This window comes from Mustela putorius, unplaced genomic scaffold, assembly GCF_011764305.1.
Source record: "Mustela putorius furo isolate JIRA1106 unplaced genomic scaffold, ASM1176430v1.1 tig00003870_pilon_pilon_pilon, whole genome shotgun sequence".
NCBI classification, from domain to species: domain Eukaryota; kingdom Metazoa; phylum Chordata; class Mammalia; order Carnivora; family Mustelidae; genus Mustela; species Mustela putorius.
Window position 1 is genome coordinate 1,302,593 of NW_025422022.1, and position 71,721 is coordinate 1,374,313.

Below are 71,721 nucleotides of genomic sequence, written 5' to 3' on the forward strand. Positions count from 1 at the left end.
AAATAGGGGCGGGCAAGATGGCGGCAGAGTAGGGGACACTATTTCAACCAGTCCCCTGAATTTACCAGGTCATCTACGAAACCATTCTGAACATCCATGAAATCAGCCCGAGATACAAGAAGATGTATCTGGATTTCTATAAGAAGAAATTCTCAACCGTTCCAAGGTAGGAAGGGCAGAGTTGTGATTCTGTAGGCAGATATCAGAAGATAAACAGAAGGGGGAGGGGGCTTCCATAAGCTGGCCCCTGGAAAGTGATAAAACACCAGACTGCAAAAGCATCCTGGGCCAGGCACCAGCGACATCTTACAGAGTCCTGGTGGTCGCTGTTATCAAGCCGCTCAAACAGGATCCAGGAATTGCGAGAGCAGTCATGCATGAACCTGGGGCCCCCTTGGGGGTTTTAGAAGCACAAAGGGCAGAGGCAAGCAGGGATCCTGAGTGTACTGCCCAGACAGTCGCTGGGGATGTGCACCACCTGGGGAGGCTGTGGTTTTCAGCAGTGCTTACAGAAATGGAGACTGTGTGTCCTGGAAGTTTCAGAGAGGAGCGGCCCGTGATTTCTCTCTCTGCGCTGGGTCAGAGGTCTGAGTGTGGACATTTTCCTTTCCTCTGACCCACCAAAAAGGCATGGGAAGCCGCCAGAGAACAAAAACTCAAAAAACCGGTTTCCACGGAGCCCAGCCCCCAGGGCAACTCTGCCCAAGCAGGGTTCTCTGAGAAACAGCAGGACAGGTCCCTCCCCCAGAAGATGAGCTGGAAGAACAAGAGGATGACAACCTGAGGGTCCCCATAAAACTGTAAAACCCCAGCACCAGGGGAAAATAGTATACTGAGCTCCAAGCGTTGCCTCACAGCTGGTTTATTTTTCAGATATAACCTTTTTTTCTTCTTTTTTTCTCTTTTTATTCTTTCTCATGTTCCTTCTCTGTTTTTTTCCTTTCACCTTTTTCTCATTTCAACTAGATGTTTAATATAACATACTTCATAGTAGCTTTTTAACTTGCATTTTTCCACAACTCTATTTTTCTTATATAGATATAAGCTTCAATGTCTTCCTTTTTTCCCCAATCAATATTACTTTTTTATATATATTCCAGTTTTATTTTCCCTGTAGCTCTGGGAAGTAGTGTCTTCTAATAAACAGAACAGAATACAGCCAGAAAGAACTGAAACACCCTATCTTGCCCACACTAAGGGATTATGCCCCACCACCTTTTTAAATTTTTAATGTTTTAATTTTATAAATTTTATTCTTGGGTTTTATTTTGCCGTTGTTTTCTTGGTGGTGACTTCTGACCCCTCCAGATTTTCCCAGGGTGCATTGTGCCTAGATTGTGGTTGATATTTTTGACTCTGTACATTCCCTTAACCACCCTTCAACAGAATAAATAGGGACAAATAAATGTACAGAGACAATAGGATGGCAATAGAGTAACAGGATAGTTATGAAGTCAATTCATGTAGTGGCAATTAGAATCTCTCAATGTCAGGCCAAACTTCAGCTATGAATGAGATGCAGTCGAAATTGCTCCCATGAAATGGCACAGGGTCACAGTGATCTTGCTGATAGAAAAAAAAGACAGGACAAACCATCCATGTGCATGAAATGTTCCAAAGTCTGGGATGAAGAGACTCATTTTGAGAACCTAATCTGGGGAAGGAACAAACACCTCCAGACTGAAAGTGAGGGGCCATGGAGGAACAATGTTTCAGGCCAATGGACCTCAGAGAAACAGAAAAAGATATATTTAGGGTACTAACTGAGGTAGCCAATTCATAATAACAGAACAAATCAGAATAAAGACCAAAGACTGTAATGAAAGAGACCACCAGAGCCCTGCAAGGGACACTATATCATTCTTAAAGGGTCTATCTATCTTTCAGTAGTTACTTCCTCAAGAAAATCTAACAGATATCTTCAGTAGTTACTCTCAATGTGAACAGCCCAATTGCTCCCAAATATCTATATAAGAGACTCATTTTGAACCTAAGACACCTCCAGACTGAACAGGGGAGAGAACATTTTCAGGCCAAACTACATAATAACAGACCAGCCAAGACTGTTAAGATCCAGAGGGGAAATAAGGGGAAAATCTAAGATGGTGATGCTTGGAAGCAACACTGCCAGCTTAACCAAAGCAGGAATCAGATGGTGATTTTAACACTGCACTTTCAGCATTGGACAGATCATCTAAGCAGAAGATCAACAAAGAAACAAGAACTTTGAATCACATATTAGACCAGATGAACTTCGTAGATATATACAGAACATTCCATCCTAAAACAATAACATTCTTCTTGAATGCATACAGAACTTTCTCCAAAATAAATCACATGCTAGGTCACAAGTCATGTCTTAGCCAATACCAAAAGACTGAGATTATTCCCTACATGTTATCAGACCATGATATCTTGAATCTGGAACTCAATCTCAAGAAAAAAATCGTAAGGAATTCAAACACTTGGAAGTTAAAGGGCATCCTGCTAAAGGATAATTGGATCAACCAGGAAATTAAAGAAGAACTTCAACAATTTATGGAAACTAATGAGAATGAAAACACTTCAGTCCAAAATCTATGGAATACTGCAAAGGCAGTCCAAAGAGGGAAATACATAGCCATCCAGCATCTCTCAGAAAATTAGAAAAATCCCAAATGCATAAGCTAACCTTACACCAAAAGGAACTAGAGGAAGAACAACAAATAAAACAAGATAAATAATAAAGATTAGAGCAGAGATCAATGAAATAGAAACCAGAAAAACAGTAGAGCAGATCAACAAAACTAGAAGCTGGTTCTTTGAAAGAATTAATAAGATCAATAAACCACTGGCCAAATTTATCCAAAAGAAAATAGAAAGAACCCAAATTAATTTAAAAAATCATTAATGAAAGGGGAGAGATCACAATTAAAGCCAAGGAAATAGAAACAATTATTAGAAATTATTACCAGCAACTATATGCCAACAAATTAAGCAACCTGGAAGAAATAAATGTCTTCCTGGAAATTTATAAACTACCAAGACTGGAACAGGAAGAAACTGACAATCTGAATAGACCAATAATCATAATGAAATTGAAATAGTACAAAAAACCCTTTCCAAAACAAAAGCCCAGTTGATTTCTCAGGGGGGATTCTACCAAACATTTAAAGAAGAAATAATACCTATTCTACTGAAGCTGTTTCAAAAAATAGAAACAGAAGGAAAACTTCCAAACTTCTTCTATGAGACCAGCATTACCTTCATCCCAAAACCAGGCAAAGACCCCACCAAAAAGGGGGATTTAAGACCAATATCCCTGATGAACATGGGTGCCAAAATACTCAACAAGATGCTAGCCAATAGGATCCAACAGTACATTAAAAGGATTATTCACCCACTAACAAGTGGTATTTATTCCTGGGATACAAGGGCTGATTGAATTGCGAATCAGTGTGATATAGGACATTAATAAAAGAAAAGACAAGAACCATATAATCTTTTCAATTGATGCAGAAGATGCATTTGACAAAATACAACAGCCTTTCCTGATTAAAACTCTTCAGAGCATAAGGATAGAGGGAACATTCCTCAACATAATAAAAACATCTATGAAAAGTCCAGAGAAAATATAATTATCAATGGGAAAAAGTTGAGAGTTTTCCCCTTAAGGGAAATTTCCCTTAAGGTCAGGAACATGAAAGGGACTCTCACCACTAATATTCAACATAGAGCTAAAAGTCCTAGCCTAAGAAATCAGACAATAAAAAGAAATAAAAGCACCAAAATTGGCAAAGAAGAAGTCAAACTTTCTGTCTTTGGAGATGACATGATACTTTATATGGTTTCCCACCATTTGTATTAACGTGGATGGTACTGGAGAGGATTATGCTAGGTGAAGTAAATCAAGCGGAGAAAGACAATTATCATATGGCTTCACTCAAATGTGGAACATAAGCAATAGCATGGGGGACCATAGAAGAAGGGAGGGAAATCTGAAGGGCGAGAAATCAGAGAGGGAGACGAATCATAAAAGACTCTGGACCATGGGAAACAAACTGAGGGTTTCAGAGGGGAGGGCATGGGTGGGGAAACTAACAGGATGATGGGTATTGAGGAGGACATGTGTTGTGATGTGCACTGGGTGTTATACGTAACTAATGAATTGTTGAACACTACGTCAAAAACTAATGGTGTATTATACAGTGGCTAACTGAACATAATTTAAAAAATAATGAAAAAATAAATCAATTCCTTCCAAATAGACACCTAGAACAGAATCTACTACTTTTGCCCACATATTATTTTCTAGACATTACTAAGAGTTTTGCCTTCCTTATTTCATTCAATCCTCATAATAAACCTGTAAAGGAGTAATTATTGTCTGGGTTTCCAGGTGAATAAACTCAGACACAGAGAAGCCATGTAACTCACTGAATTTATGGCTGTTCATTTGTGGTGATATTTGCATCTAGTCTATCTGGCTCCAAAAACTGTACTACAAGTATGATGCTCTACCACTGGCTTTGTGGGTTATCACAGCAACTTGGGCCCTTATCATTAATACATGACTGTGAAAGAAGAATCATAGTGGTAACTACTTCCCTATTAAAGTGTAACAATTATGAACCATGACAAAGTAACAAGAGACTAGTGCTTTCATCTATTCTAGTTAGGATAATCAGGAGAAGGAAAGTGAGAAATTATGCTTTACAGAGCAGCTTTGGCAACTTCCTGTATGAGAAGGGCAAAAGCCAGGCTGGAGGAAAGAGAGGGTGTTACCTGTCCCCCAACATCAGGCTACTCCAAACCCACTGAGACCAACATGGCCCTACTTGGTGTCAATTTTCAAAATTGATTCTCAAGAAGATAATAAATGATGAAATCTAATCAACCCTCTTAGATTATTTTGGAAAGATTTGAGGGGTTGCCTGGGTGGTGCGGTCGGTTGCATCCAACTCTTGGTTTTGGCTTAGGTAATGATCTAAGGGTTATCAAGCCCTGCATCAGGTTCCACACTAAGTGCGGAGTCTGCTTGGGGTTCTCTCTCCCTCTCCCTCTGCCCCTCCCATTTATCTCTCTCTCTCTCTTCCTCAAAAAACAAATAAACCTTCAAACAAAACACAGTTTGAGAAAATATGGCACACTCTACTCAATTCACCACCAAAATTTGTTTTTACCTCACTATGACAGAGCCAGCAACACAGGAGGGGTTATGTGGGTTCAAGGCCATATGTTTGGGGGCTGGGGTAAAGGCAGGCTTTAAACAAAACATATGAAGCAATAAATCTACTGGAAATCAGAAGCCCCACTCATGGTGAGGTGATGTTTTGCTGTTGGCAGATGACGGGGTGGTACCATGTGCGCCATGGGGGTGGAGAAGGCCACGAGCCACAGCGAGAACTATGGGAACAGGGTGCCTGGTGGGAGATAGACAGGCCTCCACAGCTCCACGCAGAACAAGCTGGATTCAGGGAACACCCCACCCTGTCAGGTACCTAGGTGCTCCAGCAAGCCCAGACTAAAGTCCAGCCTTCCCAGTAAGCAGATGTGGCAGGGGCTGGGGCAAAGCCAGATCACAGCCCAGCTGCTGGTGGGGACGAGCTCTGAGTATCCAGCTGCTACCTGCTGGATGAACTGTAATCTTCTGAATTGAAACTTTCATGTTGCTTCTAGTGATCCAAACAGCCAAATAACCCATCACCCACCGCCCAGGGAGAGCAGACCTTGTCCTTGGGTTCCAGTCAATATTTTCCCATAGCAGATAAGCCAGACATAGAGAATGTATGACTTACAGTTCCTTGTTCTTTTTTCTTATTTTTTTTCCTGGTAAATGAGAGGAGAAATTCTTTCTGGTTAGGGGCAGGTAAAAACCATGCCCCCTTGCCCTGACCTCACTCACACTACTGAAGATCAAGTTGAACCAGATTCCCAGAGAAAATAAATACTCTCCAGGGCACTGTGGGTCTTTGGGGAGAAAGCATGAACCTATTCAGGCCACAATGACATGCTCTCTTGACAAATCACAATTTAGCACCTTCCTGCATGTAAGACATCTTTCTAGGACTAGAATGATGAGGTGAGCAAGACACACTGGGCCTTTGGTCTCATTTAATCAGATCCAAGGGGCCCTGAAGGAGTTCCTTAGACTTTCAAGGTGCTCAGCTCTTGGGTGGATGCCAGTCACATAGCAGTGGGTCTAGTTCTAAAGAAAGCAGGTTCTGGGCCTCTGATGCTAACCCACAAATCCCAGGTCGGAGTGTGGACCAAACACAAGGATAAAGACCACATCCAGTGTGGACACTGAGTATCCACTGAGGCAGATTGAAATCTCAGACTATTCTGTGAGGTGACTGCTGTCTTGAAGCAAATCAGAGGCTGAAGGAGTCAGGGGCGCTGTCTACACAGTAAAGGAGAACCTTCAAATGACCTACCAGGGAGTTGGTCTGTCCATACCTTTTCACTATCCTTGCTTTACTGGAATTATTTTTTCTTCCTTGTCCTTCTTTTCCATCTTACATATCTCCTCCTTCACCATTTCCTCCTTCATACTATGCTTTGTTCTGTGTTTTCACAGGCTAGCTGCTATCTACCCAGTATTGAGCATCTTACACATCTCTGGACACTCTGCATTGAGCAGTGCCTGGGACATAGTAGATGCTCAACAAATATTACTTCTCGTTCTCCTCTTCCTGTTCTCTGTCAAGGGCTTCCTGTGGTTTCTCAGGCCTGGATGTGGGTAACAATAATCATGTCTCATCAACTCTTATGCCGCAGGGGATGGGAAGTCATTGTCACCTGTCTGCCTAAATTCTCAGAGGACTAAATTCATGGATTTTATTGAAGACTTCTCTCTCCAAAGCCAGGAGGCTCCTAGGCTGACTTAATCAAGTCAAAACCATACCATAATGAAAAAAATAAATAAATTAGGTGGATGGTAAGCGTCAATCAAACTATTCTCAATGAGTCAAAATTCCAAGTCACTGGGGGACTTTTAACTCAATCATCCAATCATTCTAGTGCATTTCTGAGAGCCCTAGTTTGGATGTTGCGTATTTCCATTTAAACACATTATCAGCTGAAATCAGCAAAAGTCAGAACCTGCCTGCTGGGTTGCATGGGGTGCCAGATGGGTACCTGGTCATCAAGTTCCTCTTGAGTGAAGAAAAGCAAAGTGTTCAGAAAATAAAAATGTATTTTTGAAACTACAAAAATCAGGGTCTCACTCCCACTAAATCTCTCTTCAGAAGAAATAAACTTCCAAGGGAAAAGCTCATATTTTAGACTGAAACTGTGGTTCAGACTCAATCCAGGACTTGGAGACCATAACTCACGTGTCTCCTACTCTAGCACAGTACCTGGCTTGATCAGTAACAGGGACTAGAGTGACCCCAAATTCTTAAAACAGAGTATTAAAATTAGGCCTTTAAGGGATGTCATGGATTCATTGCAGTAATGGCTCCAACTTGTTCAAACCTCCCTGCACCCATGTCATTGGTCGCATCTTCCTACACTGACTCTGGGCCCAAGCCAGTGAACAGTAAGGAATGTGGTGGGAATGGACTTGGAAAGTACTTGCACATTAGGGCTTGCTGTCTTTCTGCCCCCAGATTTTCTGAGTTCCCATGTGAGAAATACTAGGCTGACCAGGTGGAGGAGGAGAGAACATGCTGAGCACAGATGCTGAGCCACCCCAGGAGCTCTCCTACACCAGCTCTCCAGCAGAGGGCCCAGCCAAGATCGGCCAAGACTGGTCACAAGCAGCAGAACTACCTAGTGAATCCCAGGACGTGTTGCTGACCCACAGAACTGGGAGCTAAACAAACAGCTGTTCAGCCACTAAGTTTGGAGCTTGTCTTATGCAGCAAAAGCTGAGTGATACAAAGGCTAATTTCCTTTCAAAACATTTAATTTCACTTAAAAACAAAAGAAACAAAAAACTCCTACATCTCTCACATAAAATACTTCTATAGTCAATGAGGCCTTATTCTACAAATACATTCTTATTCATGAGAAATTTTGTGTTCAGATATACCTTTGCTTTTTATGTTGCAATGGCAAAATACATGAAGTAATCTCATTTTCCATCAATAGAGGCCTAGCTATATTCATATGCATTGTTGGTGGGTATGCAAAGTGGTCTGGCTCCTATGGAAGACAATTTCACAATGTCTATCAAATTATAGATTAGTGTACCCTATAACACAGATTATCTATCTATCTATCTATCTATCTATCTCTATCGTTTTCCTATTCTCCACTTTGCATACTATGTATATTTCTCTACATCATGCTTTTTTTACTTAACAGGCTACAATGAGCATCTCTATCTATTCTGCAGAACTTCCTCATTCTTGGCTGACATCTGCACAACAGTTCATTGTGGGAATGCTCTAACCAATCCTCTTTAGACAGGTGCACTGTTTCTGATCTTCTTTGGTTATGACAGACAATATTGCAGAGAATAACCTTTTTACAGTACACATGTAGGTAAATCTGTAGAGCAATCCTCCAAAGTGAAACAATAGGAAAATAAAATATATAGGTACACATATGCTTATATTTGTATAAAAACTCCTGACCTACAGATAAGGAAAAATGAAACTGATTACCTGGCTGGGGCAAGCGGCTTAGGAGAAATGGCATATGGGGGAGATGGGAAGGAACATTTTTACTGTATATCTTTTTACTCCCATCAGGTTTTTGCTCTCATTATTCCACCAAAACTGCATTTGTCAAGATCAACAGTGACTTCCCTTATGCTAAAATCCAATGTTCTTTTCTCCATCTTCACCATACTTCATTATCAGGAACATCAAACACACTTGATCCTTTTCTGTTCCTGAAATACTGTCTCTGCTTAGCTTCCAGGACTCCACGTACTCTTGGTTTCTCTCTTACGTCACTGACCATTCTCATTCTCCTGGCTTCTCTCTAGATCTCTAGATCTTCTCTCTAGCTCTCAGACACAATCTCTGAGACTCTTTTCTGTCTACACCCACTCATGTGATGATCAAATCCAACCCCATGGCTTTAAATAGTCCATCTTTCAATTTGGTAGTTCCCAAATCTCCACCATCAGATCTGCTCTTTCTTGAACTTCAAACCCAAGTCTTAGTCATCTCAAATTTAACACATCCAAATCATTTTCTGCTCTTCCTTTCCAAAACCTGCTCTACCTTTGGCATTTCAGTTGAGGAAAATCAAATGATCTGATTGTTTGGGCTCAAAATCTTGCAGTCACCCTTGAGTCCTTTCTTGTCTTACCCAGTGGCCAACCCAACCACTGATTCCTACTTCCAATGTTACCACCATGGTCTACCATCATCTCCCCCCGGATTACTGCAACACTTCTTGACTAGTCTCCTCACTTCTACTTTGGCCCCTCAGGCCTATTCTCCACCCAACAGCCAGAATGACCCTTGTCTACATCATTTCCTATTACTCCTCCATTTGAATTCCCCCAGGGGTTCCATCTCACAGGAAAGCCAGTACCTTACATTGGCCTACCAGGTCCTCACATCACCCCCAAGATGTCTATATGGCTAATTCCCTCATCTTTGTTCAGATTTCACCCCCAAAGTTTCACCTGCCTGACCACCCTCAACCAGCCTTAAGATCTTCATCTCTGCTGATTTTTCTCCATGTCCTCCAGTTTATCATCTCACATTCACTTATTTTGTCTATTGCTGGCTCCCTTCATGAGAAATGAGCTTCTTTGTTCACCAATATATCCCTACAATCTAGAACAGTGGTTCCCAGTGGACACTCAGTAAGTATTTCTTGAACAAATAGTGAGTGGGTGAATGGACTGAAAATATTTTGAAATATGTGAATGGTTTACATATTTACAAAATTAAAAAAGAAACAGAAACAGAGAAAATATCATGAGGAAAAAAAATAAAAGGAAAATGTTGCTTAGCTAAATAAATGCATCTAGGTAAAAAGAATGAGGTAACTCTAGGAATCTCCAAACTAATTTATTAAGGAAAAAAGCCAGGTGCATACATTAAAAAAAATATACACATTCATATATACTTCTGGAGTAGACGCAAGAAACTGGTTCTAATGTTTGTCCCTAGGATAGCTAGGGCATGAGAATGAGCTGGAACTTGTTTTTCAAGGAGCACCACTTTGTATTATATTGAATTTTGTACTGTGTGTAAACAATACCTGCCCCAAAACTAAAATCAAATAGTAATAAAAGGTTGTCATTGTGAGTTATACTCCAAAATTAACGATTAGAACTAAGACATGCAAATTCTCCTTAGAAGAATGGATCCCAAGACTTGAGTGTAAGACATGTCCGAATTATTACAGATACAAACTTGTTCAGTGCCTACCAGTCACCATCCAGTGGAGAAATCTTGACCAACCCAACCAACTTTGAGTGTTTGGTGCAGTAGGAAACCGTAATTGTTCCATCCAAAGGAACATAAATGATGAAACCTTGTGTGCTCCATCCTCCCACCAGCAAAGTCTTCCTGAGAAGTTTCCCTTCTGAGCAAGGATGTTGCAGGACCAAGAAGAGGGTCTGCCCTCCCATAACCCTCACCTCAATATTTGAGTTGCATTTGCCTACAGGCAAGGCCATCCTGACTTTGGAGATGTTACTGCTTGGTTTTTCCATTGTTGAGGTCATCTCTATTGTCTCTTCATTCAACACTGATGTTTCCAATAATCTCATAGCTTGCCCCTAACAAATTTTCACTTGTCCGTAGAGAAGTGAGAAAAAACACAGAACAGTCACTTATAAAAAAAAATCTGTTGACTTTGTGTGGTGTCAAAATGCCTCCCACAGAATTTTAAAGCCCTGGTACCAATGATATTTCCAGGAGTGTTTAATCTAATTAATCTCCTCCCTTCTAATTCCATATTCATGAACAGGCTTTAGATCGTTATTCAACTTTTCCCACTTGCCAGGAGTGAATACACTGGCCAGCCATAACTTCTTAGGATTCTGATTTCTGGATCAGTTGTAACTACTGTAAATAAATAAATGGGCATTTTGGGATTTAGACATCTGTCTCAAAATTGTTTAATGTGGGGCGCCTGGGTGGTTCAGTTGGTTAAGCAACTGCCTTCGGCTCAGGACATGATCCTAGAGTCTGGGGATGGAGTCCCACATCGGGCTCCCTACTCAGCAGGGAGTCTGCTTCTCCCACTGACCTCTCTCTCCTCTCATGCTCTCTCTTTCTCTCAAATAAATAATAAATAAAATCTTTAAAAAATAATAAAAAAATAAAACTTAAAAAAAAATAAGATTGTTTAATGTGAATTTGCCCACAAAAGAAAAATTTGCTCTCGGGATTTACTATCAAGACCAAGAGCAGCCCTTAGTTTATGGAATTCACAACCCTCTGCCAACTCCTACCACCCTGATCTTCACTCCAACCCCAAAACAGACAGGAACAAATAATAGAAATTCTAACACTTTGCCCAACAATCTAATAAAGTTAAACGTGTTTAAGATACGATACACTGCACACCTGCCAAATCCTTCAGTTGTTCAGACTCTGATTAGGAGTAAAACGTATCACGTTTGAGCAGACCACTGAGTTCTGAAGTGCTTCAGGACACATTGTTAATGGCCATGAAGGCTAAGCTATATAGATTTCAGAGGAATTCTTCTGTTGTCTAAAAAATATGTATATTCTTGTGTGCTTGGTGTTTTCATAAAGAAATAGTACAAGTCTGCGCTAGAGACTCATCAGTGTTAGGGAGGAGAGGACGGGAACAGGGATGGGAACAATACTTTCTGTGTAAAACCCTTCAAATCATTTTGAGTTCTGGACCACAGGACTATATTACACATTCAAATCAAGAAAAAGTGACATCTGTATCTTTGTGGAGCCTTGTAGCTCCTGGAAGTTTCGTGCATAAGGTATCAAGTTATGTCACAATTTTGGTTTCCTCTGTGTCCTCAGCAGGGGATAATATCAGATCCCTTTGGAGACCAAGGATTCATAGGACTCCTAGGGATTAATTTGTGCAATAAGGGCATCTTCTAAGTTATTATATTTGATGCTTAGACATCTTGGGACCTTGCTTGTGATGGAGGGACTGCCCTTCCTGGGATTAGTCAATTCCTAGAAATAGTGAACAATTTGCCTTGAGCCCACCTTGCATGTGCAAATCAACCAGTGCAGAGCCCACACTCCCACTACCTCCTTTATGGGCTCTCATATTTTGGGCCACTGTCCACCTGCCCTAATCACCCTAAGGACAGGTGTCAGACACCCAGGTGGGGAGCCTCAGTGCCTCAGACCCCATTGAAATTATTCAGTCTGGCCAATCCAAAACCTGCTTATCTCTGCCTTGCCTGTTCTTCTCTGCAGGCTCTTGCCCACAGCATCGCCCCCCTTCTCTCTCTGCCTCCTGACCAGCCCTGGTGTTTCCCCACGTGGCCCTGCTGGTGTTGTGTCTCCCTCCTCTTGGGGTCTGTGAGTAACAAACCATGTTCTCAATGGCAGTCCTCTGATCTGTTGGCCTTGCCATGCCCCTATAATCATAAAATCTACATGTGAAAATAGTAATGCACCTAGAGCAGAAAATTGGTATACAGAAAGTACTTTAACCCCTCTGGACATGGGTCAGAAATCTCACCTACAATAAAAATGCTTGTAATTTGACAGAATGCCCTCTTAAACGAAGACCAAGAATGCATTCGATCCCCAGGAGGAGAAAGAGGCCAGGGTTAGGACACATTGCTCAGGGCGGTTTGGCTGCCAGCACCTGCATATATTTCTATTAATGAATGTTCTATCTTTGAGGACGGTGTGCTTATTAATGAGCCCCAGTTTGCTCAATTACCAGGTAGCTTGTGCCCGTCTGCTGTCCCGCAGCAAGGACATGGACCGCCCAGCATGTCAATTCTGCAGGCTCGTCAGAGGACAGACCTAGACTGTGTCCTCGTGGTGTACCTTCCAGCAAATCTCATCCGTGAAATACAGTGTCTATTTACAACACAAGGAGCAGATGATGCCCCTGCCTATAAATAACGTTTGCTGAAGTTTCCTTTCAAATAGGAAATGCAGGTTTCTTTCATTTAATTTGCCAAAAAATTGTCTTAACTGCATACCCCTTTGCAGTGGAGTGCAGTACCGACACGATTCGGTAACAAAGGGGAGTGTCCAGGCCACCGCTGCCAAGGGCCTCCTGGTTGCCAGGGCAGCATGAGGGACATGTCACAGAGGAAACAGAGAGGCAGGTTTGTAAAGAAGTCTCTGGAGAAATGTGTGGGCAAGAGTGCAACCTTCCCATGTGAACTTGAACTTGTCTGGTGTTGATTCTCTGAACTGACAGTTTAGAAACCAAAACTTCCTCATTCTTCTACTTGGAAAAGTTTCTTGTCATGGGTGTTTTTTGGTAACTCTTCAAAATTGGGGTATTTCAGATAAAAAGTCAGATTTCCAGCTCCTTTTGAAAACCTGGGAGGGCTGGCCACCTTGAGCCCACCCAACCAGCTGGAACGGCCCACTAAACAGAGCGGTGCTGACTGCTCCCTTTACACAGTGCACGAGCTCTGTGTTTGCTCCAGTCCCCACCACCCCACACTGGCCTTCCCACAGAGATGCTGAGCGCTAGTGACCAATCACCACTGCACTTAAAGAAACGGTTACCTGTACTTCAGATTCTTTCAAATGTCAGAATGAGAATGAGCCTGCCTTGTGTTTTTCCAGGGGAAAAAAAAGGAAGCCAGAGAATTGCTCTGATGTGCTTCCTAGGAAAACAAATATCCAAACACCCGACCCCTAGTTGAGAAGTCTCACGGTGTACTGACTGGAAATTGTGAAGAAGCTTACAGAGCCAAACTTGGGCCCCAGTGGGGAAACACGGTCCACGTAAGCAGAGAGAGGAACTTGGCCAGCGGCTGGGCAGAGAGAGAGAGAGAGAAGCAGCTCTGGGGAATAGGGGTCCTGAGGATCAACTGTTGAAACGTAGATGGTGATTAACTAAACATGGTGATTGATTCTAATCTTAAGTGCTAGGTGAGCAGCCCTATCCTTGTAAGGAACTGAATTCACCCTGCAAGAGAAGAAAGACAACTGGCCAACCCCCAACAGCCATCCAAGAGCCTATTTGAAAGCAGGATGTGTCAGCCGAGCACAGCTGGGAGACAGAAGGGAAACGCAGATCCCATGGAAATCCCATGCTAGGCTGTCAGGTCACAGAGGAGGGTTCCTGGGGCTGCCAAGAGGAACATGGAGAAGGAGGGGCAACCCCAAGTCAGAAAAACAAAAATCAAAAAAACACAAGCTGTTTGTTCACTTTTCGGTTTAGACAGATTATTCCCTAGGGTGAGAACAGAACACATTTCCTAGATAACAATGAGGCCAGAATGCTTGGGGCCAGCCCTGAGGCGGCCTGGAATAGAAAGAGCCGTACCTTTAGACACCAGACATCTTAAATCCTGGAGTAGAGTAATACACTTTATTTAATTAAAATAGATTAAAAAACAGACTGTGTAAAAGAATTAGGATTCTCAATAATTTACTATTATTTACATTAGCAAATGTTGGTCGTTAGTAGACACCATGAGGAGATCAGCACAGAGAACGCAGGCCTGCCTTCCTCCCTCCCCAAGGGGCAAAGGGGGACTCGGCGCTTTTCTGTTGATCCCCGCCCTCCCCTCTGCTTGCAGGTGAATGTGGCAATGACATCACTGAGAGCTTGGTAAACAGCAGGAGAGGTGAACCTTCCACAGCCTGGGGTGCTTACGGCCTGGAGTGCTTACGGCAGGGCTACCCCACGCTGAGGGGCATTAGAGATGCTGGCAGGCCAGGCAGGAACTCTGTTCTCTGGAGGGGAATCAGTACTTCTCAGTCCTTGCTCACGGGGACCTGATGGGCAGTGATTTCCCTATCTCTGTAGCCAACACTCACCATTCCCAAAAGAACCTTCTATAAGGAACCCCACTGGCTGACACCAGACCCACAGTTTCCACAAAGAAGATGAAAAAGGGAAATGAAAGCCACACCTCCTGGTTCCCAGGGAAATCCAGGATTACCCAACACTCCCTGCCCATGTCATCCAGACTGTGGTGACTCCTCACCACCTCACAGGCCATGTTGTGCTCCTGTCGTGTGAGGGAATGGTGGGGAGTGGGCGGTGGCCAGGCGGCCATGGGGTGCACTGCACCAGGTCACAGGCTCTTCCCCAGGAAGCAGTCACAGCGAAACGAGGGAACTGCCAGACCCTGTGTGTCCGCCCTGGTGTCCACATGTCCTGCAGGCACTTGTGGCTCTCCCACACAAGGATGGGGGGCGAGTCCCAGGCAGGTGGAGACAGGCTGGTGGTGTTGAGCAGAGAAGCAGCAGGCTGCATGGGGCTCCGGGGACCTGGCTCCTGCTTGCGGGAGACCGTGGGGATGGCCCTCTGGAAAGCCCTGCTGCTCCATGGGCCCAGGCCTCCAGGGCACTGTCACCGTAGAGACACACCCTGACCCAGGCCTGGGGCAGCAATGGGGCCCCTGCAGCCGGGACAGAACCACCAGTCGAGGGTGGGGGGAGGTGGGCCTCACGAGAGACTCAGTCTAAAATGTCCGTCTCGAAGGGGACCAGGTGGTAATAGGACAGGTTGGTGACATAAGCTGCTGGGTCATCACCATCTTCCAGCTCTGAGGTAAATTCACCACCATTCTCAAACCTGAAAAGGAAAGTTCAGAGGTAAGGGCTGGGGCTGGTTCATTGACCCCCACCCCCACGCCCACTGAAGTGGAGAAAGAAAGGGCAGAAGGTCATTGGCAGGAGGGCGCTTAGGGGTCAGTACCAAACACCAGGGAAGGGCTTTCCCTAAGGCTCCTCATGAGGCATCGGCTCATCGGACCACGGGGCACGGCCTTCTCAATGCAGGTTAGGAAGAGTGACAAGGACCATGGCGACAAATTAATGAGGTGAAATGGACCCTTCTCTAAAGTCCCTGACAGCTCTGGCGGTTACTGGCTTCGACACTGCTCTCCGCATTCATGACCCAGGGTTTACTAAGACATTCACTCACTCACTCATTCACAGAGGGATTCTTTTTCTCTGTCCAGGGTTTGCTCTGTGTCAGGCTCTGGGGCCATGGCAGGAAGCAAGGCAGAGAGCCAGTCTGTGGGAACGGGGGCTTCCCCCCCCCCCCCCCGGTGCGGGGCCCCACAGACAAAGAGCACAGATGAGTGGGAAAAGCCACTGCGGCCACAAGTTCACAACCTAACCACATCCGAGCCACACGGTGCTGCTGACTTAGGGGCGCGAGATCAGCGGCCCAGAGAGGATCTGGGTGGGGGGCTGGGGAGGTCAGGGAGGGAGGGCTCCTTCTAGAGGGGCCGTGTATTCAGTGTGGGGGCTTACGTGCGGGGAGGGCAGGCAGGAAGAGCTGGGGAAGAATATGTACTCCGCACATAAGGTGACTAATGCCATCGGGATACGGATTCCCCCATGAGTTGAAACCATTTCCACTCTCTGCCTAACCCAGACACGGCCTCCTAAGCTGGGGGGTGGGGGTGGGGGGACAACCTCCAGATTTTTCAAACAGAGAAACCGCTCCCTGAAGAACATTCTCCCCAGGAAGGGCCAGAGATGCTGTTTGTGCTTTTCCCTTTTCCTCAGCAAAGAGGGGGCAGGGCAGAGGCGGGCGGAGGCGCGCTCCCTCCCTGCTCTCCCAGGAGCAAGCGGCCCGCGGAAGGAACCCACAGCGTACAGTGTGTCCCCGCGCTGATTCCTGGCACTGGAAGGCGTCACTAGCGAGTACCGTTGTAGGAGCTCCACTCTGCCTGGAAGGGTCGGGCGGGACCGGGAAGAACATGAACTGAGCCCCGGACACGGGAGCCGCACAGGGGGGCAGTGGAAAGGCCCAGCCCCTGCCCGCAGAGCGCCCCTCCCAGCATCCTCCTAATTCAGAATGGGGCTTACTTCCTCTCAGTCCAAGCTTGAAGTTAAAAGTGGAGGAGGAGGCTTTGAATCAGTGAGAAAAGGTCTCCGCCTCCCCAGTGAGGGGTGTGTGTGGCGATGTGCGGGGCCTCCCCGCATCCGCTGCAGGGGCAGGGCAGGGCTCAGGGCCGCTTCCTCCTCCCCGCACTGCCTGCCTGGGTAGCTTGTGGCTGCGGAGAAGGAGATCGAGGCTCCGACACAAGTGTTCGCAGCCTCCGGGGCGGCAGATCTCATGGAGGGAAGACCAGCTCCTCGAATTTTTTCCAGGATGCGGACTCTTCCCGGAAACCAACAGCGGAATGAATTAAAAGACGACTCTTGGATGCAGGGAAAGGCTCAGCTTGGGGAGGCACAGGGCCGGTTTCCTATACCTCCGGCCCTCATCACATGACCCTAAAAACCCAGGGAGGGAGGGGAAGCTGGGACGCTGTGGAAAATGAGTCACCGGCCTGAGTCCAGCCGCCTCGTCATCCCCGATGACCCTCAGCTGGCCTGGCAAATACCTTTGCTCCTAACCTGTGAGGACAGAATGGGGGGCTTGCCTCAGCCCTGGGTGGATTTCTAGGAACCCCCGTAACCACTCCAGCCAACCAGGATGACCACCAGAGGTCCCGCTGGCCTGCTGACTCACAGCCCCATTCCCTGAGCACAGGGTCCGCGCCTGGGTTCTGGAACATTCCTGCCCCAGAAGCATGAAGACTGCCCTCTTGGCATCACAGCACAAGTTCTAATGGCAGGCTTGACAGCACTGAATTCACAGTGTGGGGGCCAAACAGTCACCCTCAGGTACCACGGAGGATGGCTGTGGTAGGGGGGCAAAGCCTTGTTCTCCAACGACATAGATCTGTGACCTCCTGTCCCGATCGTCAACCCCCATCACCTGCCTGACAGCCCTGTGGAGTGTTAAAACAGACTGCTCCTGAGAGACAGCCAGCGGCAGACTGTCAGCGCACTGCCCTACATCAGACACCCAGAGAAAACCCTGGCAAGCCCGCCTCAGGAATTCCCTCTAAATGCTCCCCTGAGCCACTCGGAAGCAGACGTTTCTTTGTTAAGCCTTTCTGGGATCACCGAGGCTTTTCTTACTCGGTTTCCTTCAGCCAGGCATCCTGGAGCCCAGGGGCCCCATTTTAAGGGTGTGTCATCCCTGTCCATGCAGAGCTGTGGGGTCATGTTACCCATGTTACCACCCTTGCTTTCTCTCTGTGAGCTTCTCTCCTCGGCAAAACTATTCATAGTTCAACTTACTTGTTCAATCTCGCCAAGTGCGGGTTGGCCTCTTAGGACTCCCGACAACAGAAAAGGTCTCCCGGGAGAAACTGCTGCCAGAGCTGAGACCCTATTCCTGACTAAGGAGGGTCTCCACCTGCCCCTCATCCACCAAGACAGCCCCTCCGCAGAAGCTCCTCCCATGACGCTCCAGGGCCTCTCCTTCCGGTCACCCACTTCACATAGAGCAATCTCATGCCCCCTCGGTGCCAGCCCTGTGATCATGGAGGGCCCCCGGCTCATGAACGAATGAGCTATAGACACTCACAGTGGGTACGAAGCCACGTGGTGTCACAGCAAGGCATGCAAAGGGACAAGGACCTGTCAGGGAAGGGCCACCCCCAGCAGCCTTAGCAGCATATCCTCTTACACAAGCATTTCATGACATCTCCATGGTGAGGGAACCTTGTGCCATTAACCCAAGAGACATCTTTGAAACTGAGAAAGTGGGAGCTGCCGGCCCGAGCTGGTTCCATGGGCCTGACGTGGCTCCCCCTGTGCTCGGTCACAGAGCAAGGCTCCCGCAGAGAAGGCCCCGGCTGCCTGCAGCAGGAGCTCAGGGACACCCGGGGCTTGTGCTCTGCTCTGCTGTTGGCGGCTGGGGTGGGTCTCAGCACAGAGTCTGTCCTAGTGCATGTTTACTGGCAGCTCAGTGGGTGAGGCCGGATATGAGATTCCAAGGCCCCCGACCCCGGCGTGTGCTGCTCATGGGCCCCCAGGGAGACTCTGAGCACCCAGCGCGGCCTGCGGGGGCTCCTGGGCCAGGGGGTTCCCATTTACCACCTGAGATCTTTACAATGACCCCGGGAGAGCCTCAGGGGCCCCACTCGGAGAAGAGAAGCCAGGAGAGGTTAAATAACTTCCTGAGGCTCACATAACCAGCAGGAGCTGTGGGGTTGGCCTGGAAAGTCAATAGAAGCCAAGCTGTGATGTCCCCTCAAGCTGCCTCCTGAAGACGCCCAAGGACATGACCCGGAAGTGCACGAGGGATGAAGGAGGCTGTGCCTCTCAGGGACGCCAGGTGTCGGGCTTTCCCAGTGCGTTTATCACGGTTAAACATTCTTATTAGAGAAGGAGGGACAAAGAAGGCTGTGGTGTCTTTGGCTGTCCTGCCTTCACTAATCAGACACACCCTCCTTCCCCTCAGAGCAGGCCCAGCGGCGCCAGGTTTCAGCCTGTGAGCTCTACGGAAGCCACCTCAGAGTCTGGAGAATCTCCAGCCCTGTGAGGTGACACCATGCAGGGGACACTTCTCCCCATCCCAGGGGACCAGGTCCTTGGAGCAGGGAGGCTTATGGCCGCCGTAGTTCCTCAGGGCCCAGCACAGACCAGACCCTGAAGTCCGGCCACTTCTCCTTAATGCCCCCTTTCAGCCAGCCCCTTGGCCAAAGGAACTTCTTCCCCTCAAGGTTTATGAAGCAAGCTCTCACTGTCCTCTAGAAAAGTCAAACACTTCAAAAAAGTGTCCAAATGCAGGCAGGATGGCTCAGTATCTCCGGCCACATCTGCTTCCTCTAGAGCTCTGTCTGGGCCGTGAACTCTGGCTTCTGGCACCAGCTGACAGGCTGACAGGTCAGGGATCCCTTCTATAAAACGATATCCAAATCAGTCTACTTACAAGTGCTCTGTCGGATCCACACCCAGGTGCTGGTCTTTTCCGTTTGGTATACTGTGGTCAATAACAATGGTTTCTGTATTTGCTAAGCAAAATCCATTGGACCTCATGATTTCTGAAAAATGAAAGCAATGAAGTAAATATGCAGGATGGGCCAGATTTTGAAGTTTGGGGCTTATACCAATCTCTCTACTTCCCCCTCCATCTACAGCCCTAAATTCTCCTCCAAGAGAATGCTCTACACTCCAGAGGCCCATTCTGGAGTCCTACCAACAGATTCAGGAGCTAATGCCAACCTCCACAGAAACACATCTGAGGACCCTGTATAAGCCAAGAGGCTCCAGGAAATGCTCTGAATTTTACCAGCACCCTCCCCAAAAGTCCTCCCCATTGGTTTAAAGCTGGCATAGAGAGAGTACTGAGCTCACGTCTATCAGCTTGGGTTTGGGTCTGGGTCCATCACACATTGCCACTGTGAGGCTCTGCACAGGTACCCGATCTTCCCTGTGCCTGAGACGCGGATGACACTGTCCACTGCCCTGAGTCGCTGTGAGGGTCAGCTGAGATCAGTATGCATTTTACACCAAATGGGCAACTTCACCTTTTTACTTTATATAATTCTGTAAACAAATTGATCTCTTTTTTTTTTTTATCCGTACACATAAATTTTGGTAGTTAAAAAGGCAAACAAAGTAGTCTACATTGGCCTTAGGCAGTGAGCTTCTGAGGATGGAAGTCTAGTGTTTACCCCACACTGGGAGAGGAGAGGACAGGCATGTCTGGATGTGTGGCAGGGGACACAGCCCCGGACTGGGAGCCCGGACACCAGAGGTCCACGGTCTTGGGACTCAATATCTTCAATTGGGGAATTTCAGCATAGTAGTGGATGGTCTCCAAGGATCCCTTCAACTCTAAACTGTCATGAGTTACCGGATTCCATCACGCCATCTCGTCCATTTAAGTATAAGGAGTCAGTGTGTCTTGACTGACTTCTCCTATCTGGTGTAGCTTTTATTTACATTTCCCCAGGGAATGTGTTTCTGTAAAATGCTCCAAGAATTGATCTGGTGTCCATTACTAGTCCTCCTCGGTGTTGGGAGTTCTCCAGCCCTCTGGGAAGCTGGTTAGGGAACCTTAGCTCTTAGTCAGGGAAGGGCCCTGTTCACCGCCCTTGTCTGTCTCTCAAATCAGGTCCTCTCCTTAGCTCATCTTAAAAAAAACTGACTCTGAATTTCTGGGGCATTTTCTAATCCAAAGGATTATCATCTTCCCGTTCAGAGGCTCTCACACAGAAACACACAACTTGAAATAGCTCACCTCTCCTACTGGCCCAGCACAGGTAACAAACACATCCCTCACCTGTCCACAGTCTCCCTAGGCACCTGTCACCACTGTTCGGGAGATTGTTTTCTTTACATTTTTCCCTTCATCTCATCAGAATTTAGATTTGTTTTTATTCCCATGCATGGATTTTCTTTTCTCACAAGTATAATTGTAACTTTCTATTTATTTTTACTCTTTCCAGAACCTGGAAAAGGTAGTTCTTTGAATTTCTTTCCATGTGAAGAGAATTAGGAAAACTACACAAAAACAAACAAAGAAAAAGAGAAGGTTTCCTCCTCAGCCTCACAGGAATAAAACGATGCTTCATCAGTCAGATTTGCCAAGTAATTGCTACCATCTCCACTTGACTTTCTGCAGAAGTGACAGCTCATGGTTCTTTGGTCTTTTGAAATACCAGTCCCGTCAGTAACACTCTGGGTGACATCAGCGCATGGCTCTTCCCTGGCCACCCCACCCCTCCAGGTTGAACTGCACCCGCCCTCCCTGCGCAAAGACAAGCTTGCAGAGCCTGAAGTCATGAGAAGGCACACCAAGACCTGATGAAAAGTCAGTGCTTGGAACCTCTGGGATCAACGACATTTCTACAGGTGGGAAGATGTTTACCCAAGTCTGAGTGAACAGACTCTGAAGATGACTACATTGTAACAAGAAAGATTAAGATGCCCTGGCCTCTCCAATCAAAACACACACAGCACACAGAACCCCTCTCTTTATTGCTTTTGACTAACTCTGACTCAAATATGTCTGTTTCAGAAACACATCCAACCTCAGCCAGTTCACAGCCTCCAGCCCTTTCCGCCACCCCTTTGATAAGGGAGTTTGGAGGGGAAAATCCTACAAGGGAAAACAAATGTCCATGCAACAAAACATTTCTGACGGTAATAAAGAGTTACCTCACAGAGTAACTTTCAAACTTCCTCATCTCTCTTAAATGTGAAATTTGGATCTCTAAGAAATGGAGTCTTTACCAGCCCCCCAAAACAGATTTGTAGCAAATCACTCCTTAACTCCCCCTGCAAAGAAACCTCTGTACACAGTCATGGGGTTTCATGGTGTGCAAGGCAAGCTATGATCTCCAGCTCTGCTACTCATGCGTAGGGGAGCAGGCTACTGCTTGCTCGCTTCCTTCATCTATAAAATGGGCATACCCATCTCCAAAGCACAGGAGTACTTAAAATGAGATGGTATTTGTAAAGAATCTAACAAATACTGCGGGCCGGGCAAATGGTAGTGATGACTGCCATGACTGCAAATGTCTTCATAGCTGTTGTGTCATGCAATTAAACCGAACCAGAGAAAAGGTTATGATTACAGAACAGCACTCACATCTGAAGCCTGTCTCCAAACACACATAGAATGTGAATGTCTTAGAAGTCAGCTTAGTCCCTATTGCAAAAATCACTGGCCAGTGTCATTACTTTCATCCCATACATGACTGATTCCATGAAACAGTTCCCTTTCAAGCTACTTTTAAGTACACTATAGTACCATAAATGTATTTTCTCTTCTTTAGGTTTTCTTAATAACATCTTCTTTTCTTTAGCTTACTTGTGTAAGAATATTTAATACATATAACATACAAAGTATACATTAATCAACTGTTAATATTATTAGCAAGGCTTGCAGTCAACAGTTTTGGGGGAATCAAAGTTATACGGATTTTCAACTGTGCAGGGGGTCAGAGTCCCTAACCCCTGTGCTGTTCAGGGGTCAACTGTACGACTGTGGTGTGTACTGGGTCATGATTTTCCTATTTTTTTTTAGCTGTTGCCATGCTTTCCTCTGCCCCATAGGCCATCCTTCCTTCAGCTCAGTAATTCCTATGTTCTTCTTTTAATGCAGCCATTAGCTCAGCTCCAAAAGCATTCACAGTGCAGCTTCCCTCCATGTAAATCCTCTCTCCCATTATATTTTCAGTGCAGTCCAGCAATCAAACAAAATCCAAAGCATGGCCTTTTTATTAATTCACCAACTGGATGAACCTCGTACGGTGAAAATTAAGGTTGAGATGGTACAGCTGCCTGGTTAATGAAATACGAAATTAGAATTCATTTCCAACCCACCCCCCCCCCCCGCCCCCAAACCTGAATAATTATATTTTTGTGGCTTACATAGATTAGTCCAAGTAGGCAAATCACAGTGGCGCTTTAGGCTTCCTGCTAAGCACGGACCCAGCCACCATGTAGAAAACTCTAAGTTTTTCTGATTCCATAAACATTTAGATTCACACGGGAGGAAGAATGTTTAAGGATGTACTCCCCCAAAGCCTCCCGCAGGAGGTCACAGGGTCTCCCACGGCCTTGCAGCGGCCCCAGGATGTGGCTAGCGCCTGGCGCCATCTAGCGGAGCCCAGGCGCTCAGCAGTCTCCGCGGCTGCGCACTCACAGCCCCAGCGCACGCCTGGAGATAACGAAAAGCCCGCGGGAAGCCTAGGTCAGCCCCTGTCGCCCATGCTGCCACCTCCCTACGTGCCACATCAACAGTAGCTGCAGGCATTAAGAAATCGGAGAGGAAAGGAGGAGGAAGGGTGGGGTGAGTTGCAGCAGGCAGAGGCATTTTCAGGAGCGAGTGGAATTTAGCAGGACAGGATGGACGGGCAGGGTTTATGGGAACGGAGGGAAGGTGGGAGCCCACAGCACAGCGAAGCCCCACCAAGGGGAGGCCGAGGGTCTGGAGCAAAGGGGTCCATGGCGACGGCATCAAAAAGCTAGTGTGAACCAGACTCTGGCCTTCTGGAATGACTAGGGCACTTGGCCTTTATCATGAGTGTAAGGTTGTGAGAAAATGAATGAGCCCAGGAAGTCAGAGATCCAGGATGACCAACCTCAGTATTCAGGGTCTGTCCTGGGGCAGGGGGGAGGCTGAGAGAGACAGAGAGAAAGAGAGACCTGTGGATATGCCCAGGTTGGGGTGGAGGGGTCATACTGCCCAGATTCTGAAGCTTCAAGTCTGGGGGGACTCAAATCCACAAACACCCACACAGGAGAACAAGCCTGAAGAACATGGCTTGCCCACGTGTAGACTAGTTCTTCAAAGGCATACCAGTGCTACTGTAAATAAAGGTTTCATTGAAAAGTATTTTTTAATTTACCATAGTCCATTGTCTTAATATATTTCTTAACTCACTCAGTGAGTAAGGAAAGTATATCTCACACTCCGGGGGCGCACCCCGTTATTGTCTGCATATGTATACACTGATGGTGAGAAGCCCTCCCTCAGACAGAGTGAGGGCCGCCTAGTCCCGGAGCAGAGATGGGGAGGTTGGGGCGCTTCCAGGGGAGAAGCCTCAGACTTGGTGCCCAATCGATCGAAGGGGATAAGGAGGTTCATGAAGGCCCCAGGAGACACAATCTTAGCTCTTCAAGGGTGGGAGACGCCTCTCCCAGCTGCCGACCCTGCGGAGGATGCCTCTGACAGGCTGCCCTGGCCTCTGCAGGGAGCCACGAGGCTCTCGGAACAGACTTGCAATAGATATTTACAGACTCCATTGCTACAAAGTGTTCTGTGCCAAACTCAAATCCCTGTGGTTATTTGCACCCGCTGCAATGTCCCTGGGACCGAAAACCTGTCCTCAGTCCTCACAGAAGACCCAGAGAGTGTAGCTAAAGCCTCACATGGGAGGCTACAATTATCCCCGATAAATTTCACCTCATTATTTCCAGCCCTTTAGGATGAACATGGGGCATGTCACGTGTTTAGCCCTGTCACAAGTAAAAACAGGACGGTAGACAGAGGGCTGGGAGTGTTTCCAGGTGGCTGCACTCCAGAATTAATCAGACGCAATTCCGCGTAGCCGGGGTCAACCGGAAGCAAGTGTTCCGCGCCTGCTACCAGCACAGGGCCCTGAAGAGTTCTGCTGCTCTTTGCTCTCCTATTGGCTCAAACCAGAAATAAAGCAAAACGGTGACACCCGTGCTGGGACTCTTCTGCTCAGGACAAAAGAACAGAGACTTGACTGTGCTCTAGTGACAGCACATAAAAGCCACCATGAGTGACAAGCATCCCGGAGCCTTCACTGTGCCCTCCAAGACTGGGGTCCATAGACACCCAACCGGGATAAATGACTGCCATTTCTCCTGTGAAGAAGGTTCTGGATACTAGGTGCCAGCTAAGGAGGGAAACCCAAACACCCTGCTCTTCTTCCTAACAACACACAGGAAGCCATGCTGGACGGACATCAAAAGCAGCAGACCCCAGCAAGCCCAGGCCTGGCAGCCATCCCGCACACCCAGTCACATGCTAACGCGCTTTCCCTTTGGGTCCCCTGAACTTACCCACCCTCTCCACCCGTCCCCCCACATGGTTAAGAATCTCATCCCTGCTACAGCACATAGCTCAGTAAGGACACTTTTCCTACCAAAGACACCCACCACCACCATCCCGATTGGTCCTCTGTCTCCCTATCACCGTGAACCCCCAGTGCCTTCTTAGGAGACAGCTCTGGGCTCCGATGCACTTTCGTCTCCTGACTGCTCTTCACCAGCTTCTGGGGTGTCCCTCCCGCCCATGCTCCCTCTGCTCTTCTCCCTCCTCCCTCTGGAAATAGAATGCTAAATGCAGAAATCCCTCCTTCCCTTCTTCCGACAGACCAGCACCTTCTGCAGGATCTCCCCTTGAGCCAAACGCTATCTCCTCTTGTAGCTGCCTTTCCGCCCGCCACACTCCCACATGACCCCAGTCATGTGGGGTCATGCCATGTCTTGGGCCTAACCAAGCTGACTGTCCATTGCCTGGGGGAGCCTCCATGTCCGGGACTCTGGGACGGAGCTCTTTTCCCCACAAAATGCCCCTCAGCAGCCTTCACCAAAACAGTACTGCAAACACGAAAGTCTAGTGTTCTAACAACATGGGCAGCCCAGATGCAGAAAGCTACCAAACAGGGCTAAGTTCCAGCTCCCCCCACCTTTCATCCACCCCCCAAGGGAGCCGGCCGGCAGCTCCTCCCAGCCAGCATTCGCTTTTACTGCTGCTGACACTGGCCTCTTCGGGGCTAGAAGGTATGGTCCGGTGTCAACGTTAGTGACATCTAAACCGTGTGCTCCCCTTTCTGTCCTGGATGCCCTAAAACCCAATCCACTGCCATATTATGTGAACAATCTTACATCAGCTGCTAGACTCCTGATTGACGTCATTCACTTCCCAGTGCCCCATTAATGTGTTCATCATGACCCTGTTTCCTAAGAAAGTTCCAACTGATATACCGAGTTACTCCTTTTGGAAACGGGAGAAGTGTAAACTGCAGGTCGACAGGTGGAAAACACTGTTCCATGAAAATCAGGTAACAGCCTCCGCCTACTTTATTACTCTTTTGGGTCATCTGTTTGGATCCCAAGGGTAGAAGGTGTACCCGGTGAACTGGAAAGGCTTCCCGAGAACCACGGCCTTCCACAGCAGGCCCCGGCCTCCCCATGCCTTCCCTGCAGCTCTTACCTGATATTTTCACTGGACTCTGAAAGCTGGGTTGAATTTTATGTACGTTGTCATTTTTTAACACCTGGTCCAGAGGAGATCTTTCAAAGAAGGTGAGCACAACTTCTGACCTGGAATACTGGGGGAAGTGCGTTAATGACTAAACTTGAGTCCTCCCTAGAGGTGGCCTCTCGTGAGGCTGATGCCCCTGCACCTTCCAGATGCTTGGCGGGACGGGCCACACTGATGAGGCTGTAGTCAAGGCCCACCTTTCACTTACGAATGGCCCCATGTGGCAAAAATGCAAGGCTCCAGGGACAGTGGGGGATGGGGTGAATGGAGCAATGGAGAGATTTTCTGAGCGCTTGGTGCGTGCCGGATTTCGCAAACGTGTCCCTTCCCCTTATGGTAAACGGTGTGTTGACTTTCCCCATTCGCAGAGGAGGAAATGGAGCCTGTGGGAGCCAAGTGGGTCCCAAGTACACGAAGCTTGCCCACTTCATTTAAAGGCCATCTGCCAATGTGGATGCTAACACTCTCCTTGCTCTCATACACCCTCTTCTAAAACATCCTCTGCAAGACCGGTGGGCTTCTGAGTGGAGGCAAGGAAGCAAAGACCATGGCAATGGAGGGACCATGTCTCTTCTACTCAGCGCCTCCTTGGCCCTTGACTCTCACTTCTTACCAAGGAGAAAACCACAGAGCTGCACGAGCCCACAGAAGTCTTCCTTTCCCCTGGTTTTGTCCGCCCTCCCCGTGGCCTGAACCATCCAGGGAGGGAGCAACCAGCTATGTGGGTGAGGGCATCGGTTGTCTGGAAGCGGACAGGATGTGTCCTGACCCCCCCGCCCCCGCCAGCCGCGCGGGTCATACTCACTTTGCAGGGCATGCTGAGGATGGCCTTCAGCAACTTCTCCACCTCGTTAAGCCTGGTTTCTATATCACGGGCGTCCCTGATGGCAACCAGGCCTAGAATTGAGACAGACATTCAGACAGAATTGAGACAGAAATGCCTAAAGTCAAAAAACCAAAACCCAAACCAAACCAAACAAAAAAACCCAAAACCCAAAAAAACCCAAAACCAAAAACAAAACAAGCTGGAAATGTGCTCCTAGATTAAATACAGAACAACAGACAACCCCATGACAAGGAAGCCACTGCCCAGTGTCCCCCTCCACCAAAGTCTGGGAGTACTTACACAGCCTGACTCTGAAAGCAGCGCTCTCAACCTCATTTTAAGTTTCAATGACCCAATGAATGATTTCCATGTGTGCTGGGGGAGACGATGCCCTTCCCCGAAAGGAGAAGTCTGGCAGGCGGGGGACAGTGGAATGAGCGGGAAACGTAGGTGTAAGCCAGGGATCAAAGTCCCCTCTGTAGGACAGTCAGGGCCAGCCTCATGACAAGACCAAAGCTTGGCTGGAGACCACTCAGCCCCAGGCAGGTGGTGGCTGCTGCCGGGAGGGGGTGAGGGTGGCCCAGAACCAACCCCACCCACGCAGTGGAAGGGCTGGCTCGCCTGGCCTCCACTGACCTCAAGAGCCTATGGAAATGGAGTCCATACTCAGACAAGTCATTTACATGCTGGGTTTGGAAGGGGAAAAGTCAGATCTTTACCCAGAAAAAAAAAAAGCAAAGTGGGTATGGCTCACAGGACTTTTTCAGAATCTGAACATCTACCCTCGTTACATGTAACAGGGTCCTGAGTGACTTTCAGGAAGTAGAGACTTTAGTCTGTAAACTATGACGGCGGGCAGCCTGGAGACCTGGGTGTGCTTCCGCCTCCCCGTGAGCTGGAAACAGCCTGAGTCTCCTCATTTCAGTTTCTACACACTGGACTCCTGGGGACGCGGCAATGACATTCCCAAGGACACGGGCCTCTTTGCCATACTTCGTGTGGCCCAGCAGGATGGTCCCTGGGAGCCAAGGTCAGACCAGGCGCTGGGATCATCCCAGAACTATTACCAGTTGCTGCGTCTAAGGTTTTCAGTTCTGGTTTGGTTTGGTTTTGCGGGAGAAAGCCTTGGTCTTCAAGCAATTCATCAACGGAAACTACAAGTCATCAAGTTAATTTCCTAAACTAAATGATTAAACATACAGTCCAGGGAACCAGGGACAGCCCCGAACATAGGGCAAGGACATGTCTGAACGCCTACGCTGTCACAAGGGGAGTCCTTCAAGCAACCTGCGTCACAGCCAACTTCTAAACAAGGTTCCCTCAACATCATAAAGCACATCTAAAGCACAGGCCACCTCAGGGGTCAGAGGGGCTGTCTGGGCCTGCCCACCCCCTCAGCCCCGCAGGCCCAGGGGCCAGTCAGCAGCTGCTCAGGTGGCTGGAGCCACAAGGGGGCTGGCTGGGCTGCGGGCCACCTGGGGCCTCTGTCCACAGGGCCCAGGCACACACCCCAGCAGTCACCGGAGAAAGGGACTGGGCTTTCTCTACCTTCTCCCCTCTTCCTCGGGTTACCAGGTCCCACCACACCCCCTGCACGTTCTGGGAAGCCAAAAGAAGAAAGAAAATAGTACCAGAATCTCAGGATGCTTCTTCCCCAGCCCTGAATTCCTTACTTGGCAACATACATAAACACACACACACACACACACATTGTTTTGCTCTTTGCACCAAAATGCTTTCATCTGCTTGCTACTGGGAGTCTGCAAAATCCTCTGGAAAATTGTTTTTAAGAGAGGACAATTAAATTAATCATCCCCACCAAATGCTTCTTCATTCTAGGATGAATAAAACTATTATTATTAAAGTTCAACTTTTGTTACCTCTAGAATCTGAGTTTTAAATCACTCACATTTATGACACAGTAGTTTTATTATTTTATATTCTGTACGTGCATTTGTAGGAAGGTTAGCCTCTCGTATGGTCAATGCACGCAGCGTACGTATACCCAAATCATAGGATACACTTCACAACTTAACAATCTGAAGTTAGTATAAGGCTTTATAACTCGTGCATTTTTGCCTCAATGACACATTTGGGGTTACATCTTTGATTTAATTAATGTTCAGCCCACGGTTGAGTTCATAGCTGCAAAGTTATATATATAGTAGGATAAATACATTCTGCTCTATAGTGATCTTCTTTTTTTTAGGATGGCCTGATTTAGCAAATAAAACAAAGGCTACCTCGTTAAATATGAATTTCAGATAAACAGTGAATCATGCAGTAGTATGGATAGATTACACTAAAAAAATTATTTGCTGCTTATCTGAAATTCAAGCTCAACTTGGTGTTCTGTATTTCATCCAGCAGCCCTATCTTCCTGGTAGGGTGTTGTTTTACAGAATGAAGTAGAAAAAGGCAAGCAATCCGCTCCCTGATCGACCCCAGCCCACCTTACAGCTCTGTGCCTTGCAACTCCCCCTACTCTCCTGCTAATCTCAAAGGTCCACGCTACCCAGACACAATCCCCCTGACCTCCCCCCACCCCCAGGCTCACAGGTGGGAATGTCCCACCCATCCCTTAAGGCGTGGGCACACACCATCTGTTCTGAGAAGCCTTCCCCACATCTGAAGATGGAACCCGAGCTGCCTCTGGGCTCCCAGAGAACTTTCCTGACCTCTGCAGTATTCACCACTCAGCCCTGTGACTTCTCCTGGACCTATGGGTCTCCCCAAGATGCCCATGTGCAAAGCTAAGGGGAGCAGGTGCCTCTTCCTCTCACTGTTATCATCACAGGGCCTGACGCATGAAGGGGACTTGATGTTTACTGGCTGTTGGTCGACTGAAGTTACAGAAGAGAGCACGGAAGTCAAGCGTCAATGGTCTTCTGTGGGTGCGCTCCATCTTGCCCCATAGGCTCATCACCCTAATTCATGCTTCACAGCACCACACTCGGTCAGCACCACACCAGAACCTGCTGCCACCTAGCTTGAGGTCGCAGGCCTGACAGTCGCACGGCATCATGTGAGTCATGAGTCATGCCGGCCTGAGTTTATGTGTGGACGTGCACAGAGCCAGACTGCTTCCTCTGACCGGTCTTTATGATCCTCAACAGCAGCCAGATGGATCTCCTTGGAAATGTAAACAAGCCTCCAAACAAAAGGAGGCTCTGGAAACTTAACCGGGCATGCTGGAATCCCTCGCTCCACGAACATTAATGACAGGTGGCTGCCCATTTGCTTCTCCATCCTGGCTTCCCGGGTGACCCCAGCAGAGGCCTCAGCTAATCAAAGGCAGAGGGATTCAGGAAACGATGGATCCAGCTGAACACCGTGAAACCTGCTTAACAGCAGCTACCACCACCAACCAGAGCTCAGAGCATAGCAAGTCCCCCAACACCCCAAATACAGGCATGGCATGAAGGAGTCACCACTCTCCAAGCGCCTCCCCGCAGCCCAGACTTTCCCTTCCCTCTGGGGCCCTGGACGTCACCCTTCTCAGTTGTTTTAAAAGTGCTTCCCATCAAATGAGGGCTACCGTAAATGTGTTAGGAAAGTATTTTTAAGAAAAACAAGCCCCAAATGGCCATAATGCAAATATGAACCAAATCATCATTTTAGAATTTCATACACACAGGGGTTCTTTCTTCTTCAGACTTTCTGGTTTCATGATGGATGGGAAATTCAGACACCTACCATGAGACCAAAATTATTATAAATTCTCAAAATGTGACAGGGCTAAAAGGTGAAGTTGTGGAACATTGCATTACTTTCACGGGCAGGTGGCAAGAACAGAGTCCATGAAGGACTGCTACCCCAAACAGATCATATGCACTGGAGTTTCCTTCTAGCCTATCTGCTGTATTTTTCCTTTGTGACCCAACAGCTTTGGTTTTTAATGGCTGATAAAGCTTCTCTGAATAGGAACTGTTTACAGCAAATAGCAATTTTAAAACTTATTTTTATAAAAATGGGCTTAAACACAGTAATCTAAATACTTCTAGCTTTTATGTTCCAAATATTTTGGATGGAACAAGGATTCTGTGGGGATCTTGTCTGATTCCGTTTTCCTATCTGTGATGGTAATAACAAAAACTATGGGCGGGCAAATGGTTGCGATTTTGCACGTTGGACAGAAAAACTTGTCAAGCATCTACTGGTTATAAGACTGTCACCCTAGAAGTAGCCAGCAGGGGGCGCTAGCACTCTGTGGAACCAACCAGGTTCCGCCTGGTAAGGACAGAAGGGAGGAGGGTCCACTAGCACACTTTAATTGTTAGTAGTAGACTCGCACAATTCACACTTTGATTGTTAGTAGTAGACTTGCACAATTCACACACCCTGGAAATCTTTTTAATTTCTGATAAAGCACAGTCACTAATATAATCTCCATTTAAAGTTTCACTGTACCCAGTTTGCAATGTGTAAATTTGATTAGCCTCAAAGCAAGTAGAGATTTGAATCTGAAAGACTGATAATGTGATTATATATAATCACAGCCTGTTAACTTAAATATATTTGGAGGCCAAAAACCAGCCAAGATCAGCCAGTTTGTCCTTTTTTTCTAAACTAGTTTAGCACTGAAAATCGAGAACCCAAAATGTGATTCTGCCATTTTCAGAATTAGCTTTTTTTTTTTTTTTTCTTTTTAAGATTATTTATTTCTCCTCTGGGCTCTTTTCTCAGCGGGGGACCTGCTTCTCTCTCTGTCTCTGCCTCTCCCCCTACTTGTGATCTCTCCCTCACTCTCTGATAAATAAACGAAATCTTTAAAAAATTATAAGATTATTTATTTATTTATTTGTCAGAGAGAGAGAGAGAGAGAGCGCGCAAGAAGGGGGGGCAGCAGGCAGAAGGAGAGGGGAGAAGCAGGCTCTCCGCTGAGCAAGGAGCCCAATGCAGGCCTCCATCCCAGGACCCCAGGATCATGACCTAAGCCGAAGGCAGACGCTTAACCGACTGAGTCACCCCAAAAACCCCTAGGATTAGCTTCTTTATACAAACACAAACACCTGACTTATTCTTGGAATCCAAAATGCACACGCTGGAGTCAGCACAAAGACTTATCAGGGAGAGCAAACATAAACAAAGCCGTTTCCTAACCTCAGAAACCCTGAGTCCAAGGTCCCACATTTTCAGTAAACGGAGGCTTTGGGATGAACACCTCTGGTAACTGTGGGGATTCCTCCGTGGCTAGACTCTGGGGCCTTCTCCCATCATTTCAGACATGAAGACAAGGTGCCTCTTGGATCAACTGCTAAGGAAGAACGTCCTTTTCAAAGCACATTAAGAAGTGCCCATTACCCCAAGAACACGTCTCTTAGAGGAAACTCACATAACAGAGCCCTAGGGAAATTTTCTGTAAAGCACACTTTCAAATTGAGTCAGATAATAAATTAGGTTTAAAGATTTCCTTCTCCATTTAATAAAATATGTCCATCAACACACCGTACAGCAAGGCAGACGGCTCGAGTCATCTCGCATGCGAGAGAGAGAGGTATTCCTCAAAGGTGGTGTGTAATAGCCATTTTAGAAGCAAAATAGTTGGAATCTTCCAGGGAAATTTTCAATGCTGATTTCCTAGGTACCTGAGTTCTAAATAGGCAGCCGACATTTGAGAAGCGGAGAGTTAGAAATGGCCTGCTTGACAGCGTAAGGGAGCCGGTTCTGTGCACACTTAAGCACCCCAGGAGGGGCCGTCACTCCCGAGGAGCCCGAGCTTACTCTACTCTATGTAGAGTGCTGTGCGTGGAGTGTGGCGCAGCACTTCGGGAAGGACAGAAACCCTGTTTCCCTCCCTCCTGGCCCGGTTCGCCCTCCCACCCTCCTTCCACGAGGCTGCCGGCTTTGGTGATGCTCACGCCGAGCTGTAAGAGGAGGGAGCCGCTGGGCATGCATATCTCTCCTGCATCTTTCCAAGAAGGAAAAGCAGGGCAGAGAAGGCATCAGAGGCTGAGAAGAAACAGCACCTCCCTGAGGACCCAAGAAGGGCTGAGAGGAGACCCTCCTTTCTCTGCTTCTTCCTGCTCCTGGGAGGCGCCCTCTTGAATGAAGTGTTTTTATGAGCAGGAGAGAAGGACTGCTGGACTCCACGGCACTGGCCTTGACTGTGCCCTTCCCCAGTCCCTCCCTCCCTGGCCCTCTTCATTATCCTCTCCCAATAAAAGCACAATTCCTTTACTGGACTTCCCACTTAATGCATTTTAGCAGCCACTCCCTCGGGGAGTCTGTCTTCGGATCAAAGGTATTTAAGACACCCCATCCTTTGCTGGGTTCCCCAAACAGGAAGCACGCATTCAGCCACTCCCCCTAAACTATCCCTGCTAGGCACCCTATCACATGGGGGTGTGGGGGTACTGTACTGTAGCTGGAAAGACAGACGGTCCCGGGCTCCCCAGAGCTTTCCTGCTAGTCAGGACAATGGGCATGTGGCAAACATCAGCCACAAAAAGCAGGGTGTCCCCTGGTGGGGGGACAGGAGTACTCCAAGCTGGGACACCCTCACCAGGGTCGGAGAGGTGAGCAGGTGAGCAGATACAGGGGGCCCAGGGAGGGAGAAGAGGAACTCTGAGTGGGGTCAGGAGGTGCAGAGGCCCTAAGCAGGCCAGAGGGGTGAGGACTAAAACAAGCAGGGCCTGACAAAGGGCATTGAGGGTAAACCCCACAGTGGGCACTGGGGAGCCAAGGCTTCTCATGTAGGCTCTGCTCACAAGAACCCTACCCACTTGGCAGCTGCATTTCTTAGAGTGATACATACACCCGCCCTAGGATCCTACAGTCATCTCTGCCTGGTGAAATTGCCCCTGTAGCACAGTCCCCAAGCCTGACCCACGCTAAGCACCAAATTCTAGTTTCTGGATCTGCAAAGCAACAGGCCTGGTCTGCAGGGCTCTCACTGAGGTACATAAGGGCTGTGACCCCCTCTGTGGGCTCTCTCTTTAGCCTGGGCTGGGGCTTGCACCATCTGTGCCTCCTAGGGACTTGGGGTTGGGGGTCGCTGCCCAGGAAGCAGATGCCATCAGGAGCAGCAGGGCGGGCCCTGGACCGACCCCCCGCTCATCTGGACCACCCTGGGGAAGATGCTGCGTGTCCAGGAGCAGACGGCGGAAGCTCCAGGGACCCGTGCTCCTGAGTCCACACCCGGCAGGTCTCGGGTCTCAAGCGTCCAGCCGGTTCTGGGCACTCCATGGTTGTCGGGCCCTCCAGCAGCCCTGCCTGGGATACCATCATGCAATTTCATCAATCAGGCATCCGGGGCTTGGGTAACTAAGCAACTGCCGAAAGTCATGGCGGAGGAGCAGGGGACAGAGCCAGCCTCTGATTCCTCACCTGTGGGCTCCCAAAGCCCCCGCCTTCCACCACGCAGCCTGAGCTTCTCCCACAGGGACCCTGTGATACCCCCAAGGGAGTCATTATGACCCTGACCCCTCCCACCTGGATCCTGTGTCCCCAGGGGGATCCTCACTCTTTTGGGGCCTGGGTGGGGAATTTTCTCCCTCAGGAAGCAGGATGGGGTTCTGCTGGGATTCAGATGCTCTAGGTAGAAGTTTTCACCACGTGGGATTCCTTCCCACCTCCCTCTAGCCTCTGTCCAATTACTGCTCATCAGAGTTTTCCTGCTGATTCCAAGTTACATAGCAGTGAAGGGTGATTAAGATGTTTTGGTCTCAAAACAAATATGAAAGCTTGCCAGTATAAATTAGCCACGGACCAAAGTGGCTCGGTTCACGGTCATGACTCAATTTGGGGGTGGGGTGAGGAGAGCAGACTGGAGGTGTCTGTTTGGAGAATTACATCATCCTGCATGTGGGTCTGTGCTGGGGCGTGACACACCCGTGCCCCCATCACTGACGGAGCCCAGTCTGGCCGGCAGAGAATGGTGCACAGGCCCTCGACCCACCCCTCAAGGAGAGGGTGCACACCAAGCAGCCCCAGGGAGCTTCTCAGGCCTGTTCCCGGACATGGGGACCATTGTTTAGTGATCACAACCGAAAACATTCAGCAGATGCCTAGAGTCATCCAAGAAAGTAAAAATGAACACAAATACCAAGAAAAAGTGATTTGAGAGAATCAGCAACACCAGCCACCGTTCTGGACGCACTCCCTCCCCAGGAAGGCAGAGGGGGGCTGTGGGGTCTGCTCGAGAGGCCCCCCAGGGCAAATGCACGTGGGGCTCATTCTCACTACCAGCCTGCCTGAATCCCACCTTACTCCAGGCTGAGCTTCACTGAAAAGGGACAACTCATCCAGTCCCCATTATTTCAGTTCCACGGGCATTCCAGTCTCCCCTTACCTTGACTCTTCATTACGCAGGAACATCTTTCAGCTTTTGGAAAAGTGTTTGTAGAGACAGACCACAGAGACACATGAGACCCAGACTTTAGAAGGGAAGGGGACCGGTGTCCCTGTGGGCCAGCCCGACGGCAGCCGGGAGGCTCCTGGAGCTGTCTGCTCAAGAAGCAGGCCAAGTTTCTCCTCGGGAATTCGGCGGAAAGTAACTGTGACCTAGAAGCCAGCCACCTAACCCCATGTGTAAGTTTCTGGCTGGCTCCTTCTCTACCTGAGAGGTGAGGTCAGGTCCCCTGGGGCCCCCGACACCGTCCGAGATCTGATGGGATGAGATCATAGGACCGAGAACCAATTCAGCCGCTTGCAGAGAAAAGAGAGGGCCCTAGAGTGCGGGGAAAGGAAATCGCAACGAAGCCCGGGTGCACATTTGGGGAAGAGAGAGACAGAAGGCAGAGAGAGGAGAGCAGGCTACGTGGGGGCGGACACTCTGGCACTGCCCTGGGACGGCGTGCTGCCCTGGGGCCTGGGAAAAGTGCACGTACCACCGATCTAGAAAAGCTTCAAAAAATACATCTGTGAATCAAAAAGAATACCTCCAAATCCCCGAAGTCCAAAGGGGCAGGATGCCCTAAAGTGAAGTGACACAAGGGCTGTGGGGTGGGCAGCAGTGTTGAGGCAAAGGGTAGAGCCACACTCAGCCAGCACCAGGCTACAAGGGCCCTGTGAGGCCGGGCAGAGCTGGGCTTGCTGCCTCTGGTCTGCTGCCCGGGGCCCCATGTGGCGTCTGATCTCTTTCCTGCCACCTCCACTAGGCAAGTAAGCTTGGTGGCTCTACAGTTTCTCCTCTGCATCAGCCAGAGTTGGAACAGAGCTTCTCCCCTGCAGTCCATGTGAGAATGAGTGGGCAGGCTCAGGGTCTGGGAGCATGGTCTGGGGCTGTGGGAGCTCAGCAAATGTATCTGCACCCAGCCTTTTCCAGTTCTCTCCTGGGTGCCCTAACTCCAGTCCTCAGAATCTCAAATCTAAGACCAGACTATCTATGCTTATGCAGGTAGACCAGTCCTGGCCTCAGGGCCTTTGCACTTGCTCCTGCCTCTGCCTGGAATGCTTGCTTCCCCAAGTATTGACCAAGAAGCTTGACCTCTCCCTTCCTTCTGGCCCGGATTCAAAGGTCACTTCCTTTGAGACTATCTGGAGAACCTTATCTGAAAGTTAACTCCTCCCTCTAGAAGTCATAGCTGCTTTCCTTGCCTACTTGCTTCCTTCTGAATATTTATCACTATCTACCATATTATTTATTTATCTTTGTTTATTGTTGGATTTCTCCCACCACAATATGACAATCAAGAGGGCAAGGATTTTTTTTTTTTTTTTTGCTGGGTCTTCTTTTGATCACTGCTGTGTCTCCACCCACTAGAATGATGCCCAGGCACACAGCAGGCATTCAGCAAATACTCACTGCATGAATGAATATGAAACCAAAATGTTTGATTTCAAGGTCATCAAGAATCAAAAGTGACCTGACTACTTGGGAAATAGAATCTCTTGCTGGAGTGGTGACCAGGATGGCTCAGACTTCACCAGGCCTGAAATCGGTGTTATTAAAAAAAAAAAAAAATCAAAATGGGCAAAGAGCACCAAACAGCCAATCAGAGATTCTGCATGCTTATGTTTTAATGTGTAAACCTTCTCAGATGTAAGAGATGGAACAGGCAGGAGACCCTGACCACGTCAGGAAACCCGGAACCACATAAGTATCACACAGAGGGAATTCAGGTTCAAGACTCAGCCCCACTGGTGAGGGGTTTAGAAAAACCAAAAGGAACCCCTCGGTCATCCAGAGATAATATCCAGAGGAAGCAGCGGTCTTCATCTCCTTGGGCCAAGGCACCAGAAAGGATGGGTGGGTACCTCAGATCCAGAGGAAGAAGAGGGTGAGGTGGGAAGCCAAGATTCTAAGAAAAAAAGGACAGAGGACAGAAGCAGGACAATTCCTGAGGTCAGCCCTGCCCAAGAGAAGGCCAGGAAGGTAGTGAGTGAGGGAGGTCCCTCCGCGTGTGCAGCGCCTGCAGTATCTTTACGCAACATGTACCAAAGTGAAACATTCAAGGCCATGGACAGTCCCTGAGCCTAACACCACAGTGTGTGTGCCAAAGGGAGAGCAAAGCCCATTCTCTCCACATAAACACTCTCCCCCACGGCAAGACTTGAGGGGCAAAGGAAAAGGGCTCAACATCCCTTTAGCTGCATGCAGACTCAAAAATGCAAGTGAGGGGGCAAGGCTTTTATGCCCCATGAGGGCGTTCAATCAGACATTCCCAAGAAGAGCTACCTGCTTGCTGCCAGCATGAGCTCTGAAACCCAGATCTGCTCACAAGGCTCGTTAATAGAAGCCGAGAGCACAAATCTAATCCAGCCAGAAGCATTTCAATAAATTTCAGTGAGGGAATCTGGTGGGGAACGATTCTGAGGAAACCTGACATTTCCCATACAACACACGCATCCGGTTGCCTTCTGTACTTACAGTTTGTATATCCAGACAATGTTTTTATGCAAATAACAAATCTGCATGGAAATCAGGTAGAATCTTCTCTTATATTACTATTATGTACTTGATTCAGTGAATAATTTCCCTGGACTTAAAAGACTCTAAGAAAAGAAAGGGGCTTCCCCTGGGATTGCACAACGGAAACTCAAAGGGGTGCCCCAGAGCAGTAGCAGCGTGCCTCATGCAGAGAATCAAGGACCACCAGGACAAAGAATTAAGGTCACCCTATCTCCTCTCCTCCAGGGGGTGCTGGCCCAGCCCTCAGAGGGGTCTCCCCTGAACAAAGGGGCCAGCAGTTCCAGTAGAAAGCCTTTCCACCCAATCACTGGTCCCCATCCTAAGCACCTGCCCCACCCCCACCCCCACCAGCAGCAGGGCTAACACCCAGAACTAGTTTCTCCCTCCTTCAGACACTTAAGCAGCTCTCCTATCCTTCTAGATCTTCCTTTCCCCCTGGTAATCCCCCTCTTCCTAAACCTGTCTCACTCTCCCTTCAGACACACACTCTATGTCTACATCTCAGGAACCCAGAACTGACCAGCACTGTTAGCACAAGGACAGATGGGTCAGAGCCGGGGTGTGTGCAAGGCAGGTCCAGTGGCTTACACCCACCTCCCGTCTGCTCCCGGCAAGTCCTTTTCACTACCAGATCCCAGGGCTTCCCCACTGGCTACAACCCTTGCCAGGAACAGCTGATGCTGAGGGTAACAATAACAACTAGCATGTATGGAGGGCTTACTACTATGAGACACTACACTATGCATTTTAATCCTCACCACCACCCCTCCAAAAAGTAGGACCGGTTCTGTGTTACAGGGGAGGAGCCCAGTGCCAGCCTGACTGCCTGCCTGGGGTCCCAGCTGAGCGAGACCTGGCAAGGACAGGGGAGGGCATGTACACTGGCCGGCTTTCAGGGGCTCTAATTTGTTAACGGCTCGCCTTGTTCCACCAAAAATGTAAGTCACTGAAAAAACTGTCGTTCCTTCATGCAAGCTTTCCTGATTTGAACATTCTTTTGTTAAAAAAAAAAAAATACAATATACACACCCAAATAGCAAATCCAAGGAAAACTGCTGCCATGCTTGAAATAACGCTCAGCTATCTGCAGAATGGCAATAAACGTGAGACTCTGGGGAGCAAAGAGAAGCGTGAAAGGCCGGCCATCTCACTCAGGGCCTTTGAACTTGCTGGCTTTGGGAGCCCTTCCAAACGATGTCATCAGAACTGAGTTAATTATCTATATAATTCACACATTGGGGCGGGGGTTCCACAGGGGGAAGTAGAGGTTATCTTAAGACCTCAGGCAATCCAACAGCTAAGGAGGCTTGTTGGGGTCCCTCAGCTTCAGGAAGTGCCTCCTACAGGTGCCACCAGGTCTGCTTGGAAGATTGTGGAAAGGAAGACCTCTCAGTGAAGTGTGACTAGTCTCAGAGCCGCAGGTGGTCACAAGAGGTGAGGGGGTGGGACTGTTCAGGGCTCTACAGTCTTCCCAGGCCGCTTCTCCCCAGGCCTTCTGAACCCGCCCACCCCGCCCCTCCTTCTGGGCTCAACTTCAGCCTCTCTCACGCGCTTCCTTCCCTCTTCCAGCCGCCTCTCCTCCCGGCCTCCAAAGTGCGGCCGGTGGGATGGGCGTCAGCCAGGGCGTAGGAAAGGGGAAGCCACACCAGTTCTCTGAGAACTCGAATCCCCAGGAGCCAGGGCAGTCACAAGGCCAGGGAGGAGGCAGGCCGCAGTTAATCAAACCCGAATGCGGTCCCACCCCGGGGGTGGGGACCTGGGCTCTCTCCCCTTTAGTCGGCCGCAGGGAGGCCCCTCCCGACGAGTGACAGAAGGCTGCGTGGCACCTCGTACTCGGGCTCTTCTGTCACGGGAGAAGATCAGAGGCACAGCCCCTTCCAGGGGAGCACTCCGAGGGGGATGGCTGCCAGACACGACGCGACCCCAACTGGACACTGTTGTTAACTCTTCCCAAACATTTCCCCAGCCCCCTCCTGTCGCTTTCCGGGCGGGGTGGGGGTCACAGCCGGCCCGCCCGAGGGTGACGAGGGAGGGAGGCCGCCACTCCGGAGTCGGGCTGGAGCTCACCCCGACACTGGCCCAAACTGGCCGCTGTACTGGCACTGGTCACTGACTCGTCCTTGGGGACAGTCGGGGCGCCCGTCTTGCTGATTTCCTCCCGGAGGGCCTCAGGGCTCTGCGAGCTGGCTTTCGTCCTCCTACCCCTGCTGACCTGCGCGCCCTTCATTTGGGGGCGCAGGATCTAAGCGTCCCCCGTCCCGTGCCAGGGACAGAGGAGAGAGCCGCAATCTCGGCTTCAGTAACTTCCCCTCCTACCTTCACTGCACTGTGAAACGACCTCGCAACCACATCTCCCCCTAAGACACCATCCGATGCGCCCTCCCCACCCCACCCCGGTGCCCGCCGCCCCCGAACCTTGCCGCAGCGGCGCGCGCGCTAGCTCGGGCCGGTCCTCGGGGAAGGCGTCGCGGAGGCGCTGCCACAGGCGGCCGAGGTCCGCGAAGCTGCGGTGCAGGTAGAGCACGCTGCGGTCCGACCACTCCGTGCGGATCTCGAAGAACTCCTCCTCGTCGCCGCGCCGGCTGACGATGAGCCTGCGGATGCCGTTCACCCAGCAGCCGCGCACGAACATGTTCACGAGCGAGGTGCCTTCAAACACCGCCGAGGCCATGCCGCGGGTCGCGCATGCCCCCGCCTCCGGGGGCGCCCTCGGCCCCCGTCCGCGCGCCAGCCAGCGGGGCCCGGGTCTGCCTGAGGTCTGCCCGGAGCCGGGATCCTGCCGGGAACTCTCCCGGGCCGGGGTGCGTCCAAGGTCTCCGGGGCCGGGATCGGTCCGCCGCCGTATGCCTGCGGTCTGCCCGGGACCGGGGTCTCTCTGGGGTCAGGGTCCGTCCGAGGTCTTTCGGGACCCGGGAGCCGGCTGGAGTCTGCGGCGTCTGCCCGGAGCTGGGATCCGCCGGAGTCCGCCGGGAGCCGGGGTCCGTTCCAGGTCTGTCCAGAGCCGGGGTCCGTGGGCCGCTGTCAAGGGCCGCAGTCCTTAGTAACCTGGGTCTGTCCGGGGTCCGCCCCCCACCTCTGCGTACACTCGCGGGGAAGTGCGGCGACTAGTCGGTCGGGCCCCGCCGAGCTGCGTCTTTATAAGGCACTTCCCATCGCGGGCGGCGCGGTCGTCGACGTCGAGGTCGCCGCCGCCGCCTTCCTCCCTCCTCCGGGCGAGCGGACGCCGGGCAGGCTGCGAGCCGAGGGGGTGGCCTGGCCCGCCGCTCCCCGCGCCGCCCACGCGCAGCCGGAGCTGCTGGGGCCGCCTGCACCCCCGGCCGCCGGGAGCCGGGCTGAAACCCGAGCGCTGGGCCCCGCCTCCGCGCCCCCTGCCCGGACCCAGACCGCCCCCGCCGCTTCCTTCCCCTACCGGCCCCAGAGCCGCCCGCCGGTGACTGGACGAGGAGCGGGGAAGGGAGGGCGGGGCAGGCCTGCGCTCCCGGGGTTCTCGGTGCAGACTTTCTTCTCTTCCGTTTCTCGCTTCTCTGCAACTCTAGGCTGGGGGCTGCGCGCCCTGTCCGGCCGGCGACAGGGAAGGGAACTGCACGTGGGTCGGGGCGGGGGACCAGGGCTGGGCGGAGCGGGAGGGAGGCTGCGGTGCCGGGGGTCCGGAAGCGGTCGGGACTGTTGGCCTCGCCCTAGTCTCTGCGCCGTCGCCCACCCACGCCGGGCTGGGCCGGGGGTCGGGGCTGGGGACCGAGGCCCGATCCCCCCACGTTCAGTCCCGCGCTCAGAGTCCCCGCTCCGCCTGGTGTCCGCTCCCCGCCCCGCGTCCCCCCGCGCATTCCAGTCGTGCCAGAGCCCGGACACCCGCCGCAGACACACCGGGAAGCAAAGGGACAGACAGACAGGGAACGGGAGTCCCTTAGGACTTTGGCCCCCTAGCCAAGCGGTCGCCCTCCAACAGGAGAGGGGATCCTCCCCACTGCTAAGAAGTGGGACGGACTGGTGGTGGAAAGGAGTCTCGGAAAGAGCCCCTCGAAATGAGCTGGTCGCCCTTTGTGAGTCTGGGATTTCGGAAGTCGAACTAGGGAAACTGCCCGTATTGAAAACGGGGATTTACAGCAGCCGTGATTCCCAGCCCATTTTTTAGCCTGTTCCTAATCAGAAAAAAATTTCAAGTGATCGTTTAAGAATTGGAAGTTGGTTCCAGAAGTGTCTCCTGTGACCTCACATCGCCGGAGGCAGTGGTGGGAGAGCCAGGGCTAGGCCCCCTTCAGCGTTTTGCAGAATCCAGAAAGCGTAGAGAGCCAATCTAGGGCACACAAACGTTAGAGGCTGAGGGCAGGTTGCTGGTCACTTGACTCAGTCTAGCCTGAGATGTGTCCCCCCCCGCCCCCATCCCCCCCACTCCCGCCTTCCATCACCGCCACGGGGTTTTATTCAGACTGCTCCAGTGACTTGAGGTGTTCTATCTTTGGGGCTCACCAACCAGGTTTATCTTTTCCGCTCTGTGCTGGCCTTGGTCTCCGTTTGCTGTGTGAACTGGGAGAAGGAGTTCTCAGCAGTCTGGTGTGCCCTGCACTGTGGCTGCAGTCAGTAAGTGGGGTGTGTGGCTGATAGGCTGACCACTGAGAGTCTGCCCTGTGGACCAAGGGGCCTGAAGAAAGAGGTTCAAGGAGCTGAGCAGGGCTGCATCCCATCTTCCTCAACAAAGCCCCAGTGAGTCCTCCCTCACAACCAAGCCACCCTCCCAGGACACACACCCTTATTCTCTAGCTGCCCCTGGGCTGAACAGCCCTCGCTAGGACGTTCAAGGCCAGAATTAAGGTGCTTTTATGCATTCTGTAAAATCTTGCCTAGGAACAATCGGATCTGCGGTCCCCCGTTGCCAAGGAGACCTAACTTTGTGAAGCTGTCCCTCTGTCTGTGCCAGGCATTCCTGGTCACCAAAGAGAAGAAAGTATTTTCCTATCAGGGATGTTTGTTTGAAGAGACCCAGAGTGAGAGAAAACTCTATGCCCAAGCAGAAAGAGCAATTGCCCCGAAGCCGCAAATAATTACAGAAATTCAGATTAAAACACAATGGACTATTTTTCACCCATTGCATTGATCCGGATTTCTAAAAATCTATTAAGAAAAATTATCCCAAATCTGGAAAGAAGGCAAAAAGGACAGTCACCTCTCAATGTATGTCCTTTCAAAGTTACTGGGCCTTGTTTTAAAGCCCAAGGATTGCTTAATTTTCTAGGAGAATGTACCATTGTTTGATGTTGCTGTTTACTATTAATGAAAGGCTAAGACTCTGCAGGATTATATATTAACTTGCAGATTTGTGCTTGATAGAGATGCAAACAATTTTTGCCCCAGAGAAAAGATAACTTCACAGGTTATCTTTTATTGTCCTGTAGGACATTAACTGTTTTTATATTTAGTCTAACAATCTTATTTTAATATATTTTAAGGACAGTATAAACTTTTCTCCAAATGGTCTTTGAGTCAGCGTTTCCATCTTACAAATTTTCTCATTAATTAGTGAGGGGAATAAAACTTCTGACACATGTCATGCCATATTTGTAGAAACATTCGACAGTCCTATTTAACTTTTGGAAAATTATCCTTGGGCAATCTGACAACAACAAGAATTTTCACAGAACTATGGGCAGACACGTACCCTCATACACTGATTTTGGGTTGGAGCAGGCTCTTTGAAAGGCAAGTTAGCAGGTTAATTATTAAAATTCAAAATGTGGATGACTTATCACCCAGCAGCCCCTAGGATTCAATTCTAGAGAAGCATTTCCACATAAGCACTGAGTGAAAGGTACCAAGACACTCATTGTTGCAGTGTTGGTCACAGTAAGACACTGGGAAGAACTTCAATGTTCATCAGAAGTGGGATGAATGAATAAGTGACACATGATGGAATACTATATAACTATGAAAATGGATCAGTTAGAGAAGTATGGAGAAATCTCAGAATGACTGATGGGTATAGCATAGGAATGAAGATATATAGAACAAAACAGTACTAACTTTGGAAAGATACCTGCCAAATTCATAAAGGTAAGCTTTGGGGTGGTGAATGAGTCCAGATAGGAGGGTGTTAAGAACATTTACCTATAATGTTCTTATATACGTTTCTGAATTACATGAATGCACACACCATGTAATTTTTAAAAAGTCAAGGGCTCTGTGGGAGGCTAGAAGTCCATAGCCAGAGTGCTCCTCAGTGTTCGCTTTGGGTGGGAATCATCGCTAATGAGACTTCCTTCCTTTTTTTTTTCCCCCCCCAAAGATTTTATTCATTTATTTGAGATAGAGACAGCATGAGCAGGGGGAGGGACAGAGAGAGGGAAGGAACAGACTCCCTGCTGAGCAGAGACCCGATTCCAGGACCCTGAGATCATGACCTGAGCCAAAGATAGATGCTTAACTAACTGAGCCACTCAGGCACCCCGAGATTTCCTTCTTAGTATCTTTCTGTTCTTTAAATATTATCTGATGATGCTGATGAAAAAAATCTCTGAAATAAGTACCAGAACTTCTGCCCTGCCCCTGCCAGACCCCAACTGTTCATTCTCAAACTGCTCACTTGAACTTCCTTGGCCTGGATTTTCCTTCCTGTGAATTACCAATTGTAAACAAGAATTTCGAAAAGCCCATGGCTGCCACAGGGACAAATATCGTGGCAAATGGCAGAAAGGGTTCTGTGGACAACTTTGAGGGCCCGTGGGATATAATTGTGAGGACTAGATACAAAGGCGGAGGAGTGGTTGCAGGCTGTAAATCAAGCCGGGTTGCCCGCTCAGGGCCTGTGCGGACCTAATAGAACGTGAAAGGGAGAACAAAGAGGAGCTCTCTGGGTCACCTGTGCATCTTTCCAGCCTGGTGCAGGGTTACACAGGTGCAACGGAGGGAGAGCCATGGTGTAGGTGAGAGCTTTGGAAACCAGACCCTTCCATCTGATTAGTAAGAGTCACTGAAATTCAAGGCCTTTACTTTTGAAGGGATGTTTGTTTTTCTGTTTCTCTTTTTTTTCTCAAGATTTAATTTATTTGAGAGAGAGAGAGAAGGTGCGAGCACACACAAGCAGGGGGGAGGGGCAGAGGGAGAGGGAGAAGCAGACTCCCTGCTTAGCAAAGAGCCTGACCTGGGACTCGATCCCAGGACCCTGGGATCAGGACCTGAACTGAAGGCAGATGTTTAACCCACTGAGCCACCCAGGGGCCTCTCTGTTTCTCCTGCCATTTTTTCGGCTTCTTGTTGTTGTTTTTGTTTTGTTTTAGGTTCTAATCTTTCTAGCCCTCACCGTTAACACAAAAACTGTGCAGAGTAAGTAGTCACTTCTCTGGGTGGCCCGTTGTGTCCCACTCCTGCATCCCACGACACCATAGGAAGCTGGGGGCTAATGCCAGGAGGTGAGATGGGGATGGGGAAGGCAGTCCTGGCCCCAGAGCAGCCCTAATCCCACAGGTTCCACCATTTCATTCACCCTCTCCCCCTTCCTAACACTCTCCCTTCACCAATACCCAAAACCACAGCTAAAGAGTCTTTTTTCATCACTGCTGCTTGGGATGTGTTTGATAAATTGTTCATATCAGCACCAGGATTTACTTTTGAGTTTCACCTTCCCAGTTCCAGACACATTAAGGAAGTTCAGCGAGCATCCAGCTGACCATAGCTCTTCTCTGTTTCTCTTCAAAAGAAAAGCTGTGGGAGGGCCTGCCGCTGTGGACATTTGCAGTACATTAACTGATCTGATCCTCCCAACAGCCCCCGGAGATGGGGGTGGGGTGGGGTGGGGTGGGTAGGAGCATATGGTCCCTTGGCCCATGAAGAAACTTAAGGTTCCAAGAGGATCTAAAGTGGTCCCAACCCATAACTAGCCCCAAACTGAGGGTCTCCCTTGCTCATCCTGCCAGCCTCGTCTGGCTTTGGTCCATCTGCACTGGCCTGTCTCCACCATCTCCAAGTGCCAGGTGCCTCCACCCAGCACCCACTCCCGGGCCTGCCAGGCCTTCCCCATGCCCCTCCACCGCCTGCCTTGGCCTGCTGTTTCCCACTCACCCTTTAGACCAATGCTTCTCAAATCCTAATGTCCCTATAGATCCCTGGGAAGCTTGTTGAAAAGCAGATCCTGATTCATTAGGTCTGGGTGGACCTGAGAGTCTGCAACTCGGACAACTGCCCAGAAGAAGGCAGCGCTCACCGTCTGCCCGTCCCTCTGGGTAGCAAGGCTAATCCTAGCGTAAACCAGACAAAGTGAGTCTGGGAAATGTCAGGAGACACTGTTGTAAAATCTCATAATGCCTGCATTCATTCCTAATCGTAACTAAATGTTAATCATGTTTTCCTGGAGAGAATATATGGTAAATGAGAATATATGGAATGGAGAGGATAGAGTAAAAGAGGACAGGGGGTGACCTTTATCGGTCTCCATGGGGGGAGGGACGACCTCTAATGGTCTCCATGGGGGGAGGGACGACCTCTAACGGTCTCCATGGGGGGAGGGACGACCTCTAACGGTCTCCATGGGGGGAGGGACGACCTCTAACTGTCTCCATGGGGGGAGGGATGACCTCTAACTGTCTCATTCAGATGTGCATATCCAATGCCCAGCCCTGGGCCTGACACCTGATGAATCCTCACTCAGTATCTATGGAATGACTGAATGAGACAGAGAGCCAACACCAAAATGTTATCCCTTGGTTTCCAACGATTAGACATTTGGCAAGTGTCATAATGTATCATCAAACCCCAGGCATCGAACCATTTTAAAAAGGAACAGACCAGGGGTGCCTGGGTGGCTCAGTGGGTTAAAGCCTCTGCCTTGGCTCAGGTCATGATTCCGGGGTCCTGGGATCGAGCCCCGCATCGGGCTCTCTGCTCAGCAGGGAGCCTGCTTCCCCCACCTCCCCCCCACCGCCTGCTTCTCTGCCTACTTGTGATCCCTGTCTGTTAAATAAATAAATATATCTTTAAAAAAAAAAAAAGGGACAGACCGAATTGTTCATGATGCCAATCTCTCAGGAATGGGATTTTATTTCCTTCTGTGCATTTTTATGTTTTCCAAAGTTCATGCAACAATCAGGCATAACTTCAGTAAATTGAAGGTCATTCATTTAAAAGTTCAAGTTCATGTAAGCAGATTCTGTCTTGTTCTGTGTACGTGGTCACTTCTCCCTTGTCACTGCAGACTCTCAGCTAACTGTGTCCCTACTGTCTCCCTTTCCTGACGACAGAGGAAGGGCAGACTGCAGGTAAGTCCTGGGACTTGCCCAGACATCAACTCTCTCTGAATCTGTCTTTTTATCCATGTATTCCCTCTTATCCTCGTTACCCCCAAGGGAGTCTAATCTTATTTGTAGAGTGGTGAAGGAAAAAAACCTCTCCCTCTGTCTTTTGAGGTCTTCCAGCTGGACTAAGAATTAAATTTACATGAGACAAACGAGCACCAGAAAAACCCCTTAAGTTTAATTAAATGGCCATGGAGGCCCAGTAATAAAATGGAGATCTAAAGAAATGACCAATCAGGCAGTTTTTGTATTTTTTCGACAAAAAGGATAATAAATCTGTGAGGAATTGACGGGACAAAGAAAACTTAACTTTGGGCGCTTCGATTACTAAGAAAATTTTTTAAAGATTTTATTTATTTATTTGAGAGAGAGAGAGAGAGAGAGAGAGAGCACGGAGGCGGGGAGGGGCAGAGGGAGAAGGAGAGGGAGAAGCAGACTCCCTGCTGGACGCAAAGCCTGAGCTCCAGACCAGGACCCCAGGATCATGACCTGAACCGAAGTCAGATGCTTAACCGACTGAGCCACCCAGGCGCCCCACAATCAACAAGACATTCTAAACAGAAGTCGGGCCGGGCAGTGAATCAGTAAAAAGTAACAAGTATTGTTTATACAGCCTTCTCGCCCTGGAATTTTCTCTCTGCAGGTAAGGATGTCTCTTCACCTTTTGGTATAGGAAGGTACTTCTCCCTTGGGAGATTTATTTCCTGCTTGCAGGGAGAGAGAGGAGGGTCTGAAAGTCCTTGCGCAGGATGTCTGCTAAGTAACCTTTACTTAAAATCACCAGTAGGATGAAGTGGCACATTTTGGGGTGGACTGCCCTCTGCCCCGAGGCTGCCGACCTCTGCTTTGCCTGTTCTGCCAAACTGAATATTGTGTCACACTCCCCCTTTTCTGAGGATGGAATTTCTTTATTTAAGATCTAGATAACAGAACTCACTCATTGCTACTGTCAAGGTGCATGCCCAAAGTTACCATTTTTGAGCAGGGCACCCTGAAAAATCAGTGAAAATGCAAAACTGTTTAAGATTATCAGCGTTTAGGGTGCCTGGGTGGCTCAGCCGTGAAGAGTCTGCCTTCAGCTTAGGTCACAACCTCAGGGTCCTGGGATCCAGCCCTGCATCAGGCTCCATCAGGCTCCCTGCTCAGTGGGGAGCCTGCTTGTCTGCTTGTCCCTTTCCTTCTCCCTCTCTGCCCTCCCCCCACCACCCCCAGCTCCTGCTCACTCTCAATCTCTCTCTCTCTCAAATAAATAAAATCTTGGGGGAAAAAAAAGAGCTCTCAGCGTTAGTCACAGCACTGAATAATCCCATTAGGAAAGGCTAATGGAGTCCGCACATTTTAGTTACTGGCATTCAGTAAATGTTCTTAGATGTAGAACCTGTGCAAGGTGATTCAGCAAACAGCTTGTGGACAGGCCAAATATGTGTGCCTCTTCCCCTGGCCTGCTCCATTTCCTCCAATGGTACACATGCATGAATAGATGAGATGAATTAACATGATTTTCTGATTTGAAGATAAGTGCTATTTTCACATTTATTAGCTCATTGAAACATGCACTCAAGCTGCTTTCTGTAGGCTGCCATGAGCAGAGTTAGTAAGCCAGTTTGTGGAAACAATACAGGAAAAATAAGGAGAGTTTCAAGATCAAAGTTGAAATACTAAGGGATTGACAGTGTAGTCTGAGACACAGTGACTTCCCATAATATTTATATGAGGCATATCTATTATATTAGGACAGGTATCAGGCCTCTTTAAATGGCTAAGTTAATTTAAGGACCATGATTACTACTAGGATTCTGAATCTCCTTATTCTGAAAATAAATAAAATTTCCATGCCTGAACTTTGTTCTTACCATTTGGAGCCAACATCGCTGCTCATATTAACCAGAAAAGTATTAGCCCCAAACAGGTAATATAATTTTAAAATCTTTATTGTTTAGGTAGATAGATATAGAGATATAAATATGTATTGTTTGAGTTCACGAACAATTGAAGATGACTTGCCAAATTATATATACAGTAAAAAATGCATAAATTACAACTGAAAGCCTAAAAAAATATAGTAGAAGAGAAGAAGGAATAAAGGCATTTGCTACACAGATAACGCAGACCATAGAACCTTATTTGGTTAGCAAATGTGGATCATCAATGGCTTCCTATCTCAGAGTTAAACTCCGAAATGCAGCCTGTCCTCCCAAGACTTCTATAGGACCTGCTTTATCAGCCTGTCCCCCAGCCCCCCAGCCCCCAGCCCTGCAGCTTATCCCCTACCATTGTGCCCTCCCTCAGTCTGCTCCCCCACAGATAAGCCAGAAGACCCTGCAGCCCTAAAGTTACTGCTGCCTGGGCATGAAGCTGCCTGTGCGCTCCCAGATGGCTCCCTCCCTCCCTGATCTCTACCCAAATCCACCCCTTATCCGAGTGCTCCTCCCCATCCACCTTACCAAAAGAGCAGAGCACTTCTGCCCATCACTAGCCTCTTCCGGTATTTTCTTTTTCTTAGGAGCTCAGGGCATGATCTGCCCCCTCCCTGGCAGGTAAAACTTGTGAGAGCCTTGGAAGGCTGAGGTTCTGACTCTGGACAGGGACAGAGCACAGGCATTTTTTTGACATGAAATAAGGTCCTTCCTGCTATCTGAATGCTCAGTTGGTTTTTTGTTTTGGTTTTTTTGTTTTTTATTAGGGATATACTCTCAATCAACAAGACAGATTTCTTGTCTGGATCGATTAATCCTCATAATTAAAATGTCTGAGGAGCCACCAGCTCTACATGGTTGTAGGACAAGGAGGATCTGCTGCTAAAATTGCCCATTGCCCAGAAGTTGCTGTACTGCATGAGCAAAAGAACAGTCAAGACCTCGGGTTTGTCCACCCTCTGGATGGGCCGTGGTGATTTGGGTCTGGGAAAATTTCAAAGCAATGTGTAGTAGTTGCTGCGTGTCTATACATAGAGACAGATAACCAAAATGGATTATTGGTGATCCCACCAGGCTGACTTCATTGTCAGATAACATATGCCTTCAAGTAAATGAGTTTAGAGCACATTCACCACAATTAAGAATTTGGGTATTAGAACAGTCTCATAAGCCATGCTTTCTGCCAACAGCGTGAACAGAGTGTGGATAAGGTCAGCTCTGGTACATCAAAATAAATCTATCTAATGAACATAAATAATAAGTTTTAGACCATTGGGGAAAAACGCTATGTGCAGAAATATTAAATGGTATTCCAGAATTTTTGTTTATTTTCATAAGTACAATAATGGTATTTTATAATGAAAATGTCCTTGTTTTTAGGCTCTGCGTGCCATCATCCTTAGCAATAATATGCCATAATGTTAAAAATTAGCATTCAATTAGCTCCACAATAAATACTAAATAGATGGATAGATGAAGTGAAGGTAGAAAAATATTAATAATTACTGAATTCAAGTAAAGGATTGCAGTCTTTTATTATACTAACTATTTTGTTCTTCCAACTTTTTTGAATCTTTGAAAATTTTCACAAGAAAAAAATGGAGGGAGAATATATTTTTATTTCTACTCCTTTATAGTATCCAGATAATCCAAGTGTGATTTCAAACCAGTAAGTCCTAAATTAACAAGAAGAGAGGGGAAAAGCCCTGTTTTCTTGCCTTGAGAAACCATTTATTTCTATTGATAATCTCAAAGTGTTATTCAGGCTCAGATTGTGAATAAGCAGCAGGGGACAAGGATTTTTATCAAGCACATTAATATTAGCCCCAGAGTACCTCCTAGTCACTGAGTTAAAAGTCAAGGAAAAAGATCAATGAATAAAGAAGTTGTGGTTCATATATACAATGGAATAATACTCAGCCATCAGAAAAGATGAATACCTACCATTTGCATCAACGCGGATGGAACTGGAGGGGATTATGCTAAGTGAAATATGTCAAGCAGAGAAAGACAATTATCATAAGGTTTCACTCATATGTGGAACATAAGGAATAGTGTGGAGGACACAGAGGAAGGGAGGGAAATCTAAATGGGAAGAACTCAAGAGAGGGAGACAAACCATGAAAGACTATGGACTCTGGGAAACAAACTGAAGGTTACAGAAGGGAGGGGGTGGGGGGATGGGGTAACTGGGTGATGGGTTTTAAGGAGGGCACGGGTTGTGATGAACACTGGGTGTTATACACAACTACTAAATCACTGAATACTACATCAAAAACTAATGATACACTGTATGTTGCCTATCTGAACATAACTTTAAAAAAAAAGCAAAAGCAAACAATCTGGAGTCTTGCGTGTAACTTATAGTTACGCATGAGGTGACAAAGAGAGTGGGAACAGCCATATTTCAAGGGTTCTCCATCCTGAAACACCCAGGCTTTTGGCAGACCATTATCACCATAGGACACAAGAATCCTCCCCAAATTAAGTCCAGGATACTGCATTTTATACCCAAGTTAGATATTCAATGAAACTTTAATAGAATCATTTCACCTGCTAGCGAATGGGGACTTCAATGATCATTTCACTGTTGTGAATGTTGGCTGTACAATTATTAATGTTCCTGAGGGTAGAGATATTACCCTGATTGCACCTGCATTCGTTGAGTGACTCTAGATTGGTACTGGGTAAATATTTTCTTCTGTGAGGGAATGAAAAGGAGATTGGAGCACTTCTGGGTCATTCAGGAAATTATGGGGAAAGATTTGGGTCAAGGTTACTCCATTTGATATCTGCTCATTTCTATCTATCTAACATCTTGCCCATCTAGTGCCTTTTCAATCTAACACATCAGCCATCAGCCGTGTAGGTGAGATGAGCAAGGGCTCCTAGTCGAGAAGACTCTTTATGGAGTAGAGATGCTTCTGAAAAGATTGGATTGACTCAATAGCCACAGATTTGATTAGAATGAGCAGGCATTTGTGATGGGGGTGCTATTTTCCCACTCAACCTCACCCACATTCAGGGCCTTGGATTTGTCCCCAAGAGCCTGGCTGAGTAGCAAAACCCTATTCTATTTGGGGGGTAATTATATGGGTTCAGGCCATTCATGGGAGGAAATATGAGGCATTTCTGGGGCTCAGCAGAGGTTTAGCGAGATGTGCATGCTGTCCATTGCAGGGGGTCTGTAGGTGTCCATGAGGGTCTGGCCCAATGAGGACAGGTAGAACACAACTTGCCACCCACTATCTGCAAGTGTGACTTGGTTTTCATGCAGTAGCCTGTGCTGCCAGCCAGGTGGTCCTCTCCACTCCCAGTTTTTTTTTCCCACCATGGCCAATAGCACTCCTGCCACCATGTTCCTGGCCATATGCCCCAAGCAACTTACATTCTTCTTTTCCTCCCCTTCTAGGGCATATGTTTCCTGCCCTTCTGCGGCCTTCCTTTTGGAATTGCAAGAGTATCATTCTGGGTTGGGAAACCCTTGCTTATTTCTCTTTACCTTCTCAACACAACACTTCTAGCTTCTTGAGGGTTAGTCTAAGAAATGAGGGAAAATTTACGTCAAGATAACGTTTGAAGACATCTTACTGCAAATCAAGAGAACTCCAGAGAGTCTCAGGTGACCTTCCTTTCTAAAGCAAATAATCACATGCTGATTTTTCCTTTTGGTTGTTTTGTGGGTTTTTTTTTTTTAACATTTTTAAAAAAGATTTTATTTATTTATTTGACAGAGAGAGATCACAAGTAGGCAGAGAGGCAGGGCAGAGAGAGAGAGGGAAGCAGGCTCCCTGCTGAGCAGAGAGCCCAATGTGGGGCTCGATCCCAGGATCCCGGGATCATGACCTGAGCTGAAGGCAGAGGCTTTAGCCCATTGAGCCATCCAGGTGCCCCTTTCCTTTTGGTTTTTGTGAGTGTTCATGTTTTCACCCCCAGATTTGTTCAATGCAGCAATGGCCATACTGATGATGCCCCTGCCTTTACCATTCTCTCCTTCTCTCCAGCTGGCCTGAATATGCGCTTTCCAGTAGCAGCCCAAATTACTTAATTGTCTGCCCATTCCAAGTATTTCCACTAATTGTCAAATTTCTCTCATACGTTAACTCATGACTGTGAAGACCTCACCAACAGGGCTTAAATTCTGCCCAGGCATAAAAGGCTCAGTGAACTGAAATCAGAAAAATGCTCAGGGCAACTGAACAAATGTCTTGGTTCAAGGAGTTGACTTTTATAGAAGTAAGTACATTTGTATTAGATGTTATGATGGAATGTTCTGACACTTACCCAGACAGGAAAATAATGGAAGTTTCTTTTCTCAAGGGCTCTTTAACTCAAAGATTCAAAATGAATGTTTGCCCAGAGCAAAAGTCATAACCCTGAAAAAACAAGTAAATTTTTAAAGAGATGGACAGAACACTGTTTTCCAAAAAGCCTCCAATTCAGGCCAATGATTGAAAAGGAGCTAAGAATAGCTCCCGGAATGTTTGCTTCCTCTTTACTTAAATTTTTGTGAAGTTGTTATAACACTTATATTAAACTTCCAAGTGAGAAGAGCATGTATGTATGGGAAGTTTATGCTGGAGGGTCTATCCATCACCAGACCCCCAAATTACACACATTCCAAAGAACCAAGGTGAGCCCTGATGACCAATTTTGGGCTACAACTATAGTTTAGAAATGAAGCAATTGCAGACTATGCCAGTAGGTTTTGCTTCCTGTTAATAACCTATTTTAAAGTTCAGCAGACTGGCATCTCCTTTGATTCTGATTATACGCCTAAATCTCCAAGTTCAGTGTCAGCAGATAACAGTGTGATCGTAAGTGAGATTGTTTTTTTGGTTTGTTGGTGCACCAGCTGGCCTCCCGGGAGGCTGCGTGGGCATGCTTGGGGCAAACAGCCAAGGGTTACATGTTAGCCACAGATCTCACACCCATAACCACACCCTCCTGAAGAGTACGCACAGTCTAGTCTTCAGAGGCCTTTCTATAATTTTATATTCAATGATAATGGCTCTTGGTGACTAATTTGGCTGCTTTTGGTCACTTCCAGGAAACAACATGTAGTCAGTGTTTTTCTACTTGAGAGAAAATGGAGCCGAAGAGAGTGTTTTCGAATTAATTCCAATGATTTTAAGTCCCATGTTGAAGCAATGTAATTATTCCTTGAATGCAGCCACACATTTACTGTTCAATTATTTATTATGACTATTTCATTCTAAAAAGGGTTCAAAGTGGCTTCCAACACCATGAATAAAATGATATTAATAGCTAAGAATATGAGATCAAAACAGAGCATATCCGAATTATTTCACTTCCCTATTTCTCTGGCCGTTCATTTCGGTTCTTGAGGTTTAAAGAGTGATTGTTCAGGGAAAAAAATGACTCGAATCTGGGAATACCCTGTTCCAGTGAGAGGCTTCAGGAAGGCAAATAAGATTAAGTATTATTATTCAGGCCTTTTTTTTTTTTTTTTAACACCATTTAACTGTCACATAAAAATACAGAACTAAAAGCATTTTAGTAAGGTGAGTAAAATATTTGTGCATATTCCAAATTATCCCACAATCGATGCTCCGTCTTCTTGCAAGCTTGGACACCTCCTGCCTGGAAGGTTTATTCCTTAATAGCTGGACTTCTCTTCTGAACTGGTTTCGAGCTGGGAGGCACTTCCAGGAACACTACATCAAAGAGAGGACTAATACAGAATTCTTTTAGTAGGGGGACGAGAGCAGGGGAGAGGCAAAAATGGGAGTGTCCTCTTGATCCAGTATGTGGTGGTATCTCAGGTTCTTCCATGGAACAGCAAAATGGCGGAAAATCCTTAAGGATAAGTGTCTATGTGGTTGTGGTATGAAGGAGCACACTTCCTCAGGAAATGAAACTTCTAAGTGCCTCTGTCACTTCATTGGTGATCTTAAGAGGAGGTTTTTTTGGTTTGCTTGTTTGTTTTTCGATTTGTTGGTTACAAATCCAGGTTCAAAACCCTACGATAATTTTCCCAATTAACCAGTTCTTTTTTTTACATGTATAAATTTTTTTCATTGCTCCAATTTAATTTCTTAAAATATATTCACTCAACCCTCCCCTCTCCTTATGACAGTCCCTTCTGGCTCACATTCCTATCCTTTTACCACTCATTCTTCCCTTCATTCCACGGAGTTTTTTGATTGCCAGGTGGTAAGCAAGGGAGAAGAGCACCAATCCAGGCGTGTGGAATTCTGTATCTTTGGCTGTTTCTTTATGAAAGATCAACCATCCCTTTGTGCCCTGAGGAGTCAGTTACCAGGTGGTCAGGGGTTTCAGTTAAATTTTCTTCAGTTGACATTTGTTAGCCTAAGAGATCATGAATTACCGGCTCCTGGGGACTGAGAAAAAGAAAAGTTGATTTTTTAGAAGCTGATCAGCTGGTACCTCTGATAAGTTCATATATCAATTTTTAATTCCATCACTGTTTCATTTTCAAGAAAATATCTCTGCCCTAATGTGAGCTTTGCCTGCCCCCTCCCTCACTGTAATCCATGTGAGTTCTTTAGAATGCTATTTCGAATTTCTTAGATAGTTCTGCTCTCTCTGCCTTCTATAAACTTTTACCTGGAAAACAAGGGTTGGGATTTTTAAATTTTTTTCTACACTCCCCCAGCCATCAGACCATTTACTTCTGCACCAGTTTTCTCACTCATTTTAAGGGACACATTCTCTATGGTAACAAGCTCACATGCAGACTGAGTTTATATTTTGAGAGGCCCCTGTGTTGGACCTCTCTAGTAAATTTAAAACAGCACGTTAGATTTGTCATAGCAAATTTTCTCATGTTCTCTTTATCACATTCACATACATATTTCTTGTCCTGAATTTCCTTAGCCTATGGATTAGGGAAAAAGCACATCAACGAGAGAAGCTACGGATATGTTATTTAATGAATAGCAATGTCCCAAGCTTCCCATTTCATTCTTCTGATGAAAAGAATTATCACCATGTGGCATACTTCTGCTGTAAGAATTTTTGATGAAATATGCTAATAATTTGTAACCGTTAAGAACGTTTCGTCTGAAAGGAAGGGAGAGATATGAACATACAATGAACATACAATGAATTCTAACAATGGATTAAGAGTAGTCCTGCCCAACTTCAAGGGATAAAGATGAAAATAATCACTTTATTCTTTCTCCTGCCTTTATTTTTTTTTAAAGATGTTATTTATTTATTTATTTATTTATTTGAGAGAGATAGGGAGCACAAGTGGTGGGGGGAGGACAGAGGGAGCAGAAGAAACAGAATTCCTGCTGAGCAGTGGAGGAGACTCGATCCCAGCACCCTACGTTCATAACCTGAGCCAAAGGCAGCCGCTGAACCGATTGCGCCACCAAGGTTGCCCTCAACTAATATTCCTTTTAAGAACCTACCAAAGTCAGTCATTGTCTAGGTTTTACTGCCAGGAACCGTATGATATCCTTTGCTTCTTTCCCTGACAGTATCCAATCCCTCATCCATCTTAAATAGTTCTAAAAAACTATTTTTAAAAAGTTGACACAAAAGGTGTAAAACAAAATCAGGCAGCAACAAAGGAAATACATAGAAAGTAATTCCCTCTTTCTTCCCTGATCCCCAGGTCCCTAAATTTCTCCCACCTTAAGGAGCCATTATCATTTGAATTGAGCTGCCTTCCAGAATATTCTATACCTACACATCCACATTTTTTAAAAAACTTTTATTTATTTATTTTATTTAAATTCAGTTAGCCGGCATATAGTACATCACTAGTTTCTTTCTTTCTTTTTTTTTTTTTTTAAAGATTTTATTTATTTATTTGACAGAGAGAAATCACAAGCAGATGGAGAGGAAGGCAGAGAGAGAGGAAGGAAAGCAGGCTCCCTGCGGAGCAGAGAGCCCGATGCGGGACTCGATCTCAGGACCCTGAGATCATGACCTGAGCCGAAGGCAGCGGCTTAACCCACTGAGCCACCCAGGCGCCCCCATCACTAGTTTCTGATGTAGTGTTCAATGATTCATCAGTTGTGTTTACCACTCAGTGTTCATCACATCACGTGCCCTCCTTAATGCCCATCACCCAGTTACCCCACCCCCCACCCACCTTCCATTGGTTTTTCACTGTACTGCTGCAGGTCCTGTGCCTGTCAGCAGCCAGGTGGGGCTTCACCTGCCTGTGCCTTCCCAGAGCTACCCATCCATGCTCTGCAGAGCCAGCCAGGGCCCAGAGATGGGCGTCCTCTCAGGGGGGCAGTTCTGAACCCACCACAGATTTGCTTTAAGGAAAGGAAAGTTCTCAAGACGACTTTCTATTTTTCATTACTTCCCAGACTAATACAGGCACACTGTATTTGCATAACATATTTTTGGTCCGCTCCGGGACCCCATCTCCAGCTTCCTGAATATGTATTTTAGTCTGTGTAATGTCTGAGAGCTGAGTCTCTAATCTCATTACCAGCCCGGATGCTTCCAGTGAGTTAGTCCACAGGCTTTAGAATAGGACCGCCAATTTGTAAGCCTAGCTAACAACTACATTTTCGTCTCTGAAAGATGTTAAATAAAAGAATTCTTTGTGTTGAGAGTATATCAAACATCTCAGCATATGCAGCCACCACCTCCCAGCCTGGCTACTTTGCTTGTTTGATGGAGGTAGGCGTTGTTAAATTCCCTTTCCAGAACCTTCATCTTCACCCTGAGAACCTTACAGAAACTACTTCCAAAACACAGCGCTATTTAACCTCCTTCAGCAAGAGGCTCTAACTCGATTGCCCTGAAGAATTTCCAGGCTTGGAGATGGTGTTTAAGTACTGAAGTGCCTTCCAGATGAAATGGCGTGGGGTCCCAGATTGATTAGGAATAGATTGTCCCCCCCTAAAAGAATAGGACAATGGAACAAGTTACAGTTTCAAAAAAATATGGTAATAATTTTGCTGAGACAGGTCAAAGACAGAGTCAAAATCATTCATCAAAGTCCTTTCCCAGTCTCTCTTTGGGTTCTCTACTTAGGTTGGTGCTGCGTGGGACCAAATTCCTTGCCTGGATCACAATCCTAGGAGTGGTTTTTTTTTTTTGTTTTTTTAATCTTCATCATCCAGATGAGGAACCTGAGGCGAGTGCCTTTTCTGAGGTCCCACAGTAAGAGAAGTTCTGAGACAAGTAATTGGATCTGCCCTTTTGCAATAACCTACAGCTTTAATCCTCCTCGAATCCTGGCTCTACCCCTTCAGTGTCTTCCTGCCTTCCCTCCAGCATTCTCAGATCTCCCAGGGCAGGACCACGTGCAGATCTGGCCGCCTTCTGCCAACTGTGCTCTTCTGCCGGCTGACACATTGCTTCTCTGGCTTCTTTTGGCCTCGAGAAACTGCTTTCTTACAAGATGGGTGTTTCTCATCCCAGGCTCTTCATCAGAATCATCTGGGATGTGTATAAAATAGAGGGGCCCCAGGATCTCTTGGAAGTTGATCTGTGGGCCTCGGGGGTGGGGACCAGAAGTCTCTTTATTCAACGAACTCCTCCTCGGATGATGTTGATCATCAAGTTGGGGGAAAGATGCTATCTTTTTGACTCATGCATTTTCTTTCTTTTCTTTTTTTGGGGGGAGGGGAGAAGGGAAAGAGGTCAGGAGGGTCAGAAGAAGAGAAAGAATCTTAAGCAGGAGCCAGAGGTGGGGGTCTTGATCCCACGATCCCACAGGGTGTGTACATCAGGGTGTGTATATCTCCTCATGACCTGAGGAGAAATCAAGAGTCAGACACTTAACTGACTCAGCCACCCAGGCGTCCCAAACCTCTTTCTTATAATGTGTAATCTGAAGATCTCCTCCAAAAATTAGAAAAATCATTTTATTATTTTTGCATGACTTTGACCAAAAGCTATTCTTATTTTAGTATCTTATTTTAGATCAATCGGATATCAAATGATATCATAAAGTGTTCCTAATGTAATAGTAATGCTCAGAATTTGTAAAGTGCATTTTATTTTTTCTTGCTTAATGAGTAGCTTGTCCTATTTAACATGCTTTAATTTTATATGAGAAAACACAATTTGTTGACAAAACATATTTTTTTGTTTTGTTTTTATAGAGAGAGAGAGAGTGTGTGTGTATAAGCAGGGTAGAGGAGCAGAGGGGGGAGAGAGAGAATCTGAAGCAGACTCCATGCTCAGCATGAAGCCCAATGTGGGGCTCCATCTCACAACCCTGAGATCACGACCTGAGCAGAAATTGAGTTGGATGCCCAAGCAGCTGAGCCACCCTGACAAACTGGTTTTTAAAATAACCTGTTATTTTAAAGGTTCGGATAAACAACAAATATTAAAATGCAGCTTGAAAGTTAGTCATGGTAGGGGCATCAAAAATAGACCATAAACTTTTTCTTTTATCATCTTCATATTTTATTTAAAAATGAGAGGGTAAGGGAAAAGATACTTCTTTTGTTAAATTTTCTTATCAGTATATGGAAAAGCAACTGAATAAAATAGTTCCTCTATTTTCTCTGTGGGACAATGGTTTTGAGATACCAGAGACTGATGACCTTTGAGAATTTTGATTCAATGACCATGACTGGTAGAATTTTAGAGGCTTATTCAAGGAATGATTATGTTCTTTTCTTCATATGCTTGTATTTAAAAGTCAGTCTTTCAAATGCTTTATGTAACTGGTGGCCCAATATGGGCATGAATTTAACAATGTCAAACAAAGATGAAGAATAATGTAAAATCTGGAGATGGTCACAAGTACCAGCTTCGCTAGCTGTCCTCAGCAAACAGTCTGACAAAAGCTGGGTACAGCTTCCACCCCCCACCATGTGGGCTCACTCCCTGAAGACTTCGAAGTGCAAGTTGTTAGGTAGGAAAGGGAAAAATATCAAATAATTGCTTTACTTACTTTTTTTTTTTAAGATTTGATTTATTTCTTTAGACAGAGAGAGCATGAACAGGGGGAGGAACAGAGGGAGAGAGAATTTCAAACAGACTCCACACTTGATGTGGAGCTCTATGTGAGGCTCCATCTCAGGACCCTGAACCAAAATCGAGAGCCAGTTGCTCAACCGTGTGAACCACAAAGGTGCCCCTCATGGATTGGTTTAAAATGAAAATAGAAGCAGGTGCTGTTAGGACCTTCTACAGTAGGAACCTTCTTGGAACACTGCACTAACACTGTCGGGAGCTGAGGAACAAAGCTCTGTGGCTCCTGGTAGATTAGTAAGTTCTCCATCCCACTCGCCCACCCCAGACCATGAACCAGAACCTTTGGTGAGAGCGTCCAGTGTCAGGACTGAGCACCTCAGGAGATTCAGCTGTGTAGCCAGGGTTGAGAACTGTAGTTGCAATGCTAAGGGATGAGTCAGACACTAAAGCAAGCTTAGTAGGGAAAAATATTTGGGGCCAAGTAAGTCTCTCTTGGATGTGAAATGCCAGTATAGGATCCTAGCCATCTCCCCCAGTCTTGTTCCTGCCTCAGTGTAGTCAAAGGGTCCTCAGTGGTGTGGGTTGGCTTAAGGAAACCACACAGCAACCCCCCCACCAAAAAAAAAAAAAAAAACACCAACATTTTGCCAGAAGGATTTTGGAAACCTTATTTAAAGGTCACAAATTTGCAAATACAGGCTCATGAGAGCTCACACCCACGTCCCTGGACACTACCTTTGCCATGCTCCCTGCAACCCCAGTATGGAAATGCTCCCTAGATCCACTTTCATTATAGGAGATCACAGGGGGTCCCCATTGGCTTGTGCTGTGTTGAGCACTGAGAACACACTGATGAAGAAGATACACCCAACTCCCTCTCCTTCCCCTCCCAGTCCAAGGAATCCCCATCCACCTGGGGATGGATACGCAAATATGGGATTACAGCTGGCTATGGTAAGAGATGTGATGGGCACCAGCAGTGAACTGGTGGGTCAGCAACTGAATCCTATAAAACCACATCATTGCCTCAAATCCAAAACTCACAACGACAAAGACCAGCATTTGGACAATTTCTCTGTCTTCATAGACACATATGTATTACATATTACATAGCATATATTATATTTTGCATGTCTATATATGTGTATAAATGCAGAAGTATATCTGCGTATATAACCTTTGTTGCTGTCTACAGAACAGGTAAACACCATGAAATATCCCACTGAAAAATTATTTCCACTGCAAGTGATGAGCTTATTCCAAATTGTCCCTAAATGTGTCCTCTCTGGAGCAGGGGGCCAATGGGAGAACAGTTAGATAAGTAGGTGGGGGTTAACTGTAGGAGGCTCTGCAAGCCAGGCTGGATATTTCACTCTGGATATTTTGAAGAGCTAACAGGAGTTTGTAAGTGTGTGCGTTTGTGTGTTTGTGTTAGGTGTATGTGTGTTGGGTGTGTGTGTTATTTCTGTGTTTTGAGTTTAGTAGGGTGCTGGGTGTGTGCATGTATTGGGTAGGTATTTTGGATGAATGTGTTGGAAGTGTGTGTGTTAGGTGGGGTGCTGGGTGAGTGTGTTGGGTGAGTGTTGGGTATGCATGTTCCGAGTGTGTGTGTTAGGTGAACATGTTGCGTATGTGCTGGGTATGAGTGTGTTGGATGTATGTGTGTTGGGTAAGTGTTGAGTATGTGTGTTCAGGGTGTGTATATCAGGTGAGTGTGTTGGGTATGAATATGTTAGATATGTGTGTATTGGGTGTATATGTTGGATGTGTTTGTTGGGTGTGTGGATAAGCTGGTGTGTATGGTGTAGGGGTATCTGTGTGTGTGTGCACAAGCATATGTGATTGGAGTAGGTTTATCCTGGTGGATTCCTGGTCTTAGAGTGTACGAGAAATTATTAGCAGACAGTTGTTGGTGGCCTGTAAGCGGCATTGTCAAGGACAGTCTCTGGCTGGGTGCAAAGAGAGCTGGTAGGGGGTTGTTGACTCAGAAAGTCCCCAAGGAAACAGGAGGAAAGGGACAGGGATAGGAAATATGGAAAAGGGATTGGTGACAGAACTTGAGACTAACTAGATGTGGGGCCCCGGGAATGGATAACGTGGCTGTGAGCTGTGTTCCCCACCCTGAGGGGACCTCTAAGGGAGGTGAGGAGCACAGGAAGGAACTGGAGAGGAGCCTTGAGCTCATGTGTGTCTTATTGTTCAAGGGACCATGAAACTCAAGATGTTAGTTAGAATATCATCAAAGAGAGAGCAACGGCAGGAGGAAATGTTTGACCACGGGCCAGAGAGGCATTAGATGAGGTGACAGACCTGGCAAGAATGGCTAGCTGTTCGAGCAGCATGTCCCTGAGCTCTCAGGCCCAACATCTGGCCAGCTCTGTGTCCCAGGCAAGCACACTGTGGAGGGAGATACTAGTCAGGACTTTGAAATGGCTGAGAAACTCTAAGGGTAAAACCAAAAGTTGCCCAGAGGTCTTCAAGAAACACCAAGGACAATCCCAAGTTGCATGTTGAGCAGCCTCTCCCAGCCTCACCCAGCCTGGGGTCCCTATCACAGGGGCCTTCTGCGCAGTTCATACACACCATCAAGGAGAGCATCGAGCCCATGGAACAACACTGCACAGGGCTCTTTCCTTCTCAGTGTGCCTCTGCCTTCTGGGTGTGAAGCGGCTGGTGGTGAAGCTTCTGGTCAAGGGCGTGCGGGGTGGTCGCTGGGAGGGGAAGGGAATGCCGGGGCCCCTCCTCCCGACTGCATTCCGCTTCTCACCATGTGCTCTCCTGTTCAACAGCAGGATTCAGGAGGGAGCCTTCTTAAGTCAGTGCTTCTCTCCTCCAAATACATAGATCAGTAAGTGCGATTGCCAGCGAGGGAGTTTTCAGACATGCATCAGACCCCCCTCCACTACCGAAAGCTAGGCAAGTAAACGGCTTTTTCTGGTTCATTTCTCTTTCCCACCACTAACATGTCATTTTCATGCAGCAGCTTGAAGTTCCTTCTAAGAAAACAAAATGGGATGAAATCAGCAAGGATGTGCGGCTACACGCACGGCTACATGCCGATAGACTGTCCGCGTGCCAAAGCCTTAAGCTCAGCTCATCTGACGCCGCCTGCTCGAGATGAAAATACAGCCCCTTCTTTACCCAGAAAAGCAGTATGTGTTTAAGGGAACCCAGTCCAGCCTACAGTAAGCAATTTCCCCTTTCATTCCCTCACTCATAACTGAAATCCATGTCTACGTCTCAACGCGTCGCGCATTACTCACAAACTCACATTAATTTGTTATTTTTATATGACATCAAGGTATGAACCTCTCAAAATCTGTGTGTGTGTGTGTGTGTGTGTGTGTGTGTGGCTTGTTCTTCATTCATCCAAGGATACATTCTCTCAAACTTTCCACAGCTATGGACACCACAGTGCTGCTCTTGTGAACGACCCGAGGGCTGGATGACCATAGAAGACCTGGGAATGCGTCCTCCCATGGGCTGCATGGTGGATTACTGGGGACACTTGTCATTCCACTTCAGCCAGCAATGGCTTCCAGCCTCCCTCAACCTCCTTGGCTGTGTAGCAGTTAGCATGAAGGGTCATATCGCAGCACCTGAAAAATGGCAATAATTCCCGCCCTAATTAATCCTGAAACCTTTACTGTTCTCTGCTTCAAATCCTGCGTGTCCAAACCAGCCTGAAGTTACTCAGGGTGTCTGCATATGAAGGTAAACAGTGATGATCTCCTTCTTAAAATGTTAAGTATGCATCGTTTCTGGGTTGCTGGGGGAAAAAAAAAAAAAGAAAGCAAGAAAACTTCCACTTGGATCTTACCTGAAAAAATGTTGCATGTGTTCTAGGTAGATCCTGCACAGGGTCCGCTCAGATGGGACACCAGTCTGCCCTCTGTCCGGGCTGGGGAGCTTCTCCTAACACTCTGATTCCAGACAGTACATGTCAGAGCTGTCCCAGGTGGGCGCTTGGCAGGCATCTTCCCAAAGCCGTGTGTGATTCATTCCCCATGATCTTAGATCCAAGAGCACTTCTGTGCCCGGGAGGCTGCCGCCCACTTTTGCTTCTTGCCAAGGCTGTCTTACCCTTCTCGTAGGAGTGTGTGAGCTCCTAAAACTCATCTGCTAACCTCCCAGGGCCAAAATGCCATGAAAGGGCCCCCGAGAGGCTCAGGCCAGGGTGCTCGGGACCTGCGGTGTCCTGGCAATCATTATCTTCTCTTCTTTTGTTTGTTCTTACCTGAAGCTATCAACACCAAGGGAATTTTTACCATGAAGTAGATAATCACACGCAAGGTACGGGCACCCAAGGATCATCTGGGGCCCTCCTTGAGGACAGTTTCCAGAGGCTTTCTGCTGTGTCGGGGGTTATCCATTAGATGTTGGATCTTGGGAAGATCGAGGGGTGTTGGGGGAGGGGCCAGGGAGGCCAGAGCTCTGAAGGGGTCTCTGAGAGTTGGGGTCTAGAGCTGATTACCAACCAGTCCAAAATACTGCAGTGTTTTAACAGAAGCCCTGTGGCCTTACTGGAACAGGGTGGGACATTCGAGGCCTGATGGCTCACCAAGCCTTACATTTCGGACCCACTTCCATTAGCAAAGTGTTTCCTGATGCAGGGGCTGTGCAGGAGAGAGCAGGAAGATGAAGGAGGTTACCTTTTCGTCCCTGCGCAGGCACCGGGTGGAGCACTCCGCGCTCCCACCACAGGCTCTGAGTGCCGAGCAGGGGCCATGCTCACTAGGCTCGTGGCCGACCCTGAAATGACTGCAGGCAGTCGGAAGAGAGACTGCACCGCTCAGAGCAGCGGGAGCCCAGGGCTGGGTGATGGCAGCAGAAGCTTCCTTGGGGGAGAGCCTCGGTAGAGGCCCTGGAGCGTGGGTGGGACCAACTGGTGAGAAATGAAGGTGGAGCGTTTCCAGGAGGCTGAATTTTCCCCTAGCGGCAAAAGGGGCACGTCGCAGAATGGCTTAGAAAGCCGTAAACTTGGAGTGTGAGGTCGGTGGGTAGGGTGGGAACAGCGCCGAGGACTTGGGCTGGAGACAATCCAGAAATGGGTTGTGAGCATATAAGAGACTTTGTTTTCCATTTTTTTATTCTGGTAAAATACATACAACATAAAATCTACCACCTTAACCTTTTTTTTTTTTTTTTTTTAAGAGGGCAGAGTGGGGAGAAGGGGCAGAGGGCGAGGGAGACTCTCAAGCCGACTCCGTGCTGAGCGTGGAGCCAGACACGGGCTTGATCTAATGACCCTGAGATGGTGACCTGAGCTGAAACCAAGGGTCAGGTGGCTCCCAGCGCTGCCCCCCATACTACCTTAACCATTTTTAAGTGTACAGTTCAATAGCATTACATATATTCGTGTCACTAGCAACCCTCACCAGACTCACCTCCAGAACGTTTTGCATCTTGTCAGACTGAGACTCTGACCCCGGTGGACTCGGACTCCCTGTCCCCCTACCCCAGCCCCTGGCAGCCTCCCTTCTACTTTCTGTCTTTATGAATCTGATGGCTTGGACGTTCCTTCCTTTCTAAGGTGGAATAATAGTCCATGGTATCTGGACCACATTCTGTTCCCCCTCCCATTGGGCTTTGTGCACAGGGCTGCTGTGAACGTGGGGATACACGTGTCTGCTCCAGACGCTGCTCCCCTTTCTTTTGGATGTACGCTCAGAAGTGGAGTTACTGGATCGGACGATAATTCTATGCTTAATTTTTTGAACCATGTAACCATGTCCCCCAGTGGCTGCGGCATCTCACATTCCCACCAACAGCTCAAGGGTTCCATTCTCCCCACATCCTCGCCAACACGTGTTTCCTGGTTTTGGGTCGTGGCCATTCTAACCGGTGGGAGGTGGTGTCTCATTTCAGTGTTGATTTGCGTTTCCTTAATGATTAGTGTAGAGGCTTTTGAACTCCTCCCTATTCTATTAATGACAAAAACATAGGAGAGTTGAAAGAGTAGCAGGGATATGAGGATCCAGTGATTACTGGTATTTTGAGGGTAAGCTATAACCTCTCTGAGACCTCCCTCCTGAATACTTCGGCACATGTCGTTCTAGAGAAGTTGAACCTTGGTTCCTTTGTGATGGACGAGTTGTCCAATGTTCTTCACTATTGCAGACAGAGGGTAAAAAATAATGCAGTGCAGAGGTATTTGCCATGGGGAAAGCAGGGAAGAGGCCGCGGAGATAGGCTGGGCCGGAAATGCTGGGGGCTGCTGAAGGTCAGGCGCAGATTGGTCCGGAGATAAGGATTCACAAGCAAGAGACCTACTGAAGGGGCAATCTTGGGGAGATCTGTGAGGGGTGGGAGAAGCAGGACGGGGACAGAGGCAGGCCTCCCACTGTAGAAGGAAGCCTCACACCCCCCCGCCATGGCTGTGGGGTAGATAGGTTTGGGTTTAGGACATGCGCAATCTCAGCCCCAGACGACGGAGCGAGGCGTTCCAACTCTGGCATGGCAGTCCAGCTTGAAGGTCCTGAAGCTCGGGGGTGGGCAGGGTCCTCATGTGGCTTATTACTAGGACCTCAGTTAGGCAGGGGCTATGGGGGAAATGGAGTCTCTGCTCCACTTTTTTTTCTTTTTTTAACCATGCTACAAAACTTTTATTAATATTTTGAACAGCTATGAAGAAAACCAATGACTCAGTTATGACTGAATCTGGTAATTTCTAAACTTCAGTTGGGGCAAAATGGCTACAGTGTCATCATTGGGCACTATGAAATCAAAACTGAAGAATTAACAGCCACCGCTCAGATGGAGAACCAGGTGGAGAGTCGACTCCTTCTGGATGTTGTAATCATCCAGATTGTTGCGATCTCACTGCGCCGTGAGATCCCAGGAGACGTGATGCCTACTGCTGAGGGCGAGGAGTGGGACGAGGTGGAGCGACGTTCAGGTTTCCTGCCAGGTGATGGGAATTGAGGGGCGCCATTCTCTGATGGAGACCGAAGGGAGAAGAAGCAGGCTGGGGAGGAAAGCTGATGATTGCAGTTTGGCGTATGTTGATTTTGACGTATTGGAGGACATTTGGGGGAAGTTTGGAGGCAGGGAACTGGAGGCCAGTCTATAACTGAGGAGGGGCATAGAACCCTGAGTCCCACACGGGACCCATCGGAGAAGACACAGGTGAATTCTTGCTCTTCTGGGCAGGCAGAGGTTAGGTGGTTGGAGAACAGACAGTAGGGAGGCAGGGACAGGTCACGAGCCTTAGGGGGCTTTCTTCAGAAGAAAGAATTAAATGATACAGCAGTAATAGCTAGCACTTACCAAGCCCTTATAGGGCACTCTGCACAGTGCTAGAGAGTCAAGCGCGTATTATCTTATCTTCTCTCCAAGAGATGCATGCACTATTTTTATTTTAACTTTACAGAAGAGAAAAATGAGGCTTAGTGAGATCAGCATTGCCATCAAGGTCATAAAGCCAGTGATGGATACAACTTCGGCTTTGACTCCTGGTTTTAAAAACGTTTCTTTGAAGAAGCATTCGTATGGTGGGAATGTGACCTGGGCATTCTCTAGCTGTTTCATTGTACCCCTGGCTTTTTAATGCTGGTCACCCTTCTCCTGCCCACAAATGTCTCCTATCTCCTGTTTCCCGAGAGCTGAGCTAGCCTCCCTGCAGTGAAGCAGAGTCTTTAAAAAGTCATTCATGGGGCACATGTGTGGCTCAGTCAGTTGGGCATCCAACTCTTGATTTCAGCTCAGGCCACGATCTCAGGGTCCTGGGATTGAGGCCCGAGGCAGGCTCCACACTCAGCCTGGAGTCTGCTGGAGATTCACCCTCTCTCTCCCCACTGCTCTTTCCCTTGGCCACTTGCTCTCTCTCAAATAAACAAATAAATCTTTTCTTAAAAAAGTCATCTCTCACCTCTGAGGGTATTTTCTCAGCCCTTTAGACAATGTGAGGTGATCTGGACCACCGTGTCTTGTAAACTCTGAGAAGGGACATTTTCACACATCTGAGTGGGTAAGAGGTACAGCCATGTCAGAGGACAAAGACACACCGGAAGCCTGCCCCGGGGTCTTACGTTGTAAATCGTTTCCTGAGCTATACAGGAGAAGTGCTGGCTCATCCCCCCGGAGGCAGCTGCTGGTCATTGCTGTGAGCTCGAGGCAAGGCACGGTAGCTCCCCTATGGCACAGCAGGTGTGTCAAAAGAAGAGTTAGTGGCCAGTAGGAGAAATGCACACGTCATAAAGGTCTCAGGGGTGCCGTGTGCATGTTGTCCTGACCAAACAAAGGCATGTTCTAATTTTGTTATCTGGCTAAAGGACATAGGTGATGTGGCAGCAGGAAGTGACCGTATGTCTGGTGTGTCCAGATCAGCCCCAGTGTACGCCAGTTGTCCCAACTTGGAAAACACAGCATGTTTTTTTCCTCCCTTTTTGCTCTGTATTAGGTTTCCCATGCAAACTGATTTCTAAGAAGGGACAGATTTCCTGTCCAAAGCCTCCAAGCCACCCTCTTCCCAGACTTGGAAAGGAGGGGGCCAGGTCAGTCTCCCAAGATGAGAACACCCATGGCCTTCACTTTGGGCTAACGATGAGACTGTGACCACAATTGTAAGTAGTCAGTCTATGCACATGTAAGAGAACAAAGTCAACTCCCCAAAAATAAATAAGGTCAAGTCTGTGGACATGACTTTGTGGCCAAGGAAGCTTTGTAGAGATGTAATCATCTGATTGCTGGGATGTCTATGATGGAGAAGACCTCAGAGATGAGACCATCTTCAAATGAGGGAGGAGCTGGTCCATGAAGGGAGCTGCCTGTTACTGCCAGGCCAGTGGGTGGCGGATTCAAGTCCCCGTTTCCCTGCTGTGCCACTCTGTATTCTCCTGGACTGTGCCGGCTGCTGGAATCACGACAAAGGGTTCTGATGATCTTTGAAAGAGAAGGCAGGAACGATAGCTGCCCCACCAAAAATGACAGGTGTGTGCCGGCCGACCACCTCGCATCCTATCCCCTCTCAGAAGACCCTGCCCTCCCCCAACCCCCGGAGGTCAACCACGCATTCCGTTTGCACTCCTGCATGGTACTTTTTGGGGATCGGGATGCGGATGCAAGGTTTGAGGGAAGGAACAGAGAGTCCTGATTCCGACCCCACCTAAGCCTCCCAGAAATCCATTTGCAGGTTCCGCGGGAGCCAGTTTGGCTGCTGCGACCACATAGCACGGTAGCAGGTCTTCAGCTCCAGTCAGACCTCCCGCACAATTAGCATCCTATTTTCTAGTAAATTAGACGCCTCGCCTTTGGTGGTCCCCCAGCCACAGATGTGACTGCCGCAGCATATGCTTCAATGCCTTCCCCTCCCCCGGCCCTCCCAGGAAATTTCAAAAGGATTCCATCTGGTATTCAGCATCTTTATGTTTGTTCTTTTTATAAATATGTTCTGTGATGAAATTAAGGGTTAGGCTTGCTGGTCATGTGATCCTTCCTACTTCCACAGTCATCCATCCTTTCTGGATTCATGCCTGTTAAGTATTGCCGTGTTTTCCAGCAACGCCATGGTGGCGCCTGGATTCTTGCTCTGTGTGTGGCTGCGCCCAGCTCCCAGCGCTCGCTCTGCCCCATGACCAGGTCTGTGCAAGCCACACGGGGACAGGTTTGAGATAACACCAATCAGCAGGTGGCAGCTTCCCTTTTGGGTAGGAGTCCTCATGGGTGTCACCCCCAGGGTTAGGGGTGCAGGCTTGCTTCCCGGCAAGGTGGAAACAAATGAGCACGGTCTCCCTTCCTGTAGCTGAGCCAGACTTGCACATGTTTTATTCACCTTTCCGATGGGCAGTGTTCTCTCTTCTCAAGTGGCAATTAGAAAGGCTCAGATGACCATGTCTATAGATTTGTAATCCTGACTTCACATTAGAATCATCTGGCAATTTCTAAAAATCCCTGTGCCTGGACTCTACCCCATACAAAATAAATCAGAATCTCTGAGCATCAATACTTAAAAAAAAAAAAATCCCCAGATGCTTGAGATTCTATTTTTATGACAACATTTCTCAAACTTGAATGTGTAGGCAAATCATCAGGGCATCTAACTAAAATGCAGATTCTGAATTAGTAGGTCTGGGCAGGGGCCTGGGATTCTGCATTTCTGACTTACTCTCGGGTGGTCTGGATGTTGCCAGTCCAGGGACCAAGCTCTGAGTAGCAAGGGTCTGTCACGGGGATTGGTAATCCATGGCTCCCAGACCAGATGCCTCCTTTTGTAAACAGAGTCTTATTGGGGGACAGTCTTGCCCAGCTAGGTAGTTACAACAGACTGTACCCAAAGGAAAACCTGAAATACTTATTACCTGGCCCTTTATCGAAAAGTTGTGCTAACCTCTGGTTTATCACGGGTTAATGCTGGCATATTTGTCCTGAAGGGGAGGACCCAGGGGTCAGAATCTCGTGCTCCTTATCAGATGATAGAGAATCCAAGGGTCTCACGGGAAGGTCATGGCGAATTCTGAAGTCCCAGCAATTATTAGTTCTTCTGATCTCCTTTTGAAGCTTTCAGATTTGGCTTACCATTTTGGTAGTGAAAATCGTTTGTGTGTACCCCAGAAAAGAAGGATAATCTGTACTCTTCTGAATGTTGTTTGCTAATGTCTTAAACTGCACAATCTATTACCCGTAAAATTCTAATGGATTATGCCATGTGTAAGAGTTTTTTTACATTTAAAAATTATACAAGGGGCGCCTAGGTGGCTCAGTGGATTAAGCTGCTGCCTTCGGCTCAGGTCATGATCGAGCCCCACATGGGGCTCTCTGCTCAGCAGGGAGCCTGTTCCCCCCCCCTCCCCGCCTGACTCTGCTTACTTGTGATCTCCCTCTCCATCAAATAAATAAAATCTTAAAAAATTATACAAGTACTATGTTTGTTGAGAAAACATATACACATATATGCACACATGAGAAAACATAGACACAAACTTATACATATATATGTATATACACACATATATATGGTCTTTATAGTCTGAAAATCCAGAAGTGACCACTAGGATGTTTTAGCAGATAACTTTTCAGGTCATTTATATATATACATACAAACACACACACACACACACACACATACCACATGCCACAGGGTAAATTGAGGCTGTAGCATCAGTTTTCTCATCTTTAACGTGGGGAGAACAATGGTACCTGTGTGAAATAGGAGAACGTATTGATTGCTCCATGTCCGCAGCTCCTGAAGCAAGGCTCCTGAAACTCTTGTCATTTCCTAAGTGATAAGAGCACTAAGGGTGGGGCATCTGGGTGGCTCAGTGGGTTAAGCATCTGCCTTTGGCTCAGGTCATGATCCCAGGGTCCTGGGATTGAGCCCCACATTGGGCTCCCTGCTTAATGGGGAGC

General features: G+C 47.7%; 1 protein-coding gene across 1 annotated transcript; it reads right to left on the reverse strand.

Annotated features, from left to right (window-relative positions):
• Positions 1-14,401: 14,401 nt before the first annotated feature.
• Positions 14,402-41,495, reverse strand: PXDC1 (PX domain containing 1). Its single transcript, XM_004753629.3, has 5 exons — positions 40,701-41,495; positions 27,410-27,501; positions 26,554-26,671; positions 19,783-19,894; positions 14,402-15,630 (listed from the first exon to the last, which is right to left on the reverse strand). Exons 1-5 carry the CDS (start codon positions 40,954-40,956, stop codon positions 15,513-15,515), a joined length of 696 nt encoding a protein of 231 aa, XP_004753686.1. The 5' UTR covers positions 40,957-41,495; the 3' UTR covers positions 14,402-15,512.
• Between the last annotated feature and the right edge of the window lie 30,226 nt (positions 41,496-71,721).

What these genes read in the sequence shown, in the direction of transcription:
- PXDC1 (XM_004753629.3), bottom strand. Translation starts at nt 40,956, where the DNA reads ATGGCCTCGGCGGTGTTTGAAGGCACCTCGCTCGTGAACATGTTCGTG. An exon ending in GCGCGCGCCGCTGCGGCAAG is followed by an intron (nt 27,502 to 40,700) that starts GTTCGGGGGCGG and finishes TCTCAATTCTAG; the next exon opens with GCCTGGTTGCCATCAGGGAC. An exon ending in GAGTCCAGTGAAAATATCAG is followed by an intron (nt 19,895 to 26,553) that starts GTAAGAGCTGCA and finishes TTCATTTTTCAG; the next exon opens with AAATCATGAGGTCCAATGGA.